Source organism: Saccostrea cucullata, unplaced genomic scaffold (assembly GCF_032062105.1).
Source record: "Saccostrea cucullata isolate Sc308-1 unplaced genomic scaffold, CSIRO_AGI_Scuc_v1 ctg3927, whole genome shotgun sequence".
NCBI lineage: Eukaryota > Metazoa > Mollusca > Bivalvia > Ostreida > Ostreidae > Saccostrea > Saccostrea cuccullata.
In genome coordinates, this window is record NW_026941159.1 from 56,267 (window position 1) to 127,613 (window position 71,347).

The 71,347-nt window shown below is 35.3% G+C and overlaps 2 protein-coding genes, 1 long non-coding RNA gene and 1 pseudogene across 4 annotated transcripts in view; 2 read left to right on the plus strand and 2 right to left on the minus strand.

Moving 5' to 3' along the window:
• The window catches only part of LOC134257328 (uncharacterized), a 4,142-nt gene extending 1,229 nt beyond the window's left edge, over positions 1 to 2,913 (plus strand). The window contains exon 4 of the long non-coding RNA XR_009989900.1: positions 2,775 to 2,913. This is a non-coding gene — a long non-coding RNA (uncharacterized LOC134257328). The remainder of the gene's footprint in view (positions 1 to 2,774) is intronic.
• A 17,535-nt stretch (positions 2,914 to 20,448) lies between these two features.
• On the minus strand, positions 20,449 to 22,898 carry LOC134257322 (uncharacterized; annotated as a pseudogene).
• Positions 22,899 to 39,642: 16,744 nt separating this feature from the next.
• Positions 39,643 to 42,589, plus strand: LOC134257326 (uncharacterized). The gene is made up of 5 exons (XM_062739957.1): positions 39,643 to 39,791; positions 40,088 to 40,211; positions 40,487 to 40,572; positions 41,479 to 42,271; positions 42,417 to 42,589. Exons 1-4 carry the CDS (start codon positions 39,643 to 39,645, stop codon positions 41,600 to 41,602), a joined length of 483 nt encoding a protein of 160 aa, XP_062595941.1. The 3' UTR covers positions 41,603 to 42,271; positions 42,417 to 42,589.
• Positions 42,590 to 58,172: 15,583 nt separating this feature from the next.
• Positions 58,173 to 60,675, minus strand: LOC134257321 (fibroleukin-like). Of its 2 annotated transcripts, XM_062739954.1 has the most exons (6): positions 60,296 to 60,675; positions 60,068 to 60,207; positions 59,801 to 59,897; positions 59,326 to 59,493; positions 58,653 to 58,909; positions 58,173 to 58,483 (listed from the first exon to the last, which is right to left on the minus strand). In XM_062739954.1, exons 1-5 carry the CDS (start codon positions 60,645 to 60,647, stop codon positions 58,653 to 58,655), a joined length of 1,014 nt encoding a protein of 337 aa, XP_062595938.1. In that variant the 5' UTR covers positions 60,648 to 60,675; the 3' UTR covers positions 58,173 to 58,483. The 2 variants fall into 2 exon arrangements, with proteins under 2 accessions (XP_062595938.1, XP_062595939.1); XM_062739955.1 differs by lacking the exon at positions 58,173 to 58,483 and having other exon boundaries at positions 58,529 to 58,909.
• Positions 60,676 to 71,347: the final 10,672 nt, after the last annotated feature.

Consider the following 71,347-nt stretch of genomic DNA (forward strand, 5'->3'; position numbering starts at 1 on the left):
CTTTGCAAGTATACTTCAGAGCTTAGTGATATTTATAGGGAATCATCCTCAGGTATTGTAGATTCTAGTTTGTTCAAATCATGACCCACTGGGGGTTAAAATTCAAGCACCCCCTCCCCAGCTTCAGTTTACTTTCAGTTCTGATCTGAAATGTGCTTTTTTCTAGTTAATTGCTCAGGTGTGCGATGTGGCCCCTTGGCCTCTTGTTTCACTTTCTCTTGGAGGATAGGGTAAATATGGGCCTCTTTACACCCTTCCTACTTATAATGCACTAAAAAGCAAAATTTCCCATTATTATCATTTTTATAATTTTTTTCAGACCCTCTCCTTTCCATTTATGCCCAAAAATTACCGCTTTCTACTCCATAAACACCCCAAAGAATTTTAAAGAAAAAAACCTCTATTTTTAACCCGTACCAAACATTCTAACAAATGCTCATGAGCAGCTCATGAGACTCACATGAGAATCAAGTAAGAATTGTATGCAAATTAGGTAGAATTGGATTTTGCTCATGTGCAGATTGTTAGTTTTTGTTAGGGAGGAAAATACTATCAAAATGCACATGTGCAAAATTATGCTCACCTCAATGCTCATGAGCAAAAGTCTATTCAATTTGCTCACCTAAGAACAGCCTAATTCAAGATATAGCATTGGTAGTGATTTTTCTAAGTTCAGTTTTCTCACGTGAGCAAGAGGTGAGCAAGAGGTGAGGAAATTGGACATAGGCAAAATTCAGTATTACAAGAACCAAAACCAAAGAATTACAAGTCTCAATTCCTCACGTGAGGCTCACGTGAGGAAATATAATACTTTGACACTCTATGTGGTCCAAGCTTTCCCAAGCCTTTATTACTAATTGACCATGTGTTAAGTGTTAACACTTCCTGATGATAGCATCACAAATGATTGGGGACCAGGCAGGAATATCTTAATTTCTTGAGCTTCTAATCTTCATATTCCCATCAATTTGAAAATGCTTTCCTCTTCTTAAACAACCTCTTGTGTCCCCCACTGTTACTTAAGGTGGGGCAGTATCCAATGAGGAGAGCCAGTTAGGATTTGTGCGCCTTCTCAGACCAGTTCAAAATTTCAAGACAAAATGTTTGTGAGGGACATTGAAAGTACATGTATATGGATTAATACAGTGAAGAACTGAAATATGCTTTTGGAAATACATGTCATCACCATATTGAACTAGATGCCAACCTTTAAAAGTTACAAATGTATCCATGCAGTATGTCCATGGGATGAGGAAATGATTAAATTAGATCAATTAGATATTACCAATGGTGCAGCCACAATGAAGGAAAATTTCAAAGATATCGCAGCTGATCTAAGAATAGGGTAAGTGCTTTGAAATTTATTATACCCCTCTCATTTCAGATATTAATAATTAAAAAAATAATATGTTTATATGTTAATTATCAGTGTTTTTAAGTTTGATATATTTAATGCAGAATGTTATCAGGAATTAAAGTTTAATTAAGAACTATAAATATGCATTGGTTAGAACAGATTAGGTCAGAGTGTACAATTGACAGCCTCAGTGTGGTATTCTATGAATCACATGTATTTAAGACGCTAATTAAATATTGATGCATATGAATTTTCTATTGACTGGCTTTTCATGATCAAGAGATCCTTGAATATATACTAACTTAATTATTATAACTTCAAAATTTTTTGCAGATAAAAAATGGAATCAAAGGATCTGCAGATTAATTACGGACCCTAGCTGAGCTTGCATACATGACAGAGTTCTGATGTTCGATCGCACTCATTTAAAGGAAATGCAAGGAAAAAGAATGGAACAGGATGAATTGATTATGATTCTTAAGACCACTGGATTATTATTTTAAACCCAAGTATGACTGCCACTCATAAATTCAGCAAAGGCAGAAGCATCTACTTGCCTCCAAGACAACTTTTATCCATCTAGTACTAGTGCAGTTAAAAATGTTGACTGGACATTTACATTGGATGTTCTATGTTAATCTACTGGAAATGAAACTATTGGATAATAATACCTTGATTGATGTGTACTGTACATAATTATAATAATTTAATCTAAATTTTTATTTCAATTTAATTTCAACTTTTATTTTATTTTTTAATTTTATTTCAACTGAAATGAAGTTCACTGAACATAATCATGCGTGCATCTATTTACATGTACATGTTGCTCAAGAGTATTTAAAATGTAAATGATGAATCACATTTTAAAATTACATAATTATATATGTTTGTAATCTGAATTTTGTTCTATTTTTGCTTGTTCCAAGTGAGCAATTGTTGCACATGAGTCTCATGAGCCTCATGAGACTCATGTGAGCAATATTCTAGGTGAGCAAAATGATTCCTCACGTGAGCAAAAAATGCTTATGTGCAGAACCCTGCTCACGTGAGCATTTCACCTAATTTGCATGTTAAATTGCACATGAGACTCACATGAGCAACTCAGGTGAGGAAATCTGGTTAGTCCTCACGTGAGCTGCTCATGAGCAAATTGTGAGAATGGTTTGGTATGGGAAACTGGAACTACTTGAGTGGTCAATGAAATATTGCAGGGGTATGAAAATTAGTAGTCTGTAACCAGTTGAAAGTAAGATGTCAAAGCCTGAATGTCAACTAAACTCCACAGATTTTGCTCTTTACTTAATTGTTGCATGCATGGATCGACATTAAATTGTATATGATGATCTTCAAATGTTTTCTGAAATACAAACCTAATTAGCTTGACAAAGGTTTGCAACAATGTTTCCTTTTCTGACAGAGGCAGGAGGTGATGGGGTTGGGAAGAGGATTTTGGCCGAGGCCCACTCTGAGTATGAGCAGCTGAGACAAGAAAATGTAGCCACCATTGTGTCGTACGGCGACAACTTTATGGACATGGTGTATCGTGATGTGATGGACATGATGTACGTAGGAAGGGTAAAGAAAGAAACTTGATATCCTTGTGTAGAAGTATTTTTATTTCCACTGGTTTCATATTGAACAGGTTCCAGCAGTGCAAGACCTATATTATGATTATTGTCTGTTGTAGATGCTGGCCCTATCAGTAAGACACCATTCTGAGACTCTATGGACAAGTTCCAGCAGTGGATGACCTTTCTGTCCTCTAAAGGTTACCTCCAACACCTGGTGGACAGCCTTCGCCATGACGATCAGCCGCTACTGACCCTTGTGTCCCCCACACCTCAACTCAGAGTGCTGTACATCTACCTGTCTAAATTAATGTAAGTCTTCCATTACTGCCTCATTCTACCACCACATTTGTCATCATGCATCTAACCAAACATTCATAAATCAATAACTCATTCAAAAAATGATTTAGCAGTATATAGTCCACTGATTTTCAATATTGATCATGTTGATATAAAATTTAAGGGCTTTGACATATAATACAAAGTCACTGTGTGTCACAGAGTTTACAAGTAAATAGATATATACAATGACTGTATTTCAGAGTTTGTTGACTCGGGTGGCAGAATCAGCCGTGGGGGCCCACACCTTGTTACAGTGTGGAGTCATGCAGAGACTGGCTGGATGTGTCTTCTTTGACCTTCGACCTGACATGTACATGTTGATTATTGACGGTATTGCAGGCTTTACAGAGATGTGTAGATACAGAGGAGGACTTCCTGCCCAGCCCCATGGCCCGCTATCGTCAGCTTCTCTTTGCTGCCCTCAAATTCTGTCTGGCCATGCTGACCTCACTGGGCGTAGAAAACCAGGACTGTGGCAATCACGTGAATATCTACGACAGCTATATTTGTTTATATGGTGCAGCCACATGTACAATGAAGGAAAATTTCAAAGATAATAATACTGATCTGAGAATGGGGTAAGTGCTTTGAAATTTATTATCCCCCCTCTCATTTTAGATATTACTAATTAAAAAATATTAATGTTTATATGTTAATTATCAGTATTTAAGTTTGATATATTTAATGCAGAATGTTATCAGGATCAAATTACAGTATAATTAAGAACTATAAATATGGTAAGAACAGATGAGGTCAGAGTGTACAATCGACAGCCTCAGTGTGGTATTCTATGAATCACATGTATTTAAGTTGCTAATTAGATATTGATGCATATGATTTTTCTATTGACTGCATGGCTTTTTATGACCAATGGAACCTTGAAAATATACTTAAAACTTATTAAAACTTCAAATTTTTTGCAGATAAAAGTTGGAATCAAAGGATCTGCAGATTCATAAATCACGGACCCTACAGTACCGACCGGACACAACCTAACAGAAAGCGAACCTGGAGCGGACCCAAAGCGAACCCGTAGCAGACCCGAGCGAACCCGAAGCGGACCCAGAGAGCGAACCCCAGATTCAGTAGCGGTCCCAGAGAGCGAACGCAGGTTGTGTATATCTTTACAGAGCTGTCAATCAGGATTAGCGATTAACCAATCAGCGCATCAACCAATCAAAATAGCATATGATCTGTCGATTGGGATATAAGATCGAACGTATTGATTTAATTCGACATAAATCCAAAAATGTGTGAATGTGTTGTGTTACTATATTGTGATAATTAAAATACATGTACTATTAAATAATTATATATTTTATTTCTCAGGGTTGTATGTTATATTTATATAATATTTAATTATTTTTTTTTAAAGCAATAAATTAAATAAATTGGGTATATTCATCAGTCAATGAATAAAAATGGAAATCGATTGATATTACAATTCTTACTGACAAAAAGCGGAGAAAAGAAATATAGTTGATCTTCAGCGATTATGAAGTTTACACAAGTGAACGAATTAATTACGCTAATTAATCATGACATTTAGTAAATCGTACATTTTGTCATTCTATCAAAATGCGTAACTATACTTGACAAAGAATAATCAGTGAAATATAATATAGAAGGGATATTTTAACATATGAATTATAATCTATTATAAATTTTGAAATGTTTTAGGACTAATTATTGGGAAAAAAATAATCAATAAAGGCGTTAGCAATGCATAGTTATGTGGGTTGTTCGAAAGATGGCAACGCAAACTAACTGTAGAGTTACACTAAGTTGAAAGAATTAATAAATCTTGTTAAGTATCATCTGGAATTTGGTCTTATTTACGTTCATTCTGGTGAATTCATTGCAGTTTTTTAATACCATTAGGAATGACTTCAATCTGTGCATCCAGAAGAATGATTTTTATATACACGCATTTTTTTTCATGCCCAAGAAGACTAAGAAGATCAATAATGTTGGTTTAAATTTTGAATAATTTAATGTAACATGTAAATTGAGAAATCATAAATAAAATAATTAAACAATAAGAAGGGGGCATATATTTATATATTATTCTTATCGGGTCGGGAGAACAATTATTATTTGCCTTTTTCTTTATTCTGATAATCATTCTGGCTCCAAAATTTGGACCGTGAAAAAGCTCTAATATACAGCATTGTACAGTGTAACTTTTTTTTTTTAGAAAATGTCTGGTAAATATTTATTACGAACTTTTAATGTGTAACTACTATACTGAAGGGAAAAAGAAACGCAGGGTAAACTTTTGAGGTCAATTAAATTTGTTTTTCTTAAAATACTTTTTAGTTTTCCTATCTAACTTTGAAAATCATCTTTCAAAAAGATATAACCAAATTCTCAAATGATTTTGTGTAGTTATTCATGAGTTATTGAAGCTCAAATGACGATACCCCCAAAAAGGGAAAATCGAAAACTCTCATTATCTTCAATATCCATCTCGTGCAACTGTCAGAGTCTTATTTTTCCTTTGCATGGAATTTCATCAGAGAGTTTATCTTTTAAACCCTGGCTATATTTAGCATGGGTAACCACACAAAAAAATAAGTCAAACGACGTGCGCATGCGCCAGAGAGAGGAATACAACACTAAGTTGACTGGCTCAAAAAACCAAATTGCGGAATTGTTTTCTTTCAAATTTCGTATGAATGTAATGATTATAATCGTGTACACTATAAATGGCTGTTTTTGTGGTAGTAAGGTGGCGATTTAAGAGATGGCAGGATGAATAACCCGCTCGTAACATGGCTCTGTTTCGCGTTAACGTCAGCGTCACGGTTGATTGAAATCCACTCCAGACCCTCTCTGACAACGGCTAAAAAGTTTTATTGGGGAAAATTTACTAGAGACTGCTTAGTAAACCGTTGTTGCCTTTTTCATTAATTAGGCAATTCAAAAACAAGACCCCATTGAACTTTCGTAAACTGTGCCAAGATTGCAATAAATTCATAATGTCTCTTAATATTGAAAAACGATTTGCATACCTCATATGCATCAAATAATGCAACAAGATTTGTGAACAAACACGTCGTTATCAAATTGCACGTGTTTTGGGCTTTTTAGTGTTTTCCCTACGTGACGTCATAAAGTTTACGCTTGAGTAATTCTGAATACTGAATTTGATGCACAGTACCTAAATTTCCCATCTGACCAATTTTCGTAATTTTCGGTCATGTGGTCAAATTTTTATCGACAATTATGCTACCCTGCGTTTCTTTTTCCTCTCAGTATATAAATAAAGTCTAAATATATCAGATTTACAAAAGGTTACATGTAATTTATAGATGCGATATCCTATTTCAGGTGTTTAGTAAACATTCAAAATACGATTTAGCAAAACGTAATGAATAACAAATGTATTTTTAAACTAAATAAAGCATGAATTTAAAAGGTATTAAATTAGTTTAAATTTCTTTCGTCAGTTTCACTTGTACATGTACACCATTCGATACGCTGAAAATCAATTCAATATACCCTTTTCTTCCTCTTCTTTTTTTGTTTTCTCGTTATAACTTACGAAAAATAAATGCCTTATAACCCGCTGTTTAATTAGTTTGAGTTTCTCGGGATAGAGAGGAATCAAGGAAATCAATTTTTCATGTACATGTAAATCTACGTCTAACAGTTTAATTTCAGAAAATTTATCAATGTTCTCCATAATGTCACTGTTAACATGACAGTGTACATATGTCCGCATCGTCGCATAAACAACAATGATCGATCCACAATACCAGTACTGTATTGGAATATACAAGGGGCGGGGCTTACTGGCGGAGAGATAAAAGCGGGGTCTGCTTCACGCATCAGTGCGTAAAGCGGTCCCAGGAAGCGAACACCGGGTTCGCTCTTGCGGACCCAGAGCTGACCCCGAGCGAACCCGGAGCGCACCCAAAGCGCACCCGGAGCGGTCCCAAAATTTCTGAAAGCGAACCCGAATTGGACCCCGAGCGAACCCGTGAAGCGAACCCGGGGTCCGCTCCGGGTTCGCTCTGGTGTTAGGTTGTGTCCGGTCGGTACTGTATATCTGAGCTTGATTACATGACAGAGTTCTGATGTTCGCACTCATTTAAAGGAAATGCAAGGAAAAAGAATGGAACAGGATGAATTGATTATGATTCTTATGACCAATGGATTATCATTTTAAACGCAAGTATGACTGCCATGCACTCATAAATTCATCAAAGGCAGAAACATCTACTTAGCCTCCAAGACAACTTAAAACCGTCTAGTACTAGTGCAATCTAATGCAATGTTAGTGCAATGTTAATCTACTAGAAATGGAACTATTGGATAATAATACCTTGATTGATGTGTACTATTCATAATTAGAATAATTTAATTAAAATTTTTATTTCATTTTAAGTTTAAAAAATGAAGTTCACTGAACATAAATATGCATGCATCTATTTACATGTACATGTTGCTCAAGAGTATTTAAAATGTAATTGATGAATCACATTTTAGAATTACATAATTATATAATGTTTTTTAAATCTGAATTTTGTTCTAGTGAGCAATTGTAGCACATAAGTCTCATGAGCCCAATGAGACTCATGTGAGCAATATTCTAGGTGAGCAAAATGATTCCTCACGTGAGCAAAAAATGCTAATGACTGTGCAGAACCCTGCTCACGTGAGCATTTCACCTAATTTGCATGTTAAATTGCACATGAGACTCACATGAGCAACTCAGGTGAGGAAATCTGGTTAGTCCTCACGTGAGCTGCTCATGAGCAAATAGTGAGAATGGTTTGGTATGGGATCCATTTCCTCCAGCCTGCTTTAAAATTGGTTCGATGTTTTATGAGATTAGATGATTAATGGACCTATGGAACATTATAATTAGCAGATTTTATGCCATATGATAGAGTGCAACTTAATCCAAATGGCATTTTTAGCTCTACTGGTCAGAGACAAGAAGAGCTTATGCGATAGTAAGGTGTCCGTCGTCCGTCCGTCTGTCTGTCTAGCTGTCTGTCTGTCTGTAAACAATTTTTCAAAATGCTATTCCTCCTACAGTTTTGGTCTGATTTCAATATAACAATGGCACAAAAGTAGACTACTCTAAGATACATAAAATAATGCATCGTTTTTTTATTTCGATGAAGGGTGTTGCCATGGTCACTAAAAATAAAATTTTCTTTGAAATTCCTTTAAAACGCTACACATCCCACAGTTTTGGTCTGATTTCAATATTACATAACACACAAGTAGACTACACTAAGATACATAAAATAGTGCATTTGTTTTTAATTTTAATCAACAGTGTTGCCATGGTTACTAAAAATAGAATTTCCTTTGAAATTTCTTTAAAATGCTACTCCTCCCACAGTTTTGATTTGATTTCAATATTACTTGGCACACAAGTAGACTACACTAAGATACATAAAATAGTGCATTGGATTTTAAATTCGATGAATGATGTTGCCATGGTTACTACAAATTGAATTTTCTTTGAAATTCCTTTAAAAGACTAGTCATCCTACAGTTTTGGTCTGATGGCAATGGCTTCTTTTCTCATCCTTTGTGATAAGTACAAACCAGTAGAGCTACAGTCTCGACAGAGACTTCTGGTTACTTTTAAATTGAGAAATACAATGTACTGTTATTGAGCTATGCTTAATTCATCACTTTATTATGAAAAATGTTTTTGGATTTACATGTATATAAACCATTGTTTGCATTTAGGAATACTGTAAGTCCAGTACCCACTACAGCTTTGTGGAGGCCCTCATAAGGAGAGTAAGAAGACTATTGAGGCTCAACACGGGGAGCAAAAACAGGCACAGGTGGCTCGCTATAGTGAAATGATTGTTGTCTTTAAAATTTGATACGACTTTTTAATGCTTAGTTCTACTGACTATAATTATGGATTTATTGAGCTGATATTGCATGGAACTTGACCCTTTAATATCTGTTGAAATTATTTTTGTTCATGTAATTCAAGATGTATGTGAATTAAAAATAAAATGAAAACATATATATCTACAATGAAAAGTTTCTGAATCAGATATCTTGTGATTGCTTTGGGATTACATACACCAGGCGCGGATCCAGGATTTGGAGTTAGGGGGCGCCAAAATAGGCAAGGGGTCTGGGGGCCGCCTTGAGGCGAAGCCCCCGGAAGCTCCTGGATTCTAGAGATTTTGAAGGATTAAAATGAGGTCTACCAAAGCCCTGGTGGGGGCCCAGGGGGCGAAGCCCCCGGAAGCTCCTGGGTTCTAGAGATTTTGAAGGGTTAAAATGAGGTCTACCAAAGCCCTGGTGGGGGCCCAGGGGGCGAAGCCCCCAGAAGCTCCTGGATTCTAGATATTTTGAAGGGTGAAAATGAGGTCTACCAAGTAGACATATTTGATTTACGCTAACTTTGACAATTTTAGGGGGGGGGGGGGCGCCGGGTGCGCCCCCCTTAAATCCGCCACTGTACACAGTCAAACCCTGAGTTATTTTGTGTCCAATGTGTCCAAGAAAATTTTTTAATAAAATGTTTAATTAATATATTTTAAGTAATATATAACTAGATTAAAAGGATTTAGATTTATTTTTGATCAAAGGGCATATTATTCTAGTCCAGTATAATCAGAACTCCACAGTGCACAGTACATGATAGCTAGAGGGTCAAATTGATAAAAATGTACATAATAATATTTTTTCTTTCTTCATGCTCACAAATTTACTGTGGTTTTATCAATATTTGTTGAGCACCAATTTTTGAGGAATTTGTTGTTGAGCGGATCCACGAAATTCAATATGTTCTTTGAATTGAGAAATACAATATTTATTTGTATAGGCAATGATTTAGTCCTCAAAATTGTGTATCCTTGAAAACGTCTTTTTTTTAAATCCATGATGGCAATGAAAATTGATGAAACCACAGAAAATAGTATTTTCATGAGATATTGAAAGTTTCTTCTGTATTGAGCAGTCGTTTAAAAATTTTTTATTAATTATAATTTATATTTTATACCTTATTATGTTCCCCAAACGAAGTTGGGGAACATATTGTTTTTACTCTGTTTCTTATTATTATGTTCCCCAAACGAAGTTGGGGAACATATTGTTTTTACTCTGTTTCTTATTATTATTATTATTATTTTTCTTCTTCCTGGGAAAATTTTGTCCACGAGTGATCTTGTAAACTACACATCCGACTAAGGTAAAATGTTTTTAGGGTCAGTAGACATGTTATGTAGATTTGCCGAACGAAGGTCATTTTGCGCGCACGTGCTTGCAAGAGCGCGCACGTGCAACACATGGAATGACCAATATAATGGATATTGCTGTAACTTTTTCTTTTTCTTGATGAATTTTTTTGAAACTCATAATGTAAGGATACATTAGTAGTATAGACAAGATGGCATGGTCAAAATAGCAAGATCTCACGCGCATGCACGTGTGCTTCGCTCTGATTGGCTGAAACTAAAGTCTCAATATCTTTCTTGTTTCTTGTCATAATCTTTTGAAATTTTGGACATAGTCCTACATTATGAAGATCTACAGCATGATATATAAAAAAATTTCATGAAAGCATGCGCATGCGCTCGTGCTGCAATCTGATTGGCTGAAACTTTAAATGGCTATATCTCCTTTGTTTTTTGACGAAATGCTTTGAAATTTAAAACATAGTCATGCATTAAGATATCATAAAATATGATATAGAAAAAATTCATGAAATCACGCGCATGCACGTGTGCTGCAATCTGATTGGCTGAAACTTTATATGGCTATATCTCCTTTGTTTTTTGACGAAATGTTTGGAATTTTAAAATATAGTCATTCATTTAGATATTCTTCAATACGATAAAGATAAAAATTTATGAAATCACGCGCATGCATGTGTGCTGTAATCTGATTGGCTGAAACTTCAAATGGCTGTAACTCCCTTGTTTTTCAACCAAACAGGATGGGATTTAGAACATAGATAAATATAAGGGACTACTACAAAAAGGTGTAGTCATTATGCACGTGCTTCCACGTGCGTTTACGTTAAATGAGTAAAATTAAAAATACACTCGAATGAGTGGATTTTTTAATGCTTTTGGATTAAATGCTTTAATATTAAGTATACTAAAATTTGAGATATTGTAGACAAGATAATATGGTCGTTACGCACATGAACACGCGTGCAATGCCTATTTTTAAATATAATTTCTATTTTTCTGGGAAGATCTTGATTAAGTCTAAATTCCATAAAGTATTTCTTATCTAACAGAGATTACAGGGAATATGACACGAAAAGGGAGTTGGGGAGCGTTTGGGGAACATCTGTAACGGTCCCCGTTACAATTAGCACTAGTTAAGGTCTTCCGTCTTCACGGAAGACCTTATAGTGATTCTATTGTTTCTTATTATTATTATTCTTTTTTCTTCTGACCAAATTTTGTGCAGGCGATTTCTCGTAAACTATTCGGTTGATTTCAATGAAAATTTCAGGAATTATAGGTCATTATATGAATTTTATATAAAATTCAGTTTGTTGGAAAATTCGCTACCAGTGCCAAGTTATGGGCAATTTCCTGATTTTAAAATGCAATTTTGTCTTCGAATGTTCTCGAAAACGGCTCAAGATATTAACTGGAGACTTGTTAGAGATGATAGACCATCAGTTATAGATGTGCAATTTTGACATCGTTTGCGTCGTCATTACATCCGGTCGCTACAGGAAGTGAATTCAAAATGTGCACTTTTTCAACTTTTTTCGTTTTTCAATATTTTTCTTTGATATAATTAATGGTAATCAAGATCCTACTGGAAAGGCCAAATATATAATTTATTTAAGAATTGATCAATCCACACACTAGATATTCGCATTTAAAAATCTGAAGCGTGTCCAAGATGGCGGCGGTCTCCGTAAACTCCGCCATTAAGCAAGTCGTGTTCTAGAAGGTCAGCTGAGCGTTTAGATGAAGGAAACTTCTACCAAAAAGATTTATGAAATGTAAAGGATTCTTTAGATTGCTACATCGCAATTACGTTGTATTGAGTATATTTTTAATATGAGGTTTTCTCAAACTTCTATTTAAATTGCTTTTGTCTGCATCTTATAGTAGAACACAACATGACTACAAGTGGAAATACGATGACTACAGTCTTTTGTTTTGCACCAGGGAAAACTTATCCTAAACCATGGTTATAAGTAATAGCTTTTCAAGAAACTTGCCTGACTTAATATTCACTATGTTTCTGAAGTGTTACTTGACTTCTGTTTATTTTACCTCGCAGGCTTATGACATATTAAATGAACAGAAAAGACAAAAATAAGAAAAACATTTTATTGAACATAAAGAGTATCAGATTCCTTGACCGTTGGAGGGCGAGTGATTTTTTTTTTTTCAGTGAAACAGTCCAGTCTTTTCATGAACGTGTAACTCATCTCCACTTTGGGGGTAAACAGGATACAAAATTCATGGAAAATCTTACCGAATTCACAGCTTTAGTTTTACTTGGCCGTATACGATATTATATTTGTATAATGTGATAAATATACTTTCTAACGCTCGAAATTCCGGTTATTAGAACATACATTTCTAATTTTCATTGAAGCTATCAGATCCATTAAATAGATCAAACATTTCAAAGGAATATCGTTAAGAACTACTTGTGACGTTTGGCACGAAATAATGTATCATGACCCGACTTAAGTAGTAGACAAATGGCGACAATAGTGCAGAAATATATAACATTGGCATGCCTGTATATGGAGTTGCATGGAATAAAAAGTTGAATACATATCGAATAAAGGAAAGAAAACAGTGTCATCTGTTCATCACTAATAGATTATCTATCCAAAAAATTACTGTTAAAACTCAAGTAACAAATTCCGATGTGATCATCTTGAGCAAGTTTGGCGCGAAGATTTACTTGTGGCGTGTGACGCAAAATTATGAATAGTGACCGCCTTTCATTATTCTAAGACAGATGTGCTGTTTCAGAAGTATATACAAGTAGATTTAGAGATGTGGTCCCAATAGCGTAACAGTAAACGCTTTGTATTTTCATGCTGGCGACCCGGGTTCAATCCCCTTTGTTTTCATAAAAAGTTTTATCACTTTTTCGGCACGATTTTGCGGTTTTTTTTCCAGAATCGGACGGAAGACCTCTCGTTGCTCGCAACGAGTTTCTTTTCTAGTTATGTTCCCCAAACGAAGTTGGGGAACATATTGTTTTTACTCTGTTTCTTATTATGTCGCCCCGAACGAAGTCGGGGACGACATATTGATATTGTACGCATGTTTTTTTTATCCAGGCTGTTTCTCGGAGATGGCTGGGGCAATCTTCCTGAAACTTTCCTCAAAGGACGATCACTGGTTGTAGTTGTGCAGTGAGGTCGTTCAGTTCCAATATGTCTACCGTTGCCATGGAAACCTGTAAAAAGCGACGAATTTTGTCCGAGAGTGTTCTCTCTGGTCCCTTAAACGTTCGTAATGAAACTCTTTTTATTTTAATGATTAGTATCTGTAGTTGTGCGCCTTGCATTTAAAATTTTCAAATACTCGATTATTGCCATGGAAACCAGGGGAATGTTAAAATTCTTTAATTTCGATTTTCTCAATAACTACTCAAGCAATCGTTTTGAAACTTTCAATGTTAATTCCTTGCAATGTGTCAAAGTGATTTTTACTTTTAAAATAATTGTAATGAGTCGCTCACAGTTGTCATAGAAACGAAACAGAAAAAAGGTTAAGATGTACACATGTGTTCTCCAAGGTCTAGGTCAAAGGGTCAAAGTTCTTCGTGTCCAATAAAAGTTCTTTTCACAAGGATTACATATTTGAAATACGAAAGCCCTAGCCCTTACCGTTCAAACGTAAGGTACTATGTTCAAGACGACCCCCCCCCCTCTTTTGAAGCGCACTGCCAGTTAGAATACACATATCTAACATATACAACTTACAAGTAACGTTTTAAAAGTTTCATTCATAAAATTCAGTTCTCCTGATGTGATTTCATAGTTTGCCAACCTTCATTCTTCTTCTGTCTTGTCTCTAGATTTTATAAATATTTTATTTTATCTATATATAAAATAACGATAGTCAACTGCATTTATTAGCATTTCGCATTTTTTTATATATCTATAACTTGTATATTATTAATTTCATTAGATAGTGCAAGTATAAATTAGAAAATTGGTACGTTATTTCCATAGTTTTTATTCATTCATAAATCCTAGGATCCGCTCCTACAAGTGCGCTAAGCCTTGATCACTACTGTAAACAAAACATTCATCTCGCCGAAAATGTTCACGATTCCGCTAAACTGAGAAAGTTTACACATGATTTATCATCTCATAAGAAACATCAGCCCTGTACAATGCAGAAATGCTCGAACTGAAGGTGGCATGTCAGATTCGTTTTCCGGCAGAACCTCTAAAAATGAAAGTGAAATTTCAGAGTTCTAAATGGCGTGATAATACACAAAATAATTCGGCTGATCTTCTTAAAAAATTACATTTGCCAAGCTTTTTTGGTTGGAAAGATACTGCCAATTAACAAGTATGAGGCTCAGTTCAGTACATCTGCCCAATTTCTTTTATGCAAGTCTGCAAATTTAGGAACTTGTAATTTTTTCCTGCACTACTTTCTTCTCCTACCGATTCTAAAAATAAAATGGGATGTACCCAATTAAGGTCTTCCGTTTCCAACGGAAAGGACTGATACGACTCGATGGTTGTCCAAGCTTAGCTAATGGACCATTGTTTTAGTGATGATAAAAATGAAAGTCTTGTCCAGTACGGGGCGACATATGCCATTGCTTGCAATAGCAGACTTTCTAGTTATTATTATTTTTCTTCTCGGGAAAATTTTGTCCGCGAATGATCTTGTAAAGTACACATCCGATTAAGGGGAAACCTTTTTAGGGTAAGTAGGCATGTTATGTAGATTTGCGGAACGAAGGTCATTTTGCGCGCACGTGCTTGCAAGAGCGCGCACGTGCAACACGTGAAATGACCAATATACTTAAAATTGTCATAACTTTTACATTTTTCGATGTAATGCTTTGATATTTAGAATATATAGACATATCATAAATGTAGATAAGATGACATGGTCAACATGCCATTTTGTGTGCACGTGCTTGCAAGAGCGCGCACGAGCAACACGTGAAATGACCGATTTAATTGATATAGGCGTAATTTTTTACCTTTTTGATTAAATTCTTTGAAACTCATAATATAAGGATATAGAAGTAGCATAGACAATATGACATGGTCAAAATAGCAAGATCTCACGCGCATGCACGTGCGCTTCGCTCTGATTGGCTGAAACTAAAGTCTCAATATCTTTCTTGTTTTTTGAGGAAATCCTTTGAAATTTTCAACATAGCCATGCACTAGGATATCCTACAACGTGATATATAACAATTTTCATGAAAACACGTGCATGCACGTGTGCTGCAATCTGATTGGCTGAAACTTTAAATAGCTATAACTCCCTTGGTTTTCAACCAAACAGGATGGGATTTGGAACAAAGATAGATATAATAAACTTCTACAAGAAGGTATGGTCACCATGCACATCCATAAACGTGCGTGTACGTGCGCTGCAATCTGATTGGCTGAACTTTTAAATAGCTATAACATCTTAGTTTTCAACCAAACAGGATGAGATTTGTAACATAGATAGCTATAATGGACTTCTACAAGAAGGTATGATCAAGATGCACGTCAATACACGTGCGTGTACGTACGCTGCAATCTGATTGGCTGAAACTTTAATGAGCTATAACTCCCTTGGTTTTCAACCAAACGGAGTGGAATTTAGAACATAGATAGATGTAATGGACTTCTACAAGAAGGTATGTCACCATGCTCATGTGTGCACGTGAAATGAGTAAAATCAAAAATACAATTGAATGAGCGTATTTTTTAATACTTTTGGATTAAATACTTTAATATTTAGTTTATTAAAGTATATAGAATGGTGTAGACAAGATGATATGGTCATTACGCACATGCATTCACATGCGCACGTGTGCAATGCTAAAAATTTTGAAATTCGCGATAGGACTATTTTCGGACCATAGCGAGCGTCGGCGCTTCGAACTTCCGGTAGTTATGATATACCTAATACTCTTCTCCAAAGGTTGCTCTAGCATCACTGAAAATTTCATGCGGCTGTGTAGACAAGATGATATGGTCATTACGCACATGCATTCACATGCGCACGCGTGCAATGCTAAAATTTGAATGAACTTGGTACCCTTCTGGGTAAACGTTGTTAAAGTCTTAAATGCATAGAGTTTGTCCTATTTAATGAAGCCTCCAGGGAATATGGCACCAAAAGGGAGTTGGGGAGCGTTTGGGGAACATCTGTAACGGTCCCCGTTACAATTAGCACTAGTTATGTTCCCCAAACGAAGTTGGGGAACATATTGTTTTTACTCTGTTTCTTATTATTATTATTATTATTATTATTATTATTATTTTTCTTCTTCCTGGGAAAATTTTGTCCACGAGTGATCTTGTAAACTACACATCCGACTTAGGTGAAACCTTTTTAGGGTCAGTAGGCATATTATGTAGAGTTGCCAAACAAAGGTCATTTTGCGCGCACGTGCTTGCAAGAGCGCGCACGTGCAACATGTGAAATTACCAATATAATGGATATTGCCGTAACTTTTCTATTTTTTGATGAATTTTTTTGAAACTCATAATGTAAGGATACATTAGTAGTATAGACAAGATAGCATGGTCAAAATAGCAAGATCTCACGCGCATGCACGTGCGCTTTGCTCTGATTGGCTGAAATTAAAGTCTCAATAACTTTCTTGTTTCTTGTCATAATCCTTTGAAATTTTGGACATAGTCCTACATTATGAAGATCTGCAGAATGATATATAAGAATTTTCATGAAAGCATGCGAATGTGCGCGTGCTGCAATCTGATTGGCTGAAACTTGAAATGGCTATATCTCCTTTGTTTTTTGACGAAATTCTTTGAAATTTTAAACATAGTCATGCATTAGGATATCCTATAAAATGATATAGAAAAAAAATTATGAAATACGCGCATGCACGTGTGCTGCAATATGATTGGCTGAAACTTGAAATGGCTATAACTCCCTTGTTTTTCAACCAAACTGAATGGGATTTAGAACATAGATAGGTGTAAGGGACTCCTACAAAAAGGTATGGTCATCATGCACGTGCACGCACGTGCGTGCATTGCGAATGAGTATAATTAAAAATACACTTGAATGAGTGGTTTTCATTACTTTAGACTGAATGCTTTAATATATAGTATATTAAAATATATAGATAGTGTAGACAAGATGATATGGTCATAACGCACATGCATTCACATGTGCTTGGGTGCAATGCTAAAAGTTGATTATGATTTGTATCCTTCTGGGAAAACGTTGTTAAAGTCAAAAATGCACAGAATTTGTCTTAATTAATGAAGCTTACAGGGGAAATGGCAGCAAAAGGGAGTTGGGGAGCGTTTGGGGAACATCTGTAACGGTCCCCGTAACAATTAGCACTTGTTATGTTCCCCAAACGAAGTTGGGGAACATATTGTTTTTACTCTGTTTCTTATTATTATTATTATTATTATTCCTGGGAAAATTTTGTCCTTGAGTGATCTTGTAAACTACACATCTGACTAAGGTAAAATGTTTTTAGGGTCAGTAGACATGTTATGTAGATTTGCCGAACAAAGGTCATTTTGCGCGCACGTGCTTGCAAGAGCGCGCACGTGCAACACGTTAAATGGCCAATATAATGTATATTGCCTTAACTTTTCTATTTTTTGATGAAATGGTTTGAAACTCATAATGTAAGGATAAATTAGTAGAATAGACAAGACGACATGGTCAAAATAGCAAAATCTCACGCGCATGCACGTGCGCTTTGCTCTGATTGGCTGAAACTAAAGTCTCAATATCTTTCTTGTTTTTTGACGAAATCCTTTGAAATTTTGAACATAGCCATGCATTACGATATCCTACAACATGATATACAGCAATTATCATGAAAACACGTGTATGCACGTGCGCTGCAATCTGATTGGCTGAAAATTTAAATAGCTATAACTCCCTTCGTTTTCAACCAAACAGGATGAGATTTGGAACATAGATATATATAATGGACTTCTACAAGAAGATATGGTCACAATGCACATGCATGCACGTGCGTGTACGTGCCTTGCAATCTGATTGGCTGAAACTTTAAACAGCTATAACTCCTTTGGTTTTCAACCAAACAGGATGGGATTTAGAGCATAGATATATATAATGGACTTCTACAAGAAGGTATGGTCACCATGCACATGCATACATGTGCATGTACATGCTCTGCAATCTGATTGGCTGAAACTTTAAATAGCTATAATTCCCTTGGTTTTCAACCAAACGGGGTGAGATTTAGAACATAGATAGATCTAGTGGACTTCTACAAGAAGGTATGGTCATCATGCTCATGTATGCACGTGCGTGCACGTGAAATCGGTAAAATAAAAAATACACTTGAATGAGCGTTTTTTTTTTTTTTTATACTTTTGGATTAAATACTTTAATATTTTGCGTAATAAAATATATAGATTGTGTAGACAATATGATATGGTCATTACGCACATGCATTCACATGCGCAAGTGTGCAATGATAAAATTTGAAGGAACACGGTACACTTTTGGGTAAACGTTGTTAAAGTCGCAAATGCATAGAGTTTGTCTTATTTAATTACGCTTACAGCGAATATGACTATAAAAGGGAGTTGGGGAGCGTTTGGGGAACATCTGTAACGGTCCCCGTTACAATTAGCACTAGTTATTATTATTATTATTCCTGGGAAAATTTTGTCCTTGAGTGATCTTGTAAACTACACATCCGACTAAGGTAAAATGTTTTTAGGGTCAATAGACATGTTATGTAGATTTGCCGAACAAAGGTCATTTTGCGCGCACGTGCTTGCAAGAGCGCGCACGTGCAACATGTAAAATGACCGATTTAATTGATATAGGCGTAACTTTTTAAATTTTTGATGAAATGCTTTGAAACTCATAATGTAAGGATATATTAGTAATATAGACAATATGAAATGGTCAAAATAGCAAGATCTCACGCGCATGCACGTGCGCTTTGCTCTGATTGGCTGAAACTAAAGTCTCAATATCTTTCTTGTTTTGTGAGGAGATCCTTTGAAATTTTGAACATAGCCATGCATTAGGATATCCTACAACATGATACATAGAAATTTTCATGAAAACACGTGCATGCACGTGCGCTGCAATCTGATTGGCTGAAACTTTAAATAGCTATAACTCCCTTGATTTTCAACCAAACAGGATGGGATTTGGAACATAGATATATATAATGGACATCTACAAGAAGGTATGGTCTCCATGCACATGCATACATGTACGTATACGTGAGCTGCAATCTGATTGGCTGAAACTTTAAAAAGCTATAACTCCCTTGGTTTTCAACCAAACAGGATGGGATTTGGAACATAGATATATAAAATGGACTTCTACAATAAGGTATGGTCACCATCCCGTGCATACACGTGCGTGTACGTGAGCTGTAATCTGATTGGCTGAAACTTTAAACAGTTATAACTTCCTTGGTTTTCAACCAAACAGGATGGGATTTGGAACATAGATATATATAATGGACATCTACAAGAAGGTATGGTCTCCATGCACATGCATACATGTACGTATACGTACGCTGCAATCTGATTGGCTGAAACTTTAAACAGTTTTAACTCCCTTGGTTTTCAACCAAACGGGATGGGATTTAGAACATAGATAGATTTAATGAACTTCTACAAGAAGGTATGGTCACCATGCTCATGTATGCACGTGCGTGCACGTGAAATGGGTAAAATCAAAAATACACTTGAATGAGCGAATTTTTTAATACTTTTGGATTAAATACTTTAATATTTAGTATATTAAAATATATAGATTGTGTAGACAAGATGATATGGTCATTACGTATATGCCTTCACATGTGCACACGTGCAATGCTAAAATTTGAATGAGCATGGTACATTTCTGGGTAAACATTGTTAAAATTTCAAATGCATAGAGTTTGTGTTAATAAATAAAGCTTACAGGGAATATGGCACCAAAAGGGAGTTGGGGAGCGTTTGGGGAACATCTGTAACGGTCCCCGTTACAATTAGCACTAGTTGATTAATATTTTTAAAAATTATTTTACACAAACATATGAACACGAGAAAGTGAACCTGAATCAAACTATATATTCTTGTGATTTTGGAAAAAGTCTCTCTCACAAATAAGTCATTATTTAAAATACAATTTTTTACATGTATTTGATTTTCTTCACTTTACCACTGCCCAACTCGGTCACAAAAAGGTTGTCTCTGGTGTCTACACATAAACCCCTTGGAAACTTTAGACCACAGTTATCAATGTAACGGAGGAAATGTCCGTCCTGATCTAGGATGTGGATACAGTGGTTGTCACGGTCTGATGTCAGGATCTGACTCTGGCTGTCTGTTGTAATGCCGGCTGGTCCAAATGATCCCATGGTAGTAGAGGGATGAACAGTGTATCTAAATCGGAGTTTTCCTGCCTGATTAACCACCACCACTGCTTTGGCTCTAAAGTCAGCTACACAGATATCCAGGTTCCTGTTCTCACTGATGTTTTTAATATAACCAGATGAATACAAAGGTTTACCTTCATTATCAAACTGAATGCTTTGTTTATCTGTGGAGCCAGAGTAACGGACAACTTTTGATTGTTTATCATCGTCACTGTCCATGATAACCAGCAGGTCACCAGAGGTGGTACTACAGACATTGAAAGGTCTCCACCCCTGTAGTCTGATCACTTCCTGTATCTGTTTATTCTTCACTATGTTTACAGTTCTTGTACCAGGGTCAGTATAAACTAGGTCTCCACTCCTTGTCACTGCTATGTCATGTAGCCAGTTTCCAGACTTGGTTTGGATTGACTTCAGTAGTTTGCCCTGGAGGTTGTAGAGTTTCATGATTTTTTCATCTCCACATGTCCAGATTTCTTCATCATTGAGACAGGTAACACTGTGTAGTAAGCCATACCCAGTGTCTATGGTGGTGATGAGCTCAGGTTCGTCAAGCATGCAGTGGTTTGACTGGAGGAGAGGATACAGCCTCTGGTGTCTTCATTGTGTAGCCATGTTCTTCTGTTGTAATGGATAATCCTGACAGAGAACCAAACATTTGATGGAGCTGTTCTTTGTTGATCTGATGAGGAGAATAACTTGGTAATGGAACATTGATTTTAGGAGGTAAACTTCTGAATTCAGCATTTCTAGATTTGTACCCAGAGGTTAGGGAGACATCATTGGAGTCCAGTATTTTCCTCCGAACATGTATGCTTTTTTTTTACATCAGAAGTAATCTGTTTGATTTCTTTTTCCTGTTCATTTAGAGCAGCCAGGTGTTTAGTTTTCATCTCATCAATTTCAGATTTCTGTTTGTTGACAATGATGTTAATTTCTCTGTGCCAGTATTCTCCTTGTTTGGTGACAGCTGATGTCAGTCTCTCATAATGCTTTTCCAACTTTACTTTTTCAGAGTGTAGATCTGATGAAATTTCTTCATAAGTAGGTAATATTCTTTTTCTAGTTCTAAGGCAGATCCGTCTTAAAAATTTCTTTCATAAAACTTGGTTTCTGCAAGATATCTTTGAATTTATGACCATGATGTTTATCAGAGGAGATGCAGGTACAACAGACAGGGATGTCACATTTCTCACAGTAAAGTTCACAGTGTTTCTGGGTGTGGTTTGGACATTTTGGGTAGTTAAGGTTAGGCGTAGTTGTTCTGTGTTTGTATGGAACAACTTTGTGTCTTTCAGATGAATCAGACAGATGCTCCCCTACACAGGCCTTACACAGGTTAATCTGGCAAAGTTCACAATGACTCTGTAATGCAGCTGTTTGACACAGGTCACAAAGGAGGAGTACTTGAGCTCTGTCCAGGGGGTCCATCACTGGGGGGCATGGGTCACTGACTACAGAAATATTAAACAATTTTGAATAAATACAATATATAAGAGTTTTTTTGTTAGAGAAATTGTTAGACAGTGTAGGTTTAGAAATAACAGGAAGGATCTATTTGTAGCGTATTGGCGTTTTGGCATGTAAACTTTATTTAAATAAAATCATATCAAACCACAAACCATGGGAGATTCTTTTTATCACATATTTTTGTTCACTATAAATGTGTATTTTGTCGTTATTTCTAATTCAAATTTCTTTTTCGGTTACCTTGGACCAAATAACGTAATAAATAAAATTACGCTGTATGAAATAGTTCGGACAAATATACATGCATATATGAAAGAAAATATTATTATTTTTTCTAACTCTTGAATGAAATCTTGTTAAAATACATCAAATAAAGTGAACTTTGACAAAACAGTTCATGTAGTTAATAAATATAATTTATCTAATCTATCTAAAGTGGCCCTCTCATGCAATTTATCTTATCTATTATACGTACTATTGTACTAGACTTGAGATCAATAATGATATCTGGAAATGTTTTGCAGCAAGTTAAATTTTCTTAATATAATATAATCTAGCTAGCCTCACCTCTAAATCCAACATGGCCTCCCTGATAATCCCGTACATCACAATTTACTTCCTTGTCTTTGTTCTAAATATTTACCTGTTAAGGTCACGTGATTTAAATACCTCAGCTCCTATGTAGAGTACGATTAAATTAGAATTAAGGGGTGTTATTAACAATAGTTACTATATATGGTCATTAAACCCATGAAAATGAACTTTAGAGTCATCCTGTTTATCTTTTTATCTCCAGCTTTGTATGTATCCATCATATTTTTGTCTATACGAAAAGTCTTTGAGAATTTTCAAATTTTGTAGACGTTTATTATAGATATGAACTATACACGTGTACTTGGTATTTTCAGATCAGGTTTTTCTAAGTTTTAACGACGGGTGACTTCATGCAACAGTGGTGTAGAATCGTTTTTGAAAGTGGGAGGGGGGGCAGGCCCGAGAAAATATTTTTTACTTACCTGAAAAAATTGACAAGCAAAAAAAAAAGTTTGCCTTTAAGAAATCCTATTTCGGGGGGGGGGGGGGTCTCAGTGTCAACTACTTTCCGTACCAATTCTAATGCTTCATTTTTGGTACATCACTTAAAAAGTCTAAAAGGGGGGGGGGGGCAACAACAGGTTTTCTATTAACATTTCCTTTAGTAACAGTAAGGTTTGGGAAAAGTGTTTCCCCATCATTTGAGCCCCTGTACAATTAAAGATATGCAAAAATTGCGATAAAATAATAAAGCAGCTACATTTTCATTTAATTGAACGAATGGTCAACATTCATCTAGCTGCAGATCTGTAGTTGTTATCATTTTATATATTTGTCTTTTTTTCATAGGCGTAGTCACAGGCCTTCAGATTGGGGGGAGGGGGGAGAGAATTGCCCCCCCCCACTTTTTGACGAAGAACAAAGAAAGCCTTTTAAAAAAAGTTGGCTAACACGCTCCTAGGTTTGTATATTTTTTTATTTTGCTTGTAAAAGATTGTTTTCAAGTGAAATAGGATTAAGGGGTGGGGAACTTTCAATTTTTTTTTTTTTGTTGTCAAAGAATTTGATAGCCCCCCCCCCCCCTTTTAAGTTATGTGACTGCATTTGATCTGCGCATCAAGACCAGAAGAGCTTAAGTGAAAATGTGTTGTGAACTGTCCCTGGTTGTAAATGTTAAAACTTCTCCCCCTACATATGGTTTCAGTATTACATGCACACAAAGAGATGTTTGAAAATATCCGATTTGCAAGTTTTTGATTTTGGAACGGTGTTGCCATGGTTACTAAAAATCATTTTCTGTGAAATTCATGTGAAAAAGTTCAGCGAGAGATCTACTTCTACAGTTTTTGTCTGATTTCTATAATTTGGTACAAAGGAAATACAGAGAATAGTGCATCATTTTTTGATTTCCTGAACGATGTTGCCATGGTTACTAAAAATAGCATTTTGAAACTCATTGTAAGTAGCAGTTTAAATAAATTTCAGTATAATATGTACACAAGTAGAAACACAAGGAAGAATAGTGCATTTCGGTTTTTGACGATGAACGGTGTTGCCATTTCTTGCAAAATCAGAATTTTCTGTGAAATTCCATTACATTAATATTACAGTTTTTGTCTGATTTCAAAATAAAATTGCACACAATAAACTACACAAAGACACATAAAATAGAATATTTGGTACAAACCAGTAGAGCTACAGTCTCGACAGAGACATCTGGTATATCCACCTTTCACTCAAAAGTTGTCTCAGAAATAAAGGCGTTAGAAGTGAAATTTCTGCAATATAACAAATAGTTTTTGTCTAAATTATCACTTGTAGAGAAAAAAAAGCAGATGGAAGGTGTATAAAATATACATATTGACTACAGAATTTCATTAGGGATTGAAAGGTGGTTGATTGACCAATGCTTGAAAGTTGGTAACTCTGCAAAACACTTTCTTTAAATTCTCACCTTGCTTTTACTCCGAATCTGTAGCGTTATGGCCAAAGACAAATATATAAAACCATAACGCTACAGATCTTTTATCTATAACTTTATGCTATTCTAACATAAATTGCTCTAAATAGAACATTTAATTTTTTCACACATTAATTATTAGGGGGGGGGTATAGCATGGTTTTTTTTATTAAAAGAAAAAATAACTAACGTCAGGTGACTGTGCTTGCACATGAATCATATGTATTCCTTTTGAGACCTTTGGTGCCAATAATTTTAAATTAATTAAGTTGCTTGAATAAAGAAGGTCATTTATCTAATTAATGATAAACTGAAAACCATCAAAACTTTTTTACTGGTAAAAGGGGAGGGGGGGGGGTAAAGAGAGAAATAATTTTACCCTGTCTTAACAGTTTGAAGCTGAATTTGAAACATAATTTGAAAACTTTATTTCTATATACAACTTTCATCAACTGAATCAGTGTTTCACAAGATCATCTTCTTTTCAAATTGTATTATTTGAATTTAAAAAACCTTTTCAGGTCATGGTATTGATTTTAAGCTTAAAGGAACAATTTCGGATATCAGACAGGCAGGCCTTACTTTTCATGTGCTGTATTCACTTTTTATGTCAATTTGCATCGGGTTCAAAGAAAAAATATTTGTTTCATATTGGCGTCAAAACAAAAAACCTCGTACAGTGGGCCCATAATCTTTACAGACTTCTAATAGTGACACGAAGTAGGTACCGGTAAGCTTTATCCATAATGTTCTGTTTTCTGTTAAAAGCAGAGTGTTTGAAAAAAATATGTGTAAAATGGTTTACAGAAAAAGATGCAATAACCAATGGAATCAGTACATTTAGCTATATAGTCGTAGACATTGTTGAAGGCTTTAATTACCTCTCAGGTGCTTGATTTAGCTACCAAAGGATTTAGCTATTAAAAAGCATTTTTCACAGGATGTGCAAAAACTATCATTTTGATGCAGGGATCATTTTCAACTATAGGCTGAAAACAATTCATGAAAAATTCCCTCTGAAGAAATGAAATGGCGCATTTGCAATACAAAGTTCTGAAAGTTTTGGGGCTATGTATGATATTTAAAATTTGGTGAAAGAACAAAAAGAGCTGGCTAACATGATAAATGCTTAATTTTAGCACAATGTGAATGACCATACTCAGTTTGCCTTGACTGCACAACAGATAACCAAACAATGGAATCATGTTTTGCTCTAGTTGGCAAACACAGCAATGTTTAAACTATCTCTGCTTTGGGATGTTTTTTAAAGTCTCCCTGGTATAAATATCAATAGTCATTTTTGCGATTTTTTGTCTCTTTTCCATAAAAAGAAAAACATTGAAATAGCTAAATAATTCATGTAGGTAGGTAAAAAAAGCTACGTAGGTAATTCTACTATGTAGCAATGTTTGATTGGAGGACCTGATAACATGAAGAATCAGTTACCAATTTTATTTATAAATTTAAACTGTGAGTCTGTCAGAACGCCTTTTTATTGTTCTATTTGTGCAAATCTTTGACAATCAAATTAGACTTATTCTGGACAGAAATAATACACTGTTCAAGTACAATGTAAATGAGATATAGATTTATACGCATATTATCAGGGTGAACTGCAACGGTAATCTTTGGCCCGGGACAATTGAATATTGAGGTCAGGCTACCAAACATGCCTTTTAACTTGCCCTGCAGGGCTAAAAATTTTACAGTACTCACTCAGAGCAACAAATATAACTAGTAAACTAATTGTTCAGAGAACAATAAGACGTCTTTCCACCTTTTTAAGTGTTTCAATATCATTTGAGCTGAAAAAAGTAGGAAAAAAAGCAAGAAAATAATAAAACAGCTAAATTCTCATTTCTCTACTAGGATTTTAGATCGGGCTTGCAGTTGGTATAAATTACCGTAAACAGACTTCCTAGATTGTTTGTAGTCGACCGACTCGGGGATAAGCACGAATTCATTGATCACGCAAAGAGAGCGCATAAAAAACATTGTAACACGCTCCTAGGTGTATATATGAGCTTGAATGAGATTGTTTTCAAGTTAAGATGTAAGGGGTAGGGTCTGATTAAAATTATGATATACCTATTGATATGAATAACATGCATTTGATCTGCGCATCAAGACGGAAGCGTAAGTGAAAACGTTGTGAACTGTCCCATGTGTACCTGCATCATATGTGCATTATACATGTATTAAAGAGATGTTTGAAAATATCCGATTTGAGTTGTTTTATGTTTGAAATGGATGGCGATAAATCATTTAAGAGCATGTGAAAAACATAAGCGAGAGATGCAAGGCAGTGTATAATTATGGAAAAGGAAACAGAGAATCGGGTTCGGGTTTTAACATTCCTTACCGAAATAGGCAAGAAATTCAATGTAAGTAGCATAAATAAAATTCCAAACATGTAATTCTATATGGGAAACACAGGGAAGAAACGTGTATTTCTTTTTACTATGCTGAAAGTCGCTATTTCTTGCAATTTCAAATGAAATCAAGAATTCAGTTTACATTAATATTAAATCTAAATAAAATTGAAATAAATTCCATACCCGAAAGAAAGCAAGAATATTTGGCATTAAAATGTCGTAATAGAGCAGGAGAATCGAATGATATTTTAAAAAAAAAATTGCAGAAATAGCCAATACGGGCTTTAATTAATTTTTATGCTCAGCAATACAAAATTTCAGACAGAAAAAAAATGCAGATTTTGCAGAATTTCATTATATTTTAGAGACTCACCTTAAAACTCTCAGGACACTTTTTTTCAGGTCTCTTCTTTCTTTTATTACGAATCTTATGCCGATATTTCCTTTCGTTTGACTTAAAGACATTTTCTCTATGCTGCTGTTGATTTTTTTTTTTAAGAAAGGAAGGGGGGGGGGGGTTATAACAATTTGTTAAAGTAATAGTTGAAAATACCTCAACGACCTTAAGCTTGATTGAGACCTTTGGGCTTATAGGGGGTCAAAGGTCAAGGTCATTTATCAAGGTCAAAAGATCAAGGTCATCCAAAAAAAAAGAGAGGTAAATTTGAGATTAACACTTGAAGCTGAATCTATATAAAGGTAATGAATATTTCTTTACAACTTTTTGAGCTAAGGGGTCAAGGTCAAAGATCAAGGTCAAATATCAAGGTCAAAGGTCAAGGTCATTTGGATTTTTTAAAAATAGCTTAAATCAACAATTTCTCTAGTTTTTCAATGACCTTGACCTTTGACCTTGACCTATTCTTCAAGGTCAAAGGTCAAAAGATCTCATGCAGTTGGGCCCATGTCTTTACGACTTGTCGTTAAGAAGTTTTTAGTTCTTAGTAAACATCATCAACTAGCAGGGGCAATAACTACTTAAAATGGTTTACGAATTCTTTTGCACTAATGGAATGAGAAGTGTTCTAAATTAGTAGCAGACATTGTTGAAGGTTTTGTACCTCTACGGTTTACGGTTTCGGAGGAGTAGCGATAACAAGGGTTTACACTGACTGGGGCACTAACTTTTAGAGGGGTCAATCTTAGGGGACAAGAATGAAATCTCTGAAATGGTTTTAAGAGTACATATTGAAGATGCAAAGATGTTTAGAATTTGGTTAAGAACAAAAGAGCTATTAAAAATGCTTAATTTTACATATTTTGAATGACCTTGACCTTTGACCTTGACCTAAATTTTAAGGTCAAAGGTCAATGAATCTTTTGCAGTTGGTCCCATGTCTATACGCCTTGTCGTTATAGAAAAGATCTTGATAATCATAAACATTGCAAACATTCAAGGGCAATAATTTGTTATAGGAGCTTACGAATCCTTTCGCAATGTTTGATTGGAGAGTCTACTAAATTAGTTGTAAACATTAATAAAGGTTTGGAATCTCTGCGGTTTACGGTTTTGGAGAAGAAGCGATAACAGACATTTCTTGCGAAAGGGGCAATAACTTCGAAAGGGGTCAAAGTTCTAACATAGGGGGTCGTTTTTCGGAATAACTTTTAATATCCAGTATCATGAACTATAAAGTTTTTAGATAAGTCTTACGGTGTCAAAACATAAGGTGAGAAATAAAATAAAAAAAGAAGCATTGCGGCGGAAGAAAGGTAATAAACCTAATAAAAAAGAATAATAATAAACAGAAGAATTTCAATAGGTCTTTCCACAGAAAGGTGGAAAGACCTAATAATCATTTACACACAATGTATCTAATAATTATTGAATCTATTTTCAAACATGTTTTATCATCATAATTATTATATTTGTATGTCAAAATTGTAAAATTTAAAGGTGATTCGAAATACCCTAAATGATTATATATGTGTACAGCAGGTACAAACATGGCAGTGCCCAGACTATCGGCCCAGCAGGTCCATACAGAGCAGTGCACTAGGCCAAGCTTAAAAAATTCTTTGTTTGCAGTTGCCGACCTATAATCTTTAGACTGAGTCAGTGGGTAGGCATTCTTTTTTTTTTTTTAAAAATCAGATTTTTGCAAGATAACAAATAAAAGAGGTTTTCATACACCTACATGTACTAGACATGAATAGGCTCACTTCTTGTTATAAACCACTGCATGATTGATAAAAAATGTGTCAAAATTGGAAAACGAAACTGTTTCAATATTCTGAAAAATTGAAAAAAAATAAAATTACCAAATGGCTAAAAAAAGTTTGGGTCGGGTGCATTTTCAGTGGGTAGGTAGGCAACTGCAAACAAACTTAATTTCATTTTAGACCATATGGCCTAGGGATGGTGGGAAGTCCTTACAAGCTTGTTTGGTTTAAAAAATTAAAGTTTATCCAATTGCTGATGGGGCTGCAAATTTTACTTATGCTCAACACTCAAGGTAATCAAGCAGCAAGGGATCTCTTTTGTACGCGCGGTCTACAGGGGTTAATTGTCTTATCATAGGGACTGGTCTACATGTCCTACAGTGGGAATACTGACTTTACGTGTATCATCTAATAGTGCATTTTATTTCAATTAACATGATAAATAGACTTGTAAACTAATTCAAAGTTTCTAAGAAATTGATCTTTTTTTCAGCTGAGCAGTCCTGTTGTTGTTCTAACTGAGAAGTGGCAGAATGAGGGCAAATGGTAGTGAATAGCAGCTTCCAGCAGGTGCCCCCCCTTCCCTCCCCCAATGGCCAATCAAAGTTTTACATAGAAATATATAAGAATTTAAAAAAAAAAAATCTTCTTCTCAAGAACCACTGTGCAGGAGAGATGAAACTCATAGGGAAGCATCTTCAGGTAGTGGACATTCAATTTTGATGCCCCCCCCCTCTCCCCCAATGGCCGATCAAAGTTTCACATAGAAATACTGTAAAATCACATATTATCGAGGGGTCAAATTTTCGTGGTTTGAGGGAAAAATGATGGTTTGTTGGGATTTGATTTCGTGGATGAAGAACTTTTCCGTAGTTGTGCATATAAAAATTTACATTTCGTGGTGGACATAAATTCGTGGGTATTTTTATACCACGAAAGCAACGAAAATTAAACCCCCACGAAAATAAGTGATTTCACAGTATATAGGAAAATTCTTTTAAAATTTTCTCTGGAATAGCAAAGGCATGAATGATCATATTTTTATGGAAGCATCCTCATGTAGTCGACATTCAAGTTTATTCAAATCATGATCCCAGGGGGTAGGTATGGGCCACAGCATGGAATCCAAGTTTTACATAGAAACGTGTAAAAAAAAATCTTTAAAAATCTTTATTTCAATAACAGCAAAGCCATGATCAGTCCTATTCATATGGAAGCATTCTCAGGTAGTGTAGATTCAATTTTGTTTGAATCATGACCCCTTGGGGTAGGGCGGGGCCACGATGAAAATTCAAATGTAAAGGGCAATAAAACCACAGGTAGTCAAAGAAATATGCAAGCATCCTTACTTAGTGTGGATTCAAGTTTGTTTAAATCATACCCTACAATGTAGCTCTCCCTTTTAAGAATTGTTTGGGACCACTATTGGGTTTTACTTTTCAATAATAAACTAACTTATGCTTTATTCCTAGCCACATTGCTCAGGTGAGTGATGTGGCCCATTGGCCTCTTGTTCTTTAAACAGGCAAATTATGACATAGAGCTGCCGTCTCTACGTGAGACCATACGACAGAAGGTTGTGACCCTGCTGAGTGACCCAGACAACAGAAGGTCGTGACCCTGCTGAGTGACCCAGACAACAGAAGGTCGTAACCCTGCTGCGTGACCAGGACAACAGAAGGTCGTGACCCTGCTGAGTGACCCAGACAACAGAGGGTCGTGAGCCTGCTGAGTGACCAAGACAACAGAAGGTCGTGACCCTGCTGAGTGACCCAGACAACAGAAAGTCGTGACCCTGCTGAGTGACCCAGACAACAGAAAGTCGTGACCCTGCTGAGTGACCCAGACAACAGAAAGTCGTGACCCTGCTGAGTGACCCAGACAACAGAAGGTCGTGACCCTGCTGAGTGACCCAGACAACAGAAGGTCGTGACCCTGCTGAGTGACCCAGACAACAGAAAGTCGTGACCCTGCTGAGTGACCCAGACAACAGAAGGTCATGACCCTGCTGAGTTACCCAGACAACAGTTTTAAACAGACTCTACTGGAGAATGGAATCACAAAGCTGCATGTGTCTTCTTTGGCAGGCAGAAATGTACTCACTTTACCAAAACCAAGCATTGAAAAATACTTTTCTCAACAATAATTCTACAGTCTGATGTACGGATGTTAAGTTGAAACATGTTTGAGTTGTGGTAGTTGTTTGAAGTTTGATCTCATTCTCTAGCCAGTGACATACAGTAAATGTGGTTTACGATGGTTGATTTGAATTTTTAGGAATGTTAATTTCTGTACAGTGTATTTAATTTAAAAATTCACTGGTCCCTGGACTTCACTATAAATGAGTTTTACTGTACAAAGAAAAGTGCATCATCAAGGGGAATAACTCTTCTAAGCACTTACATCTATCTTCTCTTAGTAATGCTATTCAGCAATGACTTGATTGAAATTTAACTGCCTTAGCTAAATAATATGTTATTATATACTACCGGTAGTACATGTACATGATTAAAGAATGTGTTATTTACTAGCAGGATTCAAGATTCTCAAGACCATGCATTCGTTGCCATGGCCTCCAATGATGGTATATACATGAACAGTCAAATTATGGGAGTCTGAAAAACTGGAAGGAAACAGTGTTGCTAACCTCTCTAAACAGACCCTCAAGAATACTTTTGTACCTGGTAAAATAACAAATTACCGTATATACTCGCCTATAAGTCGGTCCGCCTATAAGTCGGTTGTATTTAATAAGCTTTCATTTCAGATGGACTGATGTCATATAAAACCTCACTTTTGATGGCTCACCTATAAGTCGGACACATAGTTTAGAACCAGAGATTAACTCCTAAAAAACCGACTTATAGGCGAGTATATACGGTACTTTGATATACACTGTATTATGTCATTGATTCTTTTTTATGAATATCCAATTTTCTTTAAATCGTCAGAAAAAAAATTTAAAAGGAAAAAAAATTATGTGATTTTTTAAAATTATCTGACTTGTACTTGAATATAGATACGTATAAGTGCTGTTTATTTCTTTGTTTGACAAGGAGAGAAAGTGAAAGGTTTAGTTTTCTGTGATTAGCTCTTGGATCTGCTTTCTCTAGCCACATTCACCGACATGGGGGGCAATCAACATTTACAAATCAGTAGTGTCTTTTAAATACATGTATTGTAATTAGAAATAAATGAATTGTTTCCTTTAATGATTTGCTTTTTTTAACTGGATAGATACAGGAAAGGCCATTTGAAGCAAAGCTATTAATTTGGACGAGTCTGACTATGGAAACATAGAAGATCTCGCGTACTTTGATACAGGTACAACACTGTACAAATATATGTATCTTGACATGCATGATTATTTAGATATGTACATGTATTGTAGATGTACTTTTTTCCATGTGGTATTAATTTACGCTATGTATGTTAGACACAAACTTTCCGCGGAAATTTGTCCTAGCGTACTTAAAATACTATGGCATATAGTGACAGTCTAAGAAATCCGCTTAATTTTCTACCCGCAGATTAAACAGAAATTGAGATTCCGCAGAATTATAACCCTGTGGAAAAAAGTACGTCTACAGTATTATGAAATAGGCAATTTTTTATATTGTGGAAAGTAGGAAAATAATTATGAAGAACAAAGGAAAATGTTTAAATATTGTCTCAAATTTTTAGTTCAAATTTTGAGTGTAGGATATCTTGGTGTATGATCGAGTTCTTGAAGTGTTCTGCCCTTTTACAGGTGCCCAGTCTGTTTGATCATATACAGTCAATGGGTTCCTTAACAGGTGCCCAGTCTGTTTGGTCATATACAGTCAATGGGTTCCTTTACAGGTGCCCAGTCTGTTTTATCACATACAGTCAATGGGTTCCTTTACAGGTGCCCAGTCTGTTTGATCATATACAGTCAATGGGTTCCTTAACAGGTGCCCAGTCTGTTTGGTCATATACAGTCAATGGGTTACTTTACAGGTGCCCAGTCTGTTTTATCACATACAGTCAATGGGTTACTTTACAGGTGTCCAGTCTGTTTTATCACATACAGTCAATGGGTTCCTTAACAGGTGCCCAGTCTGTTTGGTCATATACAGTCAATGAGTTCCTTTACAGGTGCCCAGTCTGTTTGGTCATATACAGTCAATGGGTTACTTTACAGGTGCCCAGTCTGTTTTATCATATACAGTCATTGGGGTTCCTTAACAGGTGCCCAGTCTGTTTGATCATATACAGTCAATGGGTTACTTTACAGGTGCCCAGTCTGTTTGGTCATATACAGTCAATGGGTTCCTTAACAGGTGCCCAGTCTGTTATATCATATACAGTCAATGGGTTCCTTTACAGGTGCCCAGTCTGTTTGATCATATACAATCAATGGGTTCCTTTACAGGTGCCCAGTCTGTTTGATCATATACAATCAATGGGTTACTTTACAGGTACACAGTCTGTTTGATCATATACAATCAATGGGTTACTTTACAGGTGCCCAGTCTGTTTGGTCATATACAGTCAATGGGTTACTTTACAGGTGCCCAGTCTGTTTGGTCATATACAGTCAATGGGTTCCTTAACAGGTGCCCAGTCTGTTCTATCATATACAGTCAATGGGTTACTTTACAGGTACACAGTCTGTTTGATCATATACAATCAATGGATTCCTTTACAGGTGCCCAGTCTATTTGATCATATACAGTCAATGGGGTTTCTTTACAGGTGCCCAGTCTGTTTGATCATATACAGTCAATGGGGTTTCTTTACAGGTGCCCAGTCTGTTCTATCATATACAGTCAATGGGTTCCTTAACAGGTGCCCAGTCTGTTCTACCATGTACAGTCAATGGGGTTCCTTTACAGGTGCCCAGTCTGTTTGATCATATACAGTCAATGGGTTACTTGACAGGTGCCCAGTCTGTTCTACCATGTACAGTCAATGGGCTCTTGCTACAGTCAAGGGGTTCTCCAGGTCATGATCTTAACTCTAAATAAGGAAGTCTGGAAGCTCAGAAATGATTCCAAATCAGGTAACAGTCAAAGCACTCAAGTCATACACAGGGTAGTACAGCAAAACTGGGTTATAACGAAATCACTGGGACCTCTGAAATTACTTCGCTAAATCCGTAATTCTTTATAACCGTATAAGAAATCCAGTTAATTTGAATAGCTTGGGATCCAAGATGACTTCGCTATATCCATGAATTTGCAATATCCGTGTTCGTACTAATTAAAACGAGTTTTACTGTAAATTAAAAAAGATTTTAAGTCACTTTTGATTTGAGAAAAATTATCTGTGTTATCATCTTTTAAATTAGAAAAGATTTTAAACATAAGATCATATCTGAAATGTTAATTAATATTTGGAACAGATGACATTTGTGTTGGTATTCAACTTTATAACCATCACACCAGATTTTAACATACAACCGATTGTCTGCATTCTATATAAAGGTTGACTTTTGTAGGTCTGATCGCCTCCTTTGCTGTACACCACTTCCTTTGCTGTACACCACTCAAAGTGTTGGTTGGCTGTGGGGACCAGTAGTGAGACACATGTCTGCTGGGACGTGAGATTTCAGCTTCCAATTGACTCCATAGTCCACCCTGTAGGTAGGAATCAATGTGTCTTTCATAATAAAACACTGCCCTTCAATATTGGTAAGTCTTTATATAATTGATAATTTTCTTTCTTGATAGACAGGTGCCCGAGTAAGGAGGTTGATCATGCACTCCCAGGAGCTGTCCTGGCTAATCTCAGCCACCCAGGGAAACAATGAGGTGTCCATATGGGAGGTAGAGATGGGGGCCAGACAAAAGCCTGTGGGCAAGTCCTACACCCACACTTAATCTCAATCAGGACAGTGACATTTTGAATTGGTCACATGGAAACCAGTCAAAGAAAGTTTTATTACATGTAATTATTTAGTTAAGAAGAATCAGATGACTAAAGAGTCCAAAAAAAAAGAATCTCATTTTATTTTCCTTTTACTTTTTAGCTCACCTGAGCCGAAGGCTCTAGTGAGCTTTTCTGATCAAAATTTGTCCATTATGTCTGTCACCGTCGGCAATAAACAAAATTGAATCTACACTACCTGAGCATGCTTCCATATATTAAATATTATGAATTATGGCTTTGTCATTCTTGAGAAGAATATTTTTAAAGAATTTTCTTATATATTTCTATGTAAAACTTAGGTTGGCCATTTTGGCCCCTCCTACTCCAGGGGGTTATGATTTAAACAAACTTGAATCTACACTAAGAATTAATGTTTCCCCATAAGTTTCATTTTTCCTGGCATAGTAGTTCTTGAAAATAATATTTTTAGTCCCACCGGTGAAACTGAGGGGACTTTAGGTTTCCTCCACGTCCGTCCGTCTGTCTGTCTTTCTCCGTCAGTCTGTCCCACTTCTTTTTCCACTCTTTTTTCTAAACGCTTGCAGATAATGAACTGAATTTCGGGATGTGATCTTAATGAGTTAGAGATCAAGTTTGAATTTTGCGTTGCTTCATTGATTTTTGACAGAATTATGGCATTTTGAATATTTTTCATAATCGCTTCATTAAGATCAGGTTCGAACTGCACTAACTTCTGACTGTTCTTGAAAAGAAGTCAAAAATTTGAAAAGTTTTTAGACAGACTGACAAACAGCTAGACAGACAGACGGGCGCTGGGCATAATGTGATCAGAAAAGCTCACCTGAGCTGAACAGAAAAGCTCATTTGAGCTTTGAGCTCAGGTGAGCTAAAAAGGAACGGTCTTACTAAAATTTTACACTGATGACCATTATAAGTCAACAAGCTCATTCAAATATGAACTATATGTTACAAATATTTTCGACTGCAAACATATTTATCAATAATTTACCTATATATCTAACATTTATATTTGGTTCCTTTAAACTTTAACAATGAAATATTTCTCTTAACACAGAAATTTAAGTTGCACAATTATTATAATTAAATTGTGCTAATAAAACTATATTTTGAAGAATACTAATTCCTTAAAATTGAAAGCTAACTTTTGTAAATGGATGCATTTTATTTTACAAGCACAGAAAACAGTGATTCAAAAAGCTATGCTTTAATCATTTCATTTTCTTGTTATGGAATTAGATATTATAGTAAATGTTATTTTCAATTTATACCTCTTTAATTTTGATTTTGATGTTCAGCGAATAAAAATTATTTATCCTGTATCAATTCACCATACATGTATTTGAAATTCATATCTTCATTACACATGATGTTCTTATCTGAATAAATGCAAAATTATTATCCAATTAAACCTGCTTTTGAAATTAAGGAAAAACAAGTACGAAAAAAATGATACATTGTATATGAAGCAGAGGAATATTTCCACTTCAATTCAAATAAAAACAATTTAAGCGGCACAGTGAGTCAAAATCATATCGTAATTTTAAGATATCTGTAGCATACAGAGAAAGACTTATGAAATTATGAGTATTTAGCGAATATCTGCACAATATAAGTGCCGGAAAATAAAGGTTGTATCTACCGTTTCGTTGTTTCGGTTATGTCAAGGTCACGCAGCTCTTATTTTTAGCTCAAACTTGTAAACAACATTCAACTGGAGCATGCCAAGGTGAGAAATATGTTCCAAAAACTTTTTTAAAAAGATTAAATCAAATTTTTTGGTCTTCTTACATTCATTTGTGGATAACTGAGACCCGCGCATGGTAACTAACTATGGAAACTTATTCAACACTTTTCTGCGCACGCTTACAATAGGGAGGAAGAAGTACAAGGGTATTTTGCAATATTTTCATTCTGGGGCAGACAGAAATTATTTTTACTTTTATTTTTCCCCATAAAAATATGATTTTTAGGTTCTGAAACATGTAATTTTCTGAAACTGAATACTTTTAAGAATTGAACAAAATTTACAGCGGTCATGCGAAAATTCTACATTTGTCAATTTTCCCCTTTGTGCGTCACAGTGCCGCTTTAAGTCATAGGAAAAGGTACACACTCTTGTAAAATTTCTCTAACTATGGTTAAAAGTTGCCATTAATCAGACTGAAATTTCAAATATTTTTTTTTTATAATGGTGTTAATTTTGAAAATTTAGGGAAGGGTTCTTCAAGGCAGGGAATCTACACAATCCTAAGGACTTCCAGACGGCTTTGAACAGGGCTTTCTGTATAGGCACTCTCCTCTGCCATTTCAAGCAGTCCGAGCTCCTGCAGCTGGGTGCACATCTGGCCTTAGAGGCGAGGAAAAGGACCAAGTCTGTCACCTACAGAAGGAAGATGGTTGCCAATGCCGGAAGACAGGAAGGAACATCCATGAAATATTCCTTAGCCCCACCCAGATTCTTGACCTTGCCACAGGGTCTTTGGTAAAATTATATTTTCACTTTTAGCTCACCTGAGCCGAAGGCTCAAGTGAGCTTTTCTGATCAAAATTTGTCCGTTGACTGTCGTTTCGTTGTTGTTGTTGTCATAAACATTTTTAACATTTTCATCTTCTTCTCAAGAACCACTTGGACAATTTCAACCAAACTTGGCACAAAGTATCCTTGGGTAAAGGGGATTCAAGTCTGTTCCAAGGGGAGATTATCATGAATTTGTTAAAAATTAATGGCATTTTGAAATAATCTTTTTCTCCAGAACCGCTGGGCCAGGAAAGATGAAACTCAAGTGAAAGCATCCTTAGGTAGTGTAAATTCAACTTTGTTCAAAACATGACCCCCGGGGCAAGGGTGGGGCCAAAATGGCTGACCCAAGTTTAGCAAAGGAATATATAGCAAAAATCTTTAAAAATCTTCTACTCCACAATCGCTGGGCCAGGAATGATGAAACTCATGTGAAAGCATCCTTAGGTAGTGTAAATTCAAATTTGTTCAAATCATGACCCCCGGGGCAAGGGTGGGGCCAAAATGGCCGACCCAAGTTTTACATAGGATTATATAGCGGAAAAATCTTAAAAATCTTCTTCTCCAGAACCACTGGGCCAGGAAAGATGAAACTCATGTGGAGTCATCCTCAGGTATTGTAGATTGGAGTTTGTACAAATCTTGACCCCAGGGCAAGGGTGGGGCCAAAATGGCCGACCCAAGTTTAACAAAGCAAATTATAGGAAAAATCTTTAAAAATCTTCTTCTCCAGAACCACTAGGCCAGGAAAGATGAAACTCATGTGGAGTCATCTTCATGTATTGTAGATTGGAGTTTGTACAAATCTTGACTCCAGGGCAAGGGTGGGGCCAAAATGGCCGACCCAAGTTTAACATAGGAATATATAGGAAATATCTTTAAAAATCCTTCTCCACAATCACTGGGCCAGGAAACATGAAACTCATGTGGAATCATCCTCAAGTAGTGTAGATTCAAGTTTGTACAAATCATGACCCCCGGGGGTAGGGCGGGGCCAAAATGGACGACTTAATTTTTACATAGGGATATATAGGGAAACCTTTTAAAATCTTCTTTTCAAGTTCCGGTACTTCAAAGCTATTATTAGTGATATTGACATGGAATTATCCTCAGGTAGAGAAGATTCTAGTTTGTTCAAATGATGAAGGCCTGGAAGGGGGGGGGGGGGAAATTCAAGCCTGATGTGCTCAGGTGAGCGGTGTGGCACCTGGGCCTCTTGTTATGTAATTTAGATGTTTAAATTTTTCTGAAGCTTGGCTTGGAGTACAAAACATCTCATACCCACAAATAAATCTTTAAAAAAATTAAATAAATAAAGTTTATTAAAAGTGTGGATTTTCTTATTTCAATACTCGAACAATAGTAACAGAATACTTTTTTCAGATTCATCCCATGGACTGTAGTCTCATATGGCTGAGAGGTGACCTCTGCACCTAATCCAGGTCCCCACTGGCATAGAAGCTCGGCACCTAATCCAGGTCCCCACTGGCGTAGAAGCTCTGCACCTAATCCAGGTCCCCACTGGCATAGAAGCTCGGCACCTAATCCAGGTCCCCACTGGCGTAGAAGCTCTGCACCTAATCCAGGTCCCCACTGGAGTATCAGCTCTGCACCTAATCCAGGTCCCCACTGGCGTAGAAGCTCTGCACCTAATCCAGGTCCCCACTGGCGTAGAAGCTCTGCACCTAATCCAGGTCCCCACTGGCGTAGAAGCTCTGCACCTAATCCAGGTCCCCACTGGCGTAGAAGCTCTGCACCTAATCCAGGTCCCCACTGGCGTAGAAGCTCTGCACCCAATCCAGGTCCCCACTGGCGTAGAACCTCTGCACCCAATCCAGGTCCCCACTGGCGTAGAAGCTCTGCACGAGTTCCTTGGCAAGGCTGAAGACATTCTGCACGAGAACATAGGGCCAGCTATCCTCTCCTGGGCCTCGATGTATCGACTAAACCTGTACACCAAGTGGATGGAGAAACTCCGGCATTTCAACCTTCCAGTCCTGTATGGCCCTCCTACAGCAGGAAAGACTTGGATTGCCCAGTGTGCAGCCTGGCTGAGTGATTGCCCAGTGTGCAGCCTGGCTGAGTGATTGCCCAGTGTGCAGCCTGGCTGAGTGATTGCCCAGTGTGCAGCCTGACTGAATGGATGCAGTGAGCTGCATATTGCTTCAAGGTATATAATTTTGCTACATTCAGTGCTATCTGAACAGAAAACAAATCCAAATTTATCTTAAAATACGAGATGAAAGGTTCATGTACTTGGTTAACAAAATTTCGTCCATTTTTCCTTTGTTAAGTGAAAACAATTTTTTTTCCTTTTCATCCATTTTCCTTTGTGAAGTGAAGACATATATTTTATCTATTTGCTCTTGTTCCTGGCAGATGTACATTGTCATTTAATTGTTACATCCTGGCTCACATCAAGTACAGTCTGCCCTTTGTGTGGGATGATCCCACTTCCACTGATGAGTTGTCCCAGTTGGCTATTGATCTTAGCAATGGAGCTGTAAGTTATTTCTATTAATTCAATGCACCTAACAGATGATGTACAAGAAGTGTCGGTTGTATCCAATTAAAAGTTACTACATGTGTAGTAATTTTGTTCTATTCACCATACAAATGCTGTGAAACAAGTGTCACTTTTATCCTATTCAATACAAATTAGAATAATAAAAAGTTTTCTCCTATTCCATACAAAATAGAATAATAAAATTATTTACATAAGCCTGCCATCTGTATAAAATTGTTAATTTATTTCATTTTCATTTTCAGCATGTTCAGGTGCGAGGGAAGGCCAATGATGAAGCCAGGAAGCCACTAACTGGTTGTCTTGTGACAGCAAACTTCGATCTGAGTGCAGCATTTAAGTAAGGATTTAAGTTTATATTCATTCCATATTCAATGTAATCTCTAAAGGCTTAGTCTGATTATCAGTCAGGAAGGATAACACCAGAAAATGTTTAAGAATTAATTATAATCGTCAACATGCTGCCTGAAATAAATTAAAGACATGAAGCAAATATCATTCTATGCATTTTGATATGATTTAAAGTCTTTGAAGTTAAATAATAAAGGGCCTTGTAGAAAGTAAATATTTTTAGTTTAAAGGAATAAGATTTTCATGATTCGATATACCAATGACATTGGCATAACATGAGATAAGCATGACATTGGCATAATTAACGTGAGATTAGGATTTGACTCTACTATCCTAAATGATTATTAATTGTAAAAAAAGTACATTACATTTTAAAATTCATGACATTGAAAATAGAACTTCTTTACAGTCAGTTAACTGAATATAAGTTAGGGAATACAGTGGACCTTCAGATATCCGGACGCCAGATATCAGATGCTTCAGTATCCTGACGATTTTTCTTCGGAACAGAAATTTTTAATGTTATTTTGTCTTGTTTAACTGTTGATTCAGGTATCCGGATGCTTCACATATCTGTACAAATTGACTGGGAACCAAAGCATCTGGATAAATGAGGGTCCACGGTAACTATCTTTTAATTTGGTATTTGCGACCGTTAATGCTGAATTAACGGTCGCAAACTTGAGTTTTACCGGCGACGCGTAAAACGGATGTTTGCGTCCGTTAAATAAGCATTAGCGGTTGCAAATACCAAATTAAAAGTTAAGTTATTCCCATTCTAATGCAATCAATGCATGCTCGTTTTATTGCTTCAAACATCAGTGTATCAGCCAATCAAAGAGTGTTTTATAAAACAACTGCATTAAAATTTTAATTTAATGTTTGTACACTTTAGGTACCTCAGCAGACTGTTCGTCATGAAGATAGAGAAGACCAACCACCAAAAGAAGACTGGGGATGCCAAAGCCCTTGAGGATGCTGCCTGGGATGCCTTGAGGATGCTGCCTGGGATGCCTTGAGGATGCTGCCTGGGATGCCTTGAGGATGCTGCCTGGGATGCCTTGAGGATGCTGCCTGGGATGCCTGGAGGATGCTGCCTGGGATGCCTTGAGGATGCTGCCTGGGATGCCTTGAGGATGCTGCCTGGGATGCCTTGAGGATGCTGCCTGGAATGCCTCTTCAGTGCTACCAGTGGTATTGTGCCATCTGAACTCACTGACAGCAGCTGAAGTAAACAAAGAAGTAGAGAACCAGTGGTATTGTGCTGTCTGAACTCACTGACAGCAGCTGAAGTAAACATGCAAAGAAGTGGAGAACCTGTGGTATTGTGCCATCTGAACTCACTGACAGCAGCTGAAGTAAACAAAGAAGTGGAGAACCAGTGGTATTGTGCCATCTGAACTCACTGACAGCAGCTGAAGTAAACAAAGAAGTAGAGAACCAGTGGTATTGTGCCATCTGAACTCACTGACAGCAGCTGAAGTAAACAAAGAAGTAGAGAACCTGTGGTATTGTGCTGTCTGAACTCACTGACAGCAGCTGAAGTAAACAAAGAAGTGGTATTGTGCCATCTGAACTCACTGACAACAGCTGAAGTAAACAAAGAAGTGGAGAACCTGCAGCCCATTGTAAAGATGGACATCAGGATCCTGGAAGGCATTGCCATGCCAATGGCCCTGGCAAGAATGGTATGATTTGTTTTAATAATTATCATTTATTACAAGTAACTGTAAATGGAACACGGTAAAAGAATATATAGACTTTAATTGTTTATATTAGCTATCCTTTCCTTATTCTTGTAAAAATTTTTGTATCTTTAAATAATTGTTCTAGTTCCTGAATGCTGCTCATCGGTATGATCTGATGCAGACTGTCATCAATTACCTCAAAGAGGTCCTCATCCCATATTACCAAGAGAGCCTGAAGCCAACCTGCGCAGAGATCACCAGGGCAGAAACCCGGACATTGGGGGATTCTGCATTTTCTGCCATTTTGGAAGTGTGCAACTCCCAGGTATATGTTCGACAAAATATTTGTAAAAAGCTGCAGATAAATGTTTTTAATAGAATAGAATCTCCATTTATATTAAGAAAAGCGTTTTTCATTAACAGAGAAAATATAACAAAAATTCTTTGTTAAAGAGGGTAAAGATAACAGTGATCTTTATTCACAGGTTTAACGACAAGTTTTTTGGGGGGTTCTTCTTTGTGTCATATATATAGGGGGGCCCACCAGGCTTTCAATTCACATTTTCTATAGAGTAAGTTAGATTGGGAATGAAAGGGGGACCCCCCCCCCCCCCCCCCAGGCCCTCGGATACTGCGCCCCTGCAAATGAAGGGCCACACCCTCATTCAAGGGGAGATAATTGAGAAATACATGTAATGAAAAAATTGATGGGATGTTTTAAAACTCTTTTTCTCAAGAACCTTTGTGCCAGGAATGATGAAATGATGAGAATACAGAGTAGAGCTACATCAACTTTTAACGTAAAAGTGATAGATCACGGGTAACTCAGTTCCTGGGAACAATGATATAAAACATATAGAGTACCTTTTAACTCGTGCATCTTCAGATATCAGACTCAGGGACAAGCCCCCTCGTCTGATATCTGAAGATACACTCGTTAAAAGGTACTCTATATATTACATATTCCCTCATTTCTTTGCATTCTCTTCACATCTACCCTTAATTAATATAAGTACTTCTGAAGCCTTATCTTAATTTGCAGATATTTATTAAAGTTTATATAATAAGAGTTTATTTCATCAAATACAGTTACAGAATATAATTGTAAACTACAAAATGTACTTCAACAGTTGGGTAATTTAATTGACAGGATACATGTAGTACTAGTACTGGACATGTATATTTAGCAGTGTGTTCTTAATAGTTTAGAATTAGATATTCATAAAGTAAATTCCTGTAGAAAACTCTTAATGTCCACATTTTTGCTACTTTTTTTGGGGGGAGGGGAAATTAAAACTGCAAAATTTCCTTCTTCGGAGAATATTTGTAAACAAAACTTTCAGTGTCAACTTACTGTCAAATTTTGTGAAAGTTAAAGGAAACTTCCACTCTCATCTCTCTGTTTTGTAGATTGATTGTGTAATACAGTTTTTACTGGGAGTGATGCAGGACAAACAGAAGAAATACAACAGACACGCGGACCAGTTTCATCGGATCTCTCTGAAGAGCCAGTTGTTAGAACGGGATCCAGATGAAGAGCAAGGGAACCAGTAAAATGGAGAACTAGTTTATAGGGAACTAAACACTTTTATTTGTATGTAGACTTATTTTGTAAATGAACTAAAATGTAAGTTCTCAATTGTGTTCAATTTAAATTTTTATACATGTCATACCGAATTTCAAACTTCCACTGGGACATTTGATATCTATTTGTTGTTGAGAACTGGATAATTAACAATGTTTTTATAAGTCTAGAACATCCTTTGACTTTCTTTTTTAAAAATTTCAAATAATTCTCTTTTTCAAATTACTGCAAGTTGGGTCTAGTCTAACTGTATCTAGATTACATGAAAGTTTATCTTTGAGGTACAATTGTAATACATTGTACATGTACATAGTATTGCTGTGTGAAACAATTGTACTACATTGTACATGTACATAGTATTGCTGTGTAATACAATTGTACTACATTGTACATGTACATAGTATTGCTGTGTGATACAGTTGTACTACATTGTACATGTACATAGTATTGCTGTGTAATACAATTGTACTACATTGTACATGTACATAGTATTACTGTGTAATACAATTGTACTACATTGTACATGTACATAGTATTCAGCTGCTGTGTAATACAATTGTACTACATTGTACATGTACATAGTATTGCTGTGTAATACAATTGTACTACATTGTACATGCTCAAGGCTCAGTGTTAGGACCTCTATTATTTTTTATATATGTTAATGATGTTTCTGAAGAAATGACAAGTTTTTGTAGATTATTTGCAGACGATAACTCCCTACAACAATCATCTAAAAATGTTAATACTATTGAAAACAAACTGAATTCTGATCTTAATAAGCTAGAAATCTGGTCGAAAAAATGGCTTCTTAAATTCAATCCTACTAAAACTAAAGCAATGTTTTTTAGCCTGAAAAAAAGTGTTAATTATCCTAAACTTTTCTTCCAGCAAAGTCAGCTAGAATTTGTTTCTTTTCATAAACACTTAGGAATTTTTTTCTCGCAAGATCTTAGTTGGTCTACACATATTGATACTATTCTAGCAAATGCATACAAAAAAATGGGCTTGTTAAAAAAACTTAAATTTGTTGTCAACCGAAAAACTCTTTCACTCATGTACACAACCTTTATCAGACCACAGTTAGAATACGCTTCCTTGGTGTGGGGTGGATGTAATATAGGTGACAGCGAAAAATTAGAAAAACTACAATTATGTAGAATTGTTACAGGATTAACTCTGTTAGCTTCTAAAGATGCACTTTACATTGAAACTGGATGGGAACCATTACATGAAAGAAGGAAAAAGACCAGACTAACTACAATGTATAAAATTGATAAAAACCAAGTTCCTGAATATCTCACTGATATAATCCCTAACTTACGATGTAATTCATCAAGTTACAGTACGAGAAACTCGCAGAACTATAACATACCCAAATGCAGATTGCAAGCTTACAAATCAACTTTCGTTCCCCTTGTTATTGAAGAATGGAACTCATTACCTCTTAATGTAAGAAATTCTCCCTCTTTATCTATTTTTAAAAAGTCTATTTCTTTCAAGAAACAAATGCCACCCTCTTACTTCAGTTATGGAAATCGACGCTTAAATATTATACACACGAGGCTTAGACATAACTGTGTGCTTAATAGCGATCTTTTTTGATGTTATGTAATCTTGAGTCCACTATGTTCTTGTGGAAGAGTGGAGGATTCTCATCATTATTTTTTCTCATGCGAAAAATATACAGAAGCCAGGAAAGAATTTTTTGACAAATTTTTGCGAATGGGTAAATTACATACTGTCGATACTTACACCTTACTCTGGGGAGACAAATCGTTAAATGATTTTGAAAATGAATACCTATTCTCTATTGTACAAACTTTCATAAAAAAGTCAGGACGATTTGGTTGATATAATAATTATTTCTATTTGTAAATCTTATACAGCATGTCTATTACATATGAAATGTATTCTATTGAATGTTTTACTCTGATTATTATACATTATTATTATTATATTATTATTATTGTTATTTGATATTAAGCTGAAACCCATGTATGTAAATATGTTTGGTATAATTTATATGTAGGGAAAGGGCGTAATAAGTTTTTAGAACTTTTGCCCAATCCCATTTGTACAGTATAATCAATAAAATATGTTCATCAAATCATAGTATTGCTGTGTAATACAATTGTACTACATTGTACATGTACATAGTATTGCTGTGTGATATCTCTCCTTACTTTTATGAAGTAAGCTTAATATATGGATGTAGGTATGGTGACTACTGGCCAGTTATTCAAAAGAGTTATCGCCCTTAGACCTTGAAAATTTCTCAATTTTTTCTTACTTTGTTGACCTGATAGTATGACTATAGGGTAAATTTGCATTGTATATATTTCAAATATAAGGACAGGTGATACAAAGAAATGAATGTATGGACTAGCTGATATTTATTTAACATTGTAATCTGGTTGTAAATGATGTAAAATATTGAATTTCTAAAATGTAAGAAAATATTAACTTTCTATGAATTGTTCAAAATGGTACCTTTTTTGCCATCATCCTTATAAATATTTACTTTTAAAACTTTTTCAAAAGATAAAAATCAAGAAATCTTCATTGGTTCTGTTGGAATAAACAGATTAAATCAAGTTATGAATATTAATTATATATTTATAAAGTTTTATAATACTCAACTTTCAAGTTTGATGTTTTAATTTTATTGATATTAAAACACTCAGTACACATACAGTGTTCTATATTATCAGCTGGTTCAGACTTAAAAGGTCGCCCACAATGGTGCACTGGAAGAGCATCTGTTTTATAGAGTCAAGGAGTAAGGTTTAAATCCCACTGTGGGACATGGAGACTGGTCCTTTGGATAACACGAAATAAACGGAGGTCCTGGGTGGCAGTGGACGTTGGCACGGAAAATCTCTCACTGCTCATTTAATGTAGGCGTGACAAAACACCTGTGGATTCTATTTTAACCCATTTCTTTAAAAGTGGAGGAAAAAAAGAATAATATTACTATATTGACAACAATGAATAAATTCTGAAAGAAAAATTAATTTTGGCATATATTAAATTTGGTTCGTGTTTTAAACCAGAGGCCATGAAATTCACAATTCACAATTTTAAAAGAGGCACCACTGCTTATCAAAATTATAAACTTAGCATGCTTACTCTATTTACTTAATAACCAGAGGTAGATCAAAGTAACAAAGAGAAAATGCACTTCCACTTTATACCCAGTTGTGCACCTGACACCAAAGGAACCACTGACCCAGGGGCCACATATTTCAAAATTTTGCAAATTTCATCATAAAATTGTTAATTTATACCAAAGAGCAGATTTCAAAGCATTGATTTATTTTCAGACTATGTAACACCCCCCACCACCACCACTCTGACCCAGGGGGCATAAAAAAACCACTTTGCTAGATGCACCTTTCTTCATCATAAATATATATACTTGGATCATTGGCATAAAACCCAGAAGCAAAGGAAAATATTTTCAAAGAATTAATGTATTTTTACTATATAATCAACAGAGCCCCACCCTAACACCAAAACCCCCTGACCCTGGGGCCATAAAATTCATATTTGTATAGGAGGCACTCTTGCTCAAGATTGCAGTAATTTTAGTGGTTTTGGCCCCACCCCTCAGGCCCCAGGGGGGCGGGGACCATGAAATTCATAATTTTTGTTCCCCTCCACCCATAGATGCTGTATATTAAATTTGGTTGAAATTGGTTCAGTGGTTTCAAAGAAGAAGCTGAAAATCTTCAAATGTTAACACACGACACACGTCGCACGACGACGGACAAAAACGGATAGCAATAGGTCACCTGAGTTACTCAGGTGACCTAATAAAATTCATGAAAAATTAAAGGAAATTCATGAATTATTCATGATCACCTCGCAGGGGTAATGAATACCCATACACAAGGTAGGGAAACAAAAAAGCATTCCAACTAATCAGTAATATTCAGCAATAATCAGTAGTGCCCCTAACACTGTGAAATAAACCCCTGACCCTAGGTCCACACATTGCACAAATTATAAAAAGGCACCCTTAAAATTGCCTATCAAAAAAAATAAATTAATGTTTTATAAATACAAAGGAGCAGATTTCAAACAATTAATTTATTTTCAGTATATAAGTAGAGCCGCCCCCCCCCCCGACCCCTGGGGCCTTGAAATTCACAATTCTGCAAGATTAGGGCCCTTGCTCATCATAACTATAAAGGTAGTTCATGTTCATCTGCTTCATACCAAGAGACAGAGAAGAAAATTTTCAAAGATTTAATGTATTTTCACTATATAATCAATAGAGCCCCCCCCCCCCCCAACACCAGAACCCCTGACCCTGGGACCATAAAATTCACAATTTGGGTAAAAGCACTCTTGCTCATCATAACTATGCACTTAGTTTATTTAATACCTAGGAGCATAGAAGAAGATTTTCAAAGAATTCGTCTATTTTCACTATATAATCAATAGAGCCCCCCCCCCCTCCCCCCAACACCAGAACTCTTAACCCTGGGGCCATAAAATTTACAATTTTGGTAGAGGCACTCATGCTTATCATAACTATGCACTTAGTTAGTTTATTTAATACCCAGGGGCAGAGAAGAAGATTTTCAAAGAAATCATGTATTTTCACTGTATATAATCAATAGAGCCCCGCCCTAACACCAGAACCCCTGACCCTGGGGCCATAAAATTCGCAATTTTGGTAGAGGCACTCTTGCTTATCATAACTATCTACTTAGTTGGTTTATTTAATACCCAGGAGCAGAGAAGAAGATTTTCAAAGAAATAATGCATTTTCACTACCTACTTATTTAGCCCTACCCTAGCACTAGAATCTCTGACCCCAGGGCCATGAATTTCACAATTTTGGTAGAGGACTCAATGCTGATTACAATCATGCAAACAGTTTGACTGCTTGATGTCCAGGAGTAAAGAAGAAGATTTTTAAAGATTGCATTAATTTTAGTGGTTTTGGCCCCACCCCTCAGGCCCCAGGGGGGCAGGGATCATGAAATTCACAATTTTTGTTCCCCTTCACCCATAGATGCTTTGTACCAAATTTGGTTAAAATTGGTTCAGTGGTTGCAGAGAAGAAGCTGAAAATGTTCAAAAGTTTACGAACGACGTACAACGTACGACGTACGACGACAGACAAAAACGGATAGCAATAGGTCACCTGAGTTTACGCAGGTGACCTAAAAATGTGACAATTTAGGATTGGCTCCTCTCAAAAATATATTAGGCTCGTTCAGCAATTGTTTAGCGAGGTATTCCACCAGGATTTTTTACTTATCTGTCCTTATAAATGCTACAAATTGAATGATTGATTTTGCATTAATTGTATTGAATAGCACATTGCCCCCACCCAACAGAGTTCAGCTAAGTTAAGTAATCGCGATATCAAGTATTGTATCAAAATTTTCCTAAATATTTCATTTAAACTTTGCGATATCAAGTATTGTATCAAAATTTTCCTAAATATTTCATTTAAACTTTAAAGAATACTTTATGTAAATCTGTCAAATCTCTACATTGAACTTATACATATCTCATGAAGATTGAAGTTTTTAGTCTGTAACATATAATACACATGCGAAAAAGGGCTAATTGAGTCATTTTTTCACACTGTGACACTTTTAAAAGTAAAAACAATGTTTTGAAATGCATGAGTAGGTCTTGAACTTCACTCCACTTTTTTTTCAAGTTAATCCTCAAAGTTTGCATACAAAATTAAATATACTATTTTGGTTTCCAAAATTATGGAGAAAAGACCCACTATACCTTTTTAAAAATTATAATTTTATGACATAACTTTTGTATCTTTTCGAGAAAAACTTGGAAGTCCACTGAGTCAATGGTCATATCACAAACATGATTTAAATGCCAATCCTCATCAGGACTTGTGTAGCATAGTTGTTAGCTTGCTAGTCTCAGTAGAGAATGCTACTCAGGATTTTTATTGCTAGGGTTCAATCTAATGGATACATGTACCACATTTTTATATCTGTGATAGTCAGTTGGTGAAAAAACTGCAACTAAAATTGTGTACAGATCTTGAGACACATGGATATATACAATGTTGACATCGAATTTGCATAAAAATGAATCTCACTACTGGTATATGATATGCCTCGACAAACAGTGTTAAAAAATTTCAAACTTCTTGCTACCATAGTAGCTGCTGAAAAAAAAGCCATAAAAATTTACGCACAGATAAACAGGAATTTGATGAGAGGATTGCTAAAAAATTAATCCAACCATTATCCCTCAATATGTAATGCCTATAGAAAGATAGACAGACATGCTAATTCCAATATACTCCCCAAATTTGATTGAGAATGGGTTAAAATAATTGTATGTTGTTATTGAATATTCCTCACAGTTGACTTGTAGGTAATACTTATCATTGCTGACTTGTGGGGCATATTTCTCATTGTTAACTTGTAATACTTTTCATTGCTGACTTGTGGGGAATATTTCTCACCGCTGACTTGTGGGGAATATTTCTCACGTAGGTTATATTTATCATTGCCGACTTGTGGGGAATATTTCTCACGGTTCATTTGTGAGGAATACACATGTATTGACCATTGCTTTACCCTTAAAAATATGTTTCCATATAAATGTTGCCTTTGAGCCCAACCAATAAATGTACACTTCAGTGTATATTGCTGACTTGTGGGAAACATTTATCACTCATTTGGAAATGCATTATTTAATTACCGTATATATTCGCCTATAAGTCTGTCCGCCTATAAGTCGGTTGGATTTAATAAGGTTATATATCAAAGGGACTGACCTCTTATATTACCATTCATTTTATATCTCGCCTATAAGTCGGATATAGAGTTTTGGACAAAATATTAACTCCCCAAAATCCGACTTATAGGCGAGTTTACACGGTATACAAGAACATTACAGATAAAAACTATTTTTCAACAAATAAAATAACTATCAAATCTTTAAAAAAATCAATCATCAATATTAATTAATAAATGTATTGAAACTAATGTTCACAAGTCTTAAATCAAAGCACATTAATTAAAACATTTCTTTTCCTTCAGTAGATTTAAAACAAATTGCAAATTTATTGCAAATTTTAATTTTCTCTAGTAAAAAAAATGTTTTCAATTAAAAAATAATAAGTATGTTGAAAAGGATAAAAAAGTCATAAAATCAGGAGACGGTATATATAAGTACTATAATTTAATCATTGATGGATATAATCAGCCAATGACTAATTCTTATTAACCAAATTTTGATAACATTTTGTAAAATTTTCTGATTATTGTTAAACAGTTAGCATGGTTAGCATGTATATTTTCTGACAACTTCTCAGCATGTTCATGAGGCTTAACCTACTTTGAAATCATGAACAAGGACCAAAATTTTTTTTTTATTTTAGATATACCGGTTTCTGTATTTCCATGTACATGTATTAGGCTTCATAACATACAAGATATCAGTATGCTTTTTTTTATTTCTGCTTTTAGAGCAACGGAAGTACTGTACACCAACTTTTATTTGAGTAGAAGAAATATTAGCCAGTTTCATGACCTACATTTACTAGTGAATATTAAATTATTAATTGCCCTGAACTATTAATTTTGCTTTGTATTTGTAGAGAATGTTTCCTTTAAATAGTCACGGATATTAATCAACATAGATTAGATATGCAAATAAAAGATGACACAAATAGGGTACTATCTGGTAGTTGGTTTACAGTACTGCTCACATATAGAGTTCAAAATGAATTTTACAGCTATCTTGACTTACCAATACTAAATCCTTCTGTTTCCATAAACTAATCCAGACAAAATACTTTCAGTTATAATACTCTAGTTCTTTACATCCTTCATGTCCATGCAAGCGTGTCTGTTGACTTTGACTCCAAGTCTCAGTCTCTAACATTTTGTAGAATAAAGTTGTATAATTTGCTCTTGTGGTGAAAAACCCCAAAACCTGCAATGATAATTTTGCTTTCAGTTTAAAGATTTCATTGCATATTTTTTTTAAGTGTTCATATTTTTACCTATAATTACAAGACACTGAAGACAGGTATATCTCCACACCTCTCAATAGTAATTTTTGACCCCATGCGGCATGCCAAAATTAAGAAATAATGTATGCCCTTTCTTGATCCATATTGTTAACAGTGGGTAGGTAGGTATGAAAAATATTTTATTTTTTTCCTTCTTGTGACATGGCCTAGAGAGCTTTCCTTTTAAAGTCAACCGTACAATAACTGCGAAACAGAACACTTTCTCGTGGATGTTTGATGAGCAGAAACTGTTTTATATGCAAAAAATCAACGCATGATAGTGCTGTTAGTATCTATTTAAATTCAATTAAAATGAGAATAGAAATTTACAGTGTAAAGTTACCAGAGGCAGATTCTTTAGAAAGGAGGAGTGGGTGCAGAAATCAAATGGTTTTCTTCAAAAAAAAAAAAGACCAAAATCAGGAAGCATTATCAGACCCAAAACTAGAGCTGAAACGAATACCATAAATCAACATTCGAATATTCGTGACTGTAATTCGATTCGTATTCGGTAATTAAATAAAATAGCTATATAATGCCTTTTCATATACTTGCAAATCCTGTTGTTTATTACTATATATCAATGTATAAGATAGGTGTAAGAAATAAACGTCTGCTCCAAGCCATTTGACATGTAAATGTGCATTAGGACTCGCATTTATTTTCAAGAAAAAAAAATAGAAAAAGAATCTTTATCAACAATTATAATCCTCTTTATTTCTTTAAATTACGTGACTGTATTGCATTCCGATTACGTTAAACGCCCGACTAGCAAACCAGCAGGTACTCGCCATGTTTTTCTGTTATAAAATTTAAAAAAAAAAACGTTTCGTTTCCGGAAGCATCCTGTGAATGTTTTAATCAACATTTAAATTTAAAATATAACATTCTCAAAAAAATATACCGGTAATATAATGAATATTTTTTCATATATAATTTCTGCAATTATTTATAAATTAATAAATCTGATCAATATATTCCGTTTGTTGATCCGGAATATTTCTCTCCGCACAATATAATTTTTTTTTATTACTTTTGAAAATCATGGCAGTCAATGTCACCCATATCTAAATTAATTCTGAGACACATGAGGTTTCTGAACATTTGGCTTGAAGATGATTAAATAAATCTGACATCGTGTCTTTATCAGGCCAGTAGTACCACGTGGACAAAGTTTACAACCCGTCTTATACATGTATTTGCTTTTGTTTGCTTCTTTTTCCACAGTGATCAAAAACAAGTGGATAGGCCTACATCATTTATTGCATGAAATACATTGTATAAAACATGTGAACGAATATTCGAATATAAATTTTCCATTCGAATATTCGCGAAAAACTATTCGTTCGCGAATGTTCGAACATTCGTTTCAGCTTTACCCAAAACTTAGAGCGTGATCGTTATGAGTACTTAAATTTGAAAAGGTATACATTCAGTTAAGCAAATATAAATGATTTTGAATAATAGATATTGAATCTTAAAATCTCAACATTAGGCCATAATAAATAAATTGCTATATTGATTCTCATCCAAATTTTTTTAAAAATCGGGGCGGGCGGCTTTTATTTTATATTTTTCGATTTTGCAGATTTTTTAATGACCTAGTCAATCGGTGTAATTTTATCTACAATACCAGAATAAAAGACATAGTAAAGGTTCCATAATTATCTCTTACTTCACATCATCACCAATCTTTTCAACCAATGACCCTTGTTTAAAATATATACGTGTGTATTACAGCAATTAACATCTTTTCAGCTGTCAAAATCATGTTGACATTCGCGAGATTTAAAACGAAAGTAGAATGATAGATGAATACCGATCCCGATCAGAATTAAGACAAAGAAAAACAGAAATAAAAAAAAATCGAGGCGGGGGTTTAAAATCAGGGCGGGCGGGGATGAGAATCTAGGAATATTTTTATTATGGCCTTACCTTTCAATTTTATTACCAATTTTAAATTTTTTATATGCTAGCTATCATAAAAGCTGATCTAATTGTTATTACTATGTTTCTCCATTTCTTCCAATTCGCATTATTTTGTAAACCATGTCCAATCGTAATTCAATAGTACCTGATGGTTTGAAAAGGATTTTTACTTATTTTTTACATATTATTATGTTTCTTATTTATTCCATCAGCATCTAAACCCCAAGGCCAAGGTCTGAATGAAACAAATTCTAAAAATAAAAGGTGATCTTTAATTAAAAAGTGTGTTTTCAGCATGTTCACTCCCCGCCTAACTCTAAGAAATATAGGAGCCGGCTCTCAATTTTTTTCTGCTAATATCTTTCCATGAGTAAACTACTGTATGTATACTTTAAAATGCAGGCTTCATATTTAAGCGGCTTTGGTGCAGACAACAATGCACTAATAGACCGTTTCACGGTAACTGCTGTACTGCTCTTTTGCAGGGCAAAATGATATAGTTTGGTGAAATATGACGTAAAAGTAATTGTTTAAACATACGCCATTTACTTATCTTTCAACAAAAACTTCGCCAAACGTTATTATTTTGCCCTGCAGAAGAGCAGTACGGCAGTTACCGTGAAGGGGCTAATTCATGAATACTGCTAAGAAATCATTTACATATATACAATACACCTCACAAACATGTGTAGCGCTAATTTATGATTATGCCAACCCAGTGATTTAATATGCTAAAATTTTGAGAGCAACAAATCATATACACATATTACAGTATTCCAGTTTACAATTAGAAATGAAATCCAAATCTTGATCACTTCCATGTTTGAGAAATGCATATCTTACACATATTAATCAGAAATATTTTGACAGTGAAATCCTGTGGGAAAGTGGCAGCATGGCTGCCAATAAAATGTTAAAATAAAATAAAAATGTTTTTCCTACCTACTTACCCTATCTTTTCTAAGGTTAAAATAGGAAACACTACCTATTTATCAACTTTTAATTCGCCCACACAGGCCTCACTAAACAGCTAAAGACCAGACAGTCGCACCGTCTAGTATAATTTGTATGGGCATGAGGAGGATAGGCACTTGTTTCACAAAAAATGGGAACAAGCCTTAACCGCTTACCATATCCCGGGGGTGCTGGACTCATATAAATCCGTGGTTTGATTTTACAGGATAGCCATTAGGCCTATAAACATGATACAATTAAAAAAAAACGAGGTCTAGGTCGGGTCAAACTTTCCCAAACTGGCCAAAGTTTTACGAGCATTCATATTAAATGTTACTTTACGAACGTCTAGAAGAAATAACTGCATGCATGATTTACGTAGTTAAATAAGTTTTCAGCCTAATATCTTTTAAATATGATAAATAATCTACTTACCACATTCTCGGAGAAGCCATTGCCCGCAATAAATTGGTATCATCTGGGGACCAGTTTAAGCGTTCCGAATGAATCCTCAAACATTCGTTTTACGGTGCAGTGAGAAAATTACTGCGAGTCAATTTTACGGACTTATGGGGAAATTTTCAAAAATGACCACAAATCGAATAAATATTATAAGTAGAACACGTAGAATTCAAAAAACCCCATGACCATATTTGTGGGGAACGAGAGAGTTCCCCACAATTCTGAACTTTCCCCATAAGAAAGGTCCTTTGTCAGGTGTGAGTTCCCCACAAGTCGGTGAGCGCGAGTGCTCTCTCTCTCTCTCTCTCTCTCTCTCTCTCTCTCTCTCTCTCATTGATTTATATTATATTTATACTTAAATCATAAAATCAAGGAGTAGTACTTTTTTCTTGAAACTTTTTTTAAGGGCAGACGAGACGTTCGATCCTTAATAATATGTAAAAATCTCCAAGAGTTTTTAATTGAAGTATTGCTACATAAAGATGTTTACTCACAAAAAATTGAGGTACCTTACCAGGCATTTATGCAAGATACCAGAGGTAGTTTTTCTTATAATTTGATATTAAAGTTAAAACCGTTTATGTATTTCAGCAATTTTTTAAACATAAAGAAAACCAAATTATTTTTTTTTCAAACATTGACAGAAAGGCATAAAAATGTAACCTTCGGTATGTGTTGCAATAGAATTTAATATTGACTTAATTAATAAACAGAAATTCATTGTTTGTTTTCAAACAGAGCTTATAAGACCTAATAGTAAGGTCAATACCTTTGTGTCTAATTTGCTACTTAAACAGCTATGAAGAGTAAGTTCATGCAATGTAGGTCAGACTTAAAATTCATTCAACTTCAGAGTTGCTTTCAGCACAGTGTAAAGGGACATAATTCATACAATATCTACTGTCGTAATCAATATAAATTTATTTTCTAAATGATTTGTGTAACTGAATAGACGATTCAGTTACACAAATCATTAAGAAAATAAATCATTTGCACTGTTTACATTAATGTCGATTCCTGTGTTTCATTCAATAAATAAGTCATTCTCAAACAGATTTGAATGTGTACGTGTCAATGCTTGCATTTTATTTTATCGAAAAGAATTTCATTTTGTTTATATCTGTTTTTCTTAAGTCATTCAACAAAGCTGCACGTGTAATACAAAATTATTTATAGAAATTGGTTAATGTCGCTGTAAGCATTTTTACCTGACGCACGTGTATTTAATGAATGTGACACCCATTTTTCTTTACTTAGATAACAACCCTCCTGAATGAAAGTTTCTATATTCATATGAGGCAGAATTTTTTTCAAAATCTTATACGTGAAATCAGAAAACATTTACTGTGACCTTCAACTCGACAGTTAGATAAATCGACGGTGGTAATTTCTATTCCTACGTAGACACGATACATTCTGGTGAGCTTGAGACACATCTGATTCATATATATTATACTTAACAACGTTAATGGTAATCTAACAAGGTACCAATTTCATACCAATTGTTAGTCCATTTATCATACACTAAATTGACGACGGATTTTCCCGTTAGATCCCAACAAGGAGGACACACCTGTCGGCACACTCCTCTTCTGCATTTTATGCCACCTCTGATGTTTCGGAGGTTCGTGTTTACTCTGCTCGCATTTTGATTTTTTTTATGGACTTTGGGATTGAATACTTTTCGCTATCTCCATATCCGTACTTTCACCCTTTCTCATTTTGACTAATTAAACATGATTTGTCTTTAATGACAATAGCACAATGATATAAGGAATGGAAGAAAGTCTTATAAAATTCGTTCTAATCAGTTTCATTATCAAAACTTATATAATGTCATTAATAAGATACTAGTATTCTTATATATACATGCAATAGATCTCGCTTCTTCATGCCCCTTCACTACCATTATTTGAAAAACTTGGATGGCTGACCATTTATGAGTTAATTGATTTTCATAAATATGTATTACTGTACAAAACACTTCATGGTATGGCACCAACATATTTAAGAGACTCCTTTGAATTTATTTCCTCTAATAGTTATGTTCTACGATCTGAAACGAACTATGACCTTCATCTACCAAAATATAGAACAAATCAATTTAAAAATTCTTTTCATTATTCTGGAGTTCATGTATGGAACAAATTACCTTTGCATATCCGTTTCTCACCAACTGTACAAACTTTTCGTAAAAATGTAGAAAAATTCATTATAACATGTAGAAACTAAAAGTTATATAATTTCATGTTCTTGAATCAATCTGTATATGTACATGTTTTTTTCACGTCACGTTGTATTATTCATTATAATATTGTACGATGTTTTTAATATTGTATTATTGTGAATGAGTTTAGAGGGCCCCGAGGAAGACTACTGCATTGCACTAATCGGGTTACCCTCTTTAAATGGAGTATTATTATTATTATTATTATTATTATTAATAGGTATTTAGAAAAAAATCAACTTTATATATATGTTTTGTTACCTATTTTTCTAATGATTCACGCTTATATGATTTAAAAAAATAATAAGTTGTGAAATTCCATTCACATCCTTACGTGTACTGTATCTGTTCAATTATTAAAAAAAAAAGATTGCTTCCAGCCTTTAACATTAGGTTAATTTATGTGGTTTTCTTTGTGTCACAAACAGCCTCTCTAAGACAAGAGAGATAACTCTCAAATTCTAAATTTTGCATCAACTAAATTACTTTGACGCTATCTGCTAAATGTTGTCTAGTTTTTGTGAACTTATTTATGTTGGTAAAAACAAGGGTTCACTTTACAAAATATATTTAAACTATTTAAAAACGTTGCTAAATTTAGAGGTTCAGCGGGTTTTTAAATCCAATAAATAAATAAACATCTTTATCTTTAAAACTGGTCCTACAAAAATCAAAGTTCTGTTTTTGTCAACCGATCCAAGCAGAACTATTAACTTCGTTTGATATACAGGAAAAAGATTATCGAAATTTTAAACGAAAAAAGGTCATTTATTGACAAAATGACGAAACTACTAATACCGTATTATACATTTTGTAAGAAAAGTTAATAACACTCCATGAGCAAAATCATCTTAGTGTACTATGTAAAATGATTATAAATATAAAATGTATATTTCATAGAAGTAAGCTTTTTTAATCACACATAAAAATTGTATACTTGTACTATTAAACTATCCATTGTTGTATTATTAAGGAACGGAATTCTTTTGCATTATTATATCAATTTCTTTCCTCCTGTATTATCTGCATCTGTACACAAAAATAGAGAAAAAGATAAACTAGAAAAGAAAGATCAACAATAAAGTTCATATTTATTATGCCGAATCCCGTTGTTTTAAAATATAAAACAGACTCAACATAAAACGATCAGGAAATACATCATGAATGTGTTTGATTAGAAAATAACAGAATGGTTTACCTAGTGAGGTTTAATTAACATCATGGTCTCCCTTACTGAGGATCCGTCCTCTACTATAGGTTTCCATGGAGCGGCCCACATTGCCGGGGGCCAGGGACCGTTAAGGTAGGCGAGGTGGCAGTAGTTAAACCACCAGCCTCCTTCATTAGCTGCGGCACAGTTCGGACCCATAGCTCCGTCATTATCCCTGTCTGGAGTGGAGAAGAACATTCCAGACAGATTTCTCGTAGACTTCCCAGTGTCTAACATAGCGTCTCCTGTAGAAGTAAAGGTAACACCTGGATTATATATCAATAAACCTGATGTAATCTCTATTTTCTTTTCGTTATGATTCTTTTTTTTTTAAATTGACTATATCGATCTGAAAACAAGACAGGTTTACTAACTTATTTAAAATTCAATGAATACGAATGACCAATATAAAAATATCTTGTCTGATATGTGATGTCCCTATTATTTTGCTGCACGATATATCTTACAATATTTTATCTATGCTTTGGTGTTTATCTAGTCTAACTACAACACATTGGACTTTTAATAAATAATAAAAATAAAAAGGAAACTTTTATTTTAAACACTTATTCTCTCTCTCTCTCTCTCTCTCTCTCTCTTATCTCTCTCTCTCTCTCTCTCTCTCTCTCTCTCTCTCTCATATCATTTATCAATAACTAACCTAGGGTCCCGGTAGCTGGCCCACCAAGATAAAGTCTGTATTTGTCCGATTCATCACTAATAGCAAACTGTTGATAGAGTTCATACAGAGTTGTGCCATTTCTTAATGTGATGGAAACGTAGAGAGATGAGTTCCTTCCCTTTGTCAACTGCTGAATAACGTCGTTTCCTACAAACGCAATATGTATCGTTAGAAATAAATTAAAATTTCAGGAGTATAGCATACGTTTTAAATTAAAATAAATGAGGATTTCAAGAATATCAGACTTTAATTAAAATTTTTAGTTGCGCCATACCCTAAACCAATGTTATTTTTTAACTCTACGATTTAAAAAAGTTAACATCAGATTTGTATTATTTATAATGCACTCGTATTGATAGTGCTATCAAAGCGGATTTGCAAAATTATATTTTAATGGTACATACCCTGAATTCATCATACTATTGTAGAATGAGAGATTAACATAAGTACTTACCAATCCAGTAGGAGTCGTTAGGATTCCCGAACCCAGTCTTGTACTCCGCCCACGTTTTGTTGAATCTCACAGATCCGCCCACACGTCTCTGAATTGCCTTTGGGTTGAAAAAAGAAATAAATGCTTCATTTACGGTATTGTTTGGTTTTTTTAAAATATATGCATTTTATCTACTGAAGCCCGCATGTTACATGTACAAATGTAATTTCAAATAAAATTCAAATAGACAAATGTAATAAAAAGAAAGATATCTAAAAAAAATCTTACTGTCCACCCACCTCCCTCGGTTTCCATGTCACAATACACGCTGACTTGGGTCTGGTTTTCAAACGGATGAATTTCATAGACACCGGACTGTGTTTGTCCCTTTATATTGTGGTCCTTACAATCCTGTTTGAGTTTGACATCTGTATGACAAAAAAATCATAGACATTGTGATTATAAAAAGAAGAAAACGTAGAAGAATAAGAAGAGAGGAACAGAAAGAGAATGCACCTTCGTAAATTTCGGCAATTTTTTTAGTAAACTTCTTTTCAAGTTCCTGAATCTTTTCCTGGCAATTACTGTTTACTCTTTTCTGCTCCTCAGTCAGAGAATCAACCTTTCTTTGTAATATTTCCATGTTTTTCTTCACAGAATTGACGTCATCCAGAGCTGTCTTGACGTCATTGACAACGGATACTCGTATTAGTGTCTCTTGATTGACGAGCTGACGGAGAATATCGATCTCATTTCTTTCGTTTATCAGAGCAGTGGCGTTCTGATCGTTAGTACCGGTTAACATGGAAGCCGTCTTGACTTGTGATACAGACATGAAAATCAGTACTAGTACTAAAAACATCGTCATCCTTTCAATTTTGTTGTGAGATTACCAGAGAAAGAGAATTTTGTACATCAGTTAGATAATGCACATTGTATATATAGAGACATTTGGGGATTTCCTCATTCAAATGATGTCATGAGGTGTGTAAAGAGATGTCTAGATAATGCGCAAAAATTTAGTGTGTAAACATCAGAATACTTGACAGTGTTACCCTTGACAGTACTTGATGTGTGCAGTTAAACAGGAATCACGAAGTGATAAACAGATGTCTACAAAATGCGCAAAAATTTAGTGTGTAAACATCAGAATACTTGACTAGGTTACCCTTGACAGTACTTGATATGTGCAGTTTAACAGGAATCACGAATATTGTGATAAAGAGATGTCTAGATAATGCGCAATTTTTTTTTTGTGTAAGCATCAGAATACTTGACTAGGTTACCCTTGACAGTACCTGATGTGTGCAGTATAACTGGAATCACGAATATTGTGATTAAGAGATGTCTAGATAATGCGCAAAAATTTAGTGTGTAAACATCAGAATACTTGGGAGTTCCTATTGTTTGAAGTATAACAGGAAACATGTATATTGCGACGAAAGATAATTATCTCACAAAGATACTTCTTATTATATCATTATGTCATTAACATATTTACTTAACGTAAAAGTATAAACAATAACAAAGTCAGAAGTACTTAAGCAATAGAAACTATTTACATTTACAAGTTAAAGGAAACAAAGCACTGTTTACGACCACATGCTAAGTATTTACGTCACACTTAATATACTGTTATTTATGGCTATATGTAACAGAGGACATCCGAAACTTAAATCCGCAATATCATGCTTTATTTTGTTTTTAAACTGCCGGATTTATTTTACATCAGCTGTAGACATTGATGCAAAAGTTTGTTAAATTATTATAATATTATTATGGTACTAGTAAAAAATGTTCAAATAAATTGTCCGTTCTAAATTAATAAGTTTATAATTAATGATATGAAATACCACAAAATACTAGTTAGTCAATTATTTATATACTTAATTGATGACGGATCCCGATCATGAGAATGAATACACGGTTGGTGTGACTGATCGGCAGTTGATGCTAAATCGTATTTGCTCTATTTCTGTTTTGTGTTGTTTTATGGACTTTAAATCTTAAATACTGTTCGTTATCTCCCTTTGTATCATTCACAAGAAATTTTATATGACTATATATTGAATAAAAATGCCTATGTAACTATTTAAGATGACAAATTAATAAATGCAATTTGATCCACATGAAAACATTTGTTTCTATATTTTTCTTTTCAAAATACCATTTATTCCTTTACATTTAAGTTATTGTTAAAACTGAATTCAGCGTTTTTTGCTATGCTCCATTTCTACCATGAAACTTTCGGTCTTTTGATACTAACAGGATCAGGGGGCTGAATGACACCTGTCATAACATTACGAAAGTACTTTGTCTTCTATTTCCACAAACATGTAACCTTACAACTCTAGGGTCGATGCACTCTCCCTACACTGTGAAAATCTTAACTGAGCGATGAAGGATATGGAAATAACAAACAGTATTCAATCTCAACGTCCATTAAACAAATATACAAAATAAGAGCAGAGTAAAACATCAGAGGTGGGATCAGGTGCCATGGAGGAGTGAGCATCCCCTGCCGACCGATCACACCCGCCGTGTGTTCGTTGTTATAATCAGGAAATAACGGAAAAAATCCGTGGTCAATTCAGTGTATAAATAATGGATTTACAATTGGTATGAAAAACGTCAGTCAGCATTTCATTCAATGATAAATTACGATGTCACGGCTTCTATGCATACGTCCTGGTCACTGCATCAAAAATATGTAATCCCTAGTAGACCTTTTAATAGATATAGTTTATACATTAGCAAAGTTCCCAGACCACTTGGTTTTAAGTAACTCCAGTTATAATTGTCAGCCGAAGTAAGGGGATTTCTAAATTATAATAAACAAAACAGTGGTATGATACCTTTTATATCATTTACCTAAAAGCGAAGAAAGGAACAAATATTTAGATATTTTTTATCAAAAAAGTTATATAATTTCATAGTAAAAAAAATAAAGTTATCTTTCTTTATTTTGATGTTCCTAAAGATTTTTCTTGACGTTGAATAAATATATTTTCTTTCAAAGCACATTAAAAAAGGTTTAAAAGGTCCCAAACTTAAATACATTCTACTTTCACTTTGGATCGAACTAGGGTTCCAACTTCTCCAACGAATCATTACAAGTTATAAGTCTCAGATTTATAGGGACTCAATCTTTACCCCTTTGAACATATATTACCCCATTTCAAACTATCAAAGCAACTAAACGTCCATTTTTTTCCTAAAACATGATTTGCTTCTGTCCTAGAAGTAAACAAGTGTTACTCTTACATCACAAGTAATATCATTTGGTGCTCTTTTTAAAAACAATTTCCCCAAAATTCTAGTATAAAAAAATATTTCGTAAGGATCCTTGTTAAAACTTTCGATAGATAATGTTTTAATACTGGAATATGAATTTTACTATTAATACTGGAATATAAATTTTACTCTAAATTCACATAAATTAAACAGATCTTTTTTAATTTGAGGGCGAGAAAGCCTCTTGATTGATTGATTGATTGTATTCTGTTTATCGTCCCTCTCCAGAATATTTCACTGATATGGAGACGTCACCATAGCCGGTGAAGGGCTGCACATTTAGGCCTATGCTCGGCACTCAGGGGCATTGAGCAGGGAGGGGTCTTTATCGTGCCACACCTGCTGTGACAAGGTGCCTCGGTTTATACGGTCTCATCCGAAGGACTGCCCCATATAGTCGCCTTTTACGACAAGCAAGAGGTACTGAGGAAATATTCTAACCCGGATCTCCACGGGGCGAAAGACTCTTGACAACGGGCTGAGACGTGGATATCTCAGCCCCGAGGGCCAAAGAGTCCCTTGACAACAGATAGAGACATAGATATCTCAGCCCCGAGGGCCAGAGAGTCCATTGACAACAGATCGAGACATAGATATCTCAGCCCCGAGGGCCAGAGAGTCCCTTGACAACAGATCTAGACATAGATATCTCAGTTCGGAGGGCCAGAGAGCCCCTTGACAACAGATCGAGACATAGATATCTTAGCCCCGAGGGCCAGAGAGTCCCTTGACAACAGATCAAGACATAGATATCTCAACCCCGAAGGCCAGAGAGTCCCTTGACAACAGATCGAGACATAGATATCTCAGCCCCGAGGGCCAGAGAGCTCCTTGACAACAGATCGAGACATAGATATCTCAGCCCCGAGGGTCAGAGAGCCCCTTGACAACGGCCAGAGAGCCCCTTGACAACAGATCGAGACATAGATATCTCAGCCCCGAGGGCCAGAGGGCCCCTTGACAACAGATCAAGACATAGATATCTCAGTTCCGAGGGCCAGAGAGCCCCTTGACAACAGATCGAGACATAGATATCTCAGCCCCGAGGGCCAGAGAGCTCCTTGACAACAGATCGAAACATAGATATCTCAGCCCCGAGGGCCAGAGAGCTCCTTGACAACAGATAGAGACATAGATATTTCAGCCCCGAGGGCCAGAGAGACCCTTGACAACAGATCGAGACATAGATATCTCAGCCCCGAGGGCCAGAGAGTCCCTTGACAACAGATAGAGACATAGATATCTCAGCCCCGAGGGCCAGAGAGTCCCTTGACAACAAATCGAGACATAGATATCTCAGCCCCGAGGGCCAGAGGGCCCCTTGACAACAGATCTAGACATAGATATCTCAGTTCGGAGGGCCAGAGAGCCCCTTGACAACAGATCGAGACATAGATATCTCAACCCCGAGGGCCAGAGAGTCCCTTGACAACAGATCAAGACATAGATATCTCAGCCCCGAAGGCCAGAGAGTCCCTTGACAACAGATAGAGACATAGATATCTCAGCCCCGAGGGCCAGAGAGTCCCTTGACAACAGATCGAGACATAGATATCTCAACCCCGAGGGCCAGAGGGCCCCTTGACAACAGATCAAGACATAGATATCTCAGTTCCGAGGGCCAGAGAGCCCCTTGACAACAGATCGAGACATAGATATCTCAGCACCGAGGGCCAGAGAGCTCCTTGACAACAGATCGAAACATAGATATCTCAGCCCCGAGGGCCAGAGAGCTCCTTGACAACAGATCGAGACATAGATATCTCAGCCCCGAAGGCCAGAGAGCTCCTTGACAACAGATCGAGACATAGATATCTCAGCCCCGAGGGTCAGAGAGCCTTTTGACAACAGATCAAGACTTGGATATCTCAGCCCCGAGGGCGAGACACTCATACTTCCTATTCGCTGTGTCATGCGCCTAGTCCAAAAGGTCTGTATCAGGGGAGATGCATTAATAGGTATAAATGTTATAAAATTAGAATTTAATTCAATGTTGAAATTCACAGAAAGTAAAGCTGCCATTGTAAGATGTATTAAAAATCGATATTTAGTCTGATTCCCTGTCCAGACATCTTCATTCCGCATTGCTCCTAAAAAGGAACAAAACATGTGTGATTTTCAATTTATTACAACACAAATAATGTGTAGCTGTAGTGGGAGCATTTGGTGGAGAAAATTATCAAAACTTTTATAGATAGTTTTCAGTAGACCAAAATTAAGAAGATTTATTTCCCTTCGGCCGCCATATTGTGGGTCTACATGCTAATATTCCTTCATAATTCAAACAAATTTAACTTTTTATACTGGCTATTGTAGGCTGTGAAGCATTGTTTTTCTGACAATTATACCTTTGTTAGAGCCTCCTTTATTTCATTATGTTTATTTCATAACAATTCTCCCCAAAAATATTTCTGCTACACCCTAGTATATTTGGTGGGACAAAGAGGGAAAATTACCTGTTACCCACAAGATGGCGGCCAATGGGAAATAACTCTTGTTAATATGGGTCTACCGAAAACAATCTATTCCTTCAGGAAATAGTTCAACTGCAAAACATAATCCTTCGGATTTTTTCTATTTGATCTATATGTATGTAGGATAACATATGATTTGTAGTTGGTTGTGTGATTTTCATCCCTGATCATATCCAACAAAAAATTCCTGGTAAATTCTTTACATCTCATGTTTAAAATACACCACAATCGATATTTGACACAGGTTTGTATATATAGGACTCCACTTTATTTTACTTCCTTTGGCAAACCCATTATGACTCACCACTGTGGGATACAAAATCAATATCACATGAGCTATATCAAAGGGTTAAAGGGTTAAACTTGGGATGATAGACATTATGTAATTAAATCTCAATAAAATTCAAAATATGTGTATAAATAAATTAAATTAAAAGTATGATAAATATGATATAACATGTTTGCAAATTATGCGCCTACGGTTCGAAAAAGAATTCTCAAAACGTTAGTTATTGTAAATGAAGCTGAATAAATTTGACGTCAATCAAAGCTAGTACCTGATGTAGCTTATTTGAAGAAAAATGTGCACGAATTCATAAATAACACAACTAAAAATGAAATAACTCTTAGAGTATGAATATAGTATAAGTGAAACAGGAATAAATATACGTGCGTTGGAACTGAAAATATTATAAGGTTGTTGAACTTATATTGGTGAATATTGGCACGGGTTGGCTGTTCAAATTCACGAGCCTGCGAGTGTATATGAACAGCCACCGAGTGCCAAAATCCACCAATATATAACTTCAATAACTCCTTTATTATATAGCTAAAACATTTTGAAATAACTTTAAAACATCTTCAACCAAATAAAGGGAAATAATTGATTTTTTTTTCAATATCGGTATTCAAATAAACGTTTGTCCAGTAAGCGTTCAATATCGCATCATTCTGATGACCTAACCGAGCGATTTGATTTGCTTATCTTGGTTTTAATGGGTCTAAAAAGTACTAAATTTGAAACAAATAATTTTACTTTGTGGAAAAAATAAACACATCTAACCTAAATGCCACTTCATTTGGTTAATTTAGCTGGCGTTCGATATTGAACGCTCGTATTTGGAATGTTTCGGGCATACTCATATGCTTAATACAAAGTCAGCATTCAATAAAACGTCAAGATATTAAACACTAAAATTCTGTAGATTTTTGCTTTCCTATTATAAGAGACCATTTATTAGCTATATACTAATATAATGTTATTCTTCAAAAAAAATTTCGTATCTTTTGATCCCATATGTGTTCATTTTTTCTGTTTAGTTCCTGTCCCCTCTCTCTTTCTCTCTCTCTCTCTCTTTCTTTCTCTCTCTATCTTTCTCTCTCTTTCCAAGCATCTTGACAGTCAAGAATATAACAATTCACAAATACGCCAACTAAATTCACAAATTTAAACAAGGAAGAAAATAAAGCAATTTTTTTTAATTTCACACCCATGAAAACTATTTGCTTCGTTTAATTAACAGCAGAAAATTCAATATAAATTAAAATGAAAAAATGTTATTTATTGACAAAATGACGAAACTACTCATAAAATATAATAGGCCTACTTAAAAGTAAAATTAATAACACATCATGAGAAAACCAACTTAATGTACTTTGTAGAATTTTCATTCATATCAAATGTATATTTTATTGAAGGAAACATTTTACTGACACGAATAATAGCATACTATTACACTATCAATAGTTGTATCTTTAAGGATAGAATTCTACTGCATTATCTATCCATTTCTCTCCTCCTGCATTATCTGCATCTGTAGACAAAAAAAAAGAGAGGAAAAATTATTATACCATAAATTTTAAAATACAAAACAGAAAATGATTTTTAAAAAAATAGATAATGAATTTGATTGATTAAAGAATGACATATAGTTTACCTAGGGACTTTTGATTAGCATCATTGTACTATTTATAGATAATCCATACTCTATTGTGGGATACCATGGGTAGGTCCAAGACTCCGGGGACCAGGGACCGTTAAGGAAGACTCGGTGACAGTGGTTTAACCATCAGCCTCCTCCCCAGTGAGCAGCTCAGTTATCACCACTTTACCTGTCACTATCCCTGTCCTCTGTATACAGCAGCACAGTTACCACCACTCCACCTGTCACTATCCCTGTCCTCTGTATACAGCAGCACAGTTATCACCACTCCACCTGTCACTATCCCTGTCTGGGGTGTAGGAGGACATTTTATACAGATCGGCGTTTTTATCCCCGGTGTTTAGCATGCTGTCACCTGTAGAAGTAATGGTAATACTTAGATTATTTAAGGAATGATGCTTATTTCAAATTATGTTATCCGATATAACAGAACTTGAGGCAGTTTACGCTTCATTTCTTAAAATTTGATATCAAAGTAGACAAAGAAAATATTTCCTGCGGAAAAGGGCTTCCAAGTGAGCATTATTTTAAAAGTAACGTCGAGGGGAGTGATACGTTTTTGACGTAGTTCATTGTGACGTAGGCGAGTTATTTAATACGAAATGGATAAAACAGTTTAACCAATCAATTGACGCGCTACAAGTGAAATTAAATTATTATCATTTATCCTGATGTTGCCTCTTTATTCTATTCGTTGTGTACATTTCGATAAAAAAAAAAATGACTACTGTAGAAGCATAAATGTTCTTGGGGATAAAATTTCGTTGTTTTGAAGCCAAACCTATTCAATATATAAACAATATAAATTTTCACGTGGGATTTAATTTTGTTGATAATTGTAAACAACGAAATAAACGAAATTTAGCCCCATACGAATATTTCTGCTTTTACAGTATATCTGACTTAAAATAAAGTCTTTTACTTTATTAAACCATTCAGCAAATACGAATGACGAATAAAAATAACATCTTGTCTGACATGTGAGATCCCTCTTTTTTTGCTGCACGATGTATCTATTTTTATCTCATACGTGTTCGTCATACAGGCCGTTGGATAAACTTATGCTTTATCAACGGGTAGATGCTTTATCAATAGCACTTCCGGTTTTTACACAATTCTTCGCTTTAAGATTTCATTTTATTGAAACTTTTATTTGTGAAAATTGATACCCTTATAAAATGAATGATTTAGGGAAATAATATCGTTGTTTCATCGGGTATTATTTTAAAACATTTCTGTGATGTCACATGACTGTGTTGATCACTTGACAGAGATTTCAGGTATTCCTAATTGTTGTTTAAAACTAACTTTGGCACAAGTGCAAAACAAAAATAATGTTCAAAGTTTGTTATATAGATCAATACATTGTGATCTCTGGTACATTGAATGTGCAGGGGAAAGGTTAATTTTTTTTTTCTTTTAGAAAATATTTTACGAGAAATTCAACTTTACAAACATAAGAAGAGGTAATTTCCACTCTTTGTCACGATTTATATAAAAATGGATGAGCTACATACGATTATCCAGCAAAATTCAGTTAGAGGACATACTTCTCTTGTATAATAAAGCAGAATATCTTCAATTTATCCTTGTCTTTCACTTGTGCAAGTACAATATAAACACTATTCATAAATTCTAACTCTTTCTACGGACCTGTAGGGGGAGAGTTTTTTCACAAAATGTTTGCCTTTGTCTGAATATTTGCATATTGAACAACACAAGGAATAGAGATATCTAAATTTCAAATGTTCAACTTCATAACAGCATACTCGAGCTTACAAAACAATCTTTACACTTTAACTAAACATCAAGTTCCCCAAATAAATCTACACGTCACGTAATAATCATTTCACTTTCCCCGTCATGTCAGCTCAAATATGCAGCTACTTGACGACATATTCTCTCATTCTATCAAGCAAGAAAAGTAACTGCAGTTTGAACAGTTTGATATATTACAGGCAGCATTATCCAAGCTGCGTGATATTATTTTGATAAAAAAATGATTGTGAGTTTTCATTGTAACATTCAATTTCCTATGCACATAATGATTGTTTATAGATCAATGATAGTATCAGATAAGTGTTCTTTTGTTTTATGTATCAGATTATGAAATGAAAACTTCGACAGATATCTTCAAAATTTAATCATTTTAATTATTACATCTTTATTCGTAAAAAGATATTAAAGTTAAATCGATGTCATTCCCTTTACCATTAAATTAAAAAAAATATATTTATATATTAATTATTGCAAGATAATTTAGTTCTATCTTTAAACTGAGTACACGAAGTTTACCAGGTGAATTTTTAGATTTGTTAATAATTTGAAACTGTAAATAAAAATTTGTTAATAGTTTAATCATAAGTGTCATTTATTCACGTTTTTGTCTTAGATTTATTAATTCTATGTATCAAATAATGCAATAAATTTTTCTTGAAGGTTCACACTGATTAAAACAAAATATTTCTCTCCTAAAAATTTAAACTTATGTCAAGGAGTGATTTTGTGTATATTGCTTTTACTCTGATGTTTCAGCATCTGTGTAGTATTTATCAAATTTGACATCCCCCCTCGTCCCACAATACCAATGAAGGCATTGTGAGTTATATGTTTAGAGTAGAGATAAAAGCTTGAGCATTTCCTGTCCTGAGAATTCTGTGAAAATTAATGTCAACCATTCTTTCTTTTGAAGTTACATTTGAGTTTCATTGGATACCTTATAAATGTGGGCGGAGTTTAGGAGAAAGCTATGAGACGTGAGATGTGTGTATTAGGCTAGAGTCTTAGTTTTTATAGTTTTAACGATTAAATGTAACCTTTGGAATTCTATGAATAAACAGTGAAAATGAAAACATGTATTGACGAGTACTATTTTCAAGGATAATATCCCATCGTCACAATTGGTGGAGAATCCAGTTGATCCGTTGAATCTAGTGAAATTCATAGAATATAGTCCTGAAAATGACTTCAGAAAATGCTGGTCACGAGACAACAGGCATTACAACTACTCGAACCAATTGAAGAGACCATAGATAGAGAAAGTTCTAACAGCAGATCCGAGCAGAACGATTCGAAAGGTAAAAATATGGCAACTGAACTTAATGCCGCAATTCAAGAACTTATAGGTGTTATGAAAGAACAATCAAACACAGAACCAAACAACACAAAGAAGAATAGTGTGTTCAAAAATGAAAAAGCATCAATCTCTGGATATCCCGTTTTAGAAGTTGGACAAAGATTGCTGGAATTGCTACAGATGCTGGAGCCATATATGATGCACTCAAGTTGCTAGTACCCGATACCGATGTCAACTGGCTGGAGAGCATCGAGTTTACAAATGCAACCGATTTGTATGAGCAAGTAACAGAACACTTCAACAGCAAAACCCCAATATGGCTGCTGGAACAAACCCTTTGGAGTAGGGCCATGACTAAATCAGAAACAATAGAAGACTACATTAAGGACATTGAGAAGGTCTGTACCAGACAGCAAAAATCAGCAAGAGAGAAGATTACTGCTTTCGTTAGAGGTCTGCCACCCAACATCAGGATCAATGTAATGCAGAATAATTCACAAACTTGGGAGGAAACAACGAAGAGAGCCCGTCTTGCACAAGAAGCAAGCTCCTTGGAAAATACGAGGCAATCTCCAAAGGATCTCCAGTCCATCGTCAATGTGCAAACAAAGTGCATTGAGGAATTAACGAAGGTCGTGGGTGCGCTTCAGGCACAGTCCACCGTGTGTCCGATAGGAGAGCCACCGTCCAGAGATGCACACGTTCGGTGCCAGTTGTGTTTCAAGAAGGGCCACTCCGCACGCGAATGTCGAAATGATAACCGAAAACAAGTGCCGACAGA

Bases quoted from the DNA above. Each gene is read 5' to 3' on its own strand.
- LOC134257326 (XM_062739957.1), top strand. From the start codon at position 39,643: ATGTATCGACTAAACCTGTACACCAAGTGGATGGAGAAACTCCGGCAT. The intron at 40,212-40,486 runs GTAAGTTATTTC...CAGCATGTTCAG, and splicing joins TTGATCTTAGCAATGGAGCT to GTGCGAGGGAAGGCCAATGA. The intron at 40,573-41,478 runs GTAAGGATTTAA...TGTACACTTTAG, and splicing joins GATCTGAGTGCAGCATTTAA to GTACCTCAGCAGACTGTTCG.
- LOC134257321 (XM_062739954.1), bottom strand. From the start codon at position 60,647: ATGACGATGTTTTTAGTACTAGTACTGATTTTCATGTCTGTATCACAA. The intron at 59,898-60,067 runs GTAAGATTTTTT...TTCAACCCAAAG, and splicing joins CCGAGGGAGGTGGGTGGACA to GCAATTCAGAGACGTGTGGG. The intron at 59,494-59,800 runs GTAAGTACTTAT...TTGCGTTTGTAG, and splicing joins TAACGACTCCTACTGGATTG to GAAACGACGTTATTCAGCAG.